At 37.5% G+C, this 72,089-nt stretch overlaps 1 protein-coding gene and 2 long non-coding RNA genes across 3 annotated transcripts; all 3 read left to right on the forward strand.

Annotated features, from left to right (window-relative positions):
- Window positions 1-20,223: 20,223 nt before the first annotated feature.
- On the forward strand, window positions 20,224-25,479 carry LOC311087500 (galactose-specific lectin nattectin-like). The gene is made up of 7 exons (XM_084120833.1): window positions 20,224-20,308; window positions 20,417-20,490; window positions 21,252-21,287; window positions 23,764-23,843; window positions 24,328-24,462; window positions 24,915-25,023; window positions 25,143-25,479. The coding sequence occupies exons 2-7, from the start codon at window positions 20,433-20,435 to the stop codon at window positions 25,199-25,201; spliced, it is 477 nt and encodes a 158-aa protein (XP_083976959.1). The 5' UTR covers window positions 20,224-20,308; window positions 20,417-20,432; the 3' UTR covers window positions 25,202-25,479.
- An 8,335-nt stretch (window positions 25,480-33,814) lies between these two features.
- On the forward strand, window positions 33,815-35,162 carry LOC311087638. Its single transcript, XR_014607332.1, has 4 exons — window positions 33,815-34,544; window positions 34,648-34,760; window positions 34,868-34,959; window positions 35,073-35,162. It is a non-coding gene; the product is annotated as an uncharacterized lncRNA (long non-coding RNA).
- Window positions 35,163-36,794: 1,632 nt separating this feature from the next.
- Window positions 36,795-37,537, forward strand: LOC311087611. The gene is made up of 2 exons (XR_014607318.1): window positions 36,795-36,892; window positions 36,994-37,537. It is a non-coding gene; the product is annotated as an uncharacterized lncRNA (long non-coding RNA).
- Window positions 37,538-72,089: the final 34,552 nt, after the last annotated feature.

The raw sequence follows: 72,089 nt of genomic DNA on the forward strand, positions 1-72,089 counted from the left end.
AACATTAAAATTTGGGATGCACTTCTTGATTCGGCCCCATGAATAGGTCTAGATTTACATTGAAAATTAATGTTTAAAAAAAATTCAATCCAGGTGGGACGTTTTATTCGTGCCTTTGTGGACTATCTGCTTGGCTTTGACATTTCCTTTGTTTGTTTGAAAATAATTATATTAAGTTGGTATTCATTTAACAATAAAAAGTAGGTATTCATTTCATAGGAAGACCTAATATTTGTTTGATGTATAACAGGCCTTGTGATTTGAAACACTGGATTTGATTTGTAACAATATTATGTCATGAGAGGGGGTTCTGCGAAAAATCAGCAGCTGAGCTGACCATACCTGCCAATAAAACCGGACATCAGCTGCTGTTAATAACCAGAAGTCGGAGGTGGATACCGCTTTTAGCCAGGCAAATAAGTTATTATATCAATTTATATAATTTTCTTTTACTTATTTAAATAAATAAGGCCTACTTCTATCAGTAATTATTTTATTAAAAAAGGTTTATCAAATATAAATTAAGTAACGAAGATCATAGACATGATACAAAAACAAACATTAAGCTACATTTGAAATTATAAATTTGTACCCAAATATAATTTATGAATGAATGTAAATGTTTGTTAAATAATTATATGTATATATATATATATATATATATATATACATATATATACATACACATATACATACAGTGTTTCCCCTAGAAATTTTTCCAGCAGCGGTGCTGTTACGTTTTATTACTGCGACTTTCTTGACTTTAAAATGTATATTTTAAATTGAAAAACATTATATGTGTAATTTAGGGCACAATTCAAACGAGATCAAAATATTTGTTGTCTCTCGCCATTGAGGTCCCATGGCTGTTGACCGGAAGGGGAGGGACTTAGGCTCTCTATAGAGCTGGTAAGTCCCGCCCCTTCCGCAAAACCCCGCTGGACCTCAAAGTTGAAAAACCGTCAATGCAAGTGAATGGGAGAAAATAATTATTTTCTGGTCCCGTTTGAATTGTGCCATGAATGTGATATGTTGTCTGTGAATTTTTTTATATAACTTTTCGTGTAAAGAATGCTACAATTTAGAGGGTAGAAGTTTGATACGGTTAGACTTTGTGTGAGAGCACTTTGTGGACTACAACTCTCGACGCGTTTGAAATGTCAACACCACTCGCACACGGACTAGCTCACGGATCCCGCTAAACATGGCTGTGTCTTTGGTGCACTTCACCGTCTTCTTTCAGGGAGAGGACAAAATCGTTGAAGTTGGTGAAAAGCACGGGTAAGTCAACTTTATGGGGTGACGTCACATAGGCGACATGTAGTCTTTCTCGTTATGTCTTTTCCACAACTGCTAGCTGAAGAATCATACCATATACTGTCAAACTCGTAACATGAAGAGTTATATAAAAAATTCACAGACAACATATGTTCACATTCATGGCACAATTCAAACGGGACCAGAAAATAATTATTTTCTCCCATTCACTTGCATTGACGGTTTTTCAACTTTGAGGTCCAGCGGGGTTTTGCGGAAGGGGCGGGACTTACCAGCTCTATTTAGGCGGTCTCAGAGCCATAGAGAGAGAGAGTTGCGACAACTCCATTGACTACAATAGAACGCTTTTTTTACAGCAATGGCGGCTCGTGGAGCCTCTCAATAGTTCCCGGAAGTAGCAGCAGCGCGGTAGAACAGACCGTTTGTGATGGACTTTTATAAAAGGTAAGACGTTTAAAGAATACGATTGTATATTATCAGTACATCTGAATCAAATTAACTTGTATTAAAGCATGCTAGTTGATTATTGCTCTCTAAATTAGTAGTTTTAGGGGACGTTATCAGATAAAAGATAGGTCATTGGATAAAGTTAGTAGCGCATAACAAACCACGAACAGCCTATTAATGGTTAAACCCGTTCTTTTAATGCAGTTTTATCCTTTGTTGTGTAGCCTAATAAGAGGGAAAGGCTTCTAAACAGGGGTTAAATATAACATTGGGGAGTGTGATATGTGGAAGTGATAAAATGTGAATATCCGTTTCATTCCCCATTAAATGCGCAATAACAACAACAACAACAAAATCCTTATTTTAGATTGCATTTTTGAGTAATAAAAACTTTTTGAGTATGGGTGGAGTTTTTTAGACATTGTGTTTCTGTTGACTATTAGGCTGTCTATATTATGTTTCAGCTCAGCTGATTTTTGGATTGATGGGAAAGGGAAATGGAAGTTTATTTGTGAGATTAAAAACAATGCTTAAAAGCAGCAAGCCATTTTAAAAAACAAATCACACTAGACTAAATGGGGAATAATACTAAATACCACAACATGTAATATACTACTACTGTATATAATTTGTCCCGTTTTTATCTCCTTTATCCCTTTCAACACAAGAAGCTCAAAGGGATTCAGTGGATCATGAAGACTCCCTGCACTGACGCTGTACCCTCACCTTCAGTTTCAGCATATTTTCTCCTCTCTGTGTCAGACACCACAAGAACAACATAGAGGAAATGACAGACAACATGCTTGACATGCAGTTTATTAGACATTTATAAATCCCATTGTGCTAAATCAATGCAAAAGTATATATATATATATATATATATATATATATATATATATATATATATATATATATATATATATATATTAAAACTGATGTAATGTATATTAAACATTTCTAGTGTTTAAATTCACCTGACATGGAAAGTGTACCAACCTACCCATGATACTTGAAAGCAGTTTTTACCAGTATTTGAGAGAGATCTACAACCCTTTTCACTCATCATTAAGACTCCTCTGGACGATGCATTATTTATCATGTATACTGTAATTACTATAATAAAATAACCAAATAAATAGATTTTATAGATTAAAGAAATGTAGGTCATGAATTTATCAAATTATGTTAAAAGTAAATAATGCACATGAACACTAATGAAATAATGTGTGTGTGTATAATCATGTTTTGTTTGAAAATGTAATATTATACATTAATATATTATGTATTAATTTATACAGTAATAAGTGCATGGGGTGCATAAGCATTGTAAACATTAAGATTAATGAAATTTAATTTTATAAATTCTACATTTTACTTGTTTGCAACGGATTTAAGACAATCATCGTGATAAATAACATTCTAGTTTAAGAACAAAAAATAGTCAAGTCAAGTCATCTTCATTTATATAGCGCTTTTAACAATGTAGATTGTTTCAAAGCAGCTTTACAGAGATACACGTGTAATGTATGGTAACAGAGATTGTTTTGGCTTTATAGCGGTTCTTTAATAAAGTTATTTTCCAGCTAAAGTTAATGTTCATTGATTCGCTTCCGTCGGAATGATCATTGTTATTAAATTAGGGGCCGCTAAGACGACACCATTCTCTCTACACATACTTTAAACGCGAACCTAAATGAAATACTTGAAATACTTCAAAACAACTGCAACACGGTCTTTAACCAAGGTAACGTTAGCCAGAAATATCTTAACAAACGGCAGGCAACGCTGGTTGACCACTATAAACATTAAATACTAGCAGATTTTTATCTTTTAAAAATAACATTACTGTAACTACAAACACATATTACATTCACATATCAGTGTATTATATAAATATTTTAAATCAATTAATTTATTGACTACAAACTACCAAAAATCAAAGTTCTGCTCTCTAACTCCATCGATTTGAATTGGCGCTGAAGCACTTCCTGGAACTATCTGAGGTCTACGCGAATCACGTGACAACTAAGCATTTCGAACTTCCGTTGTCGCAACTCTCTCTCTCTACGGCTCTGGGCGGTCTCTGACGTGCCAGGGCGGGAAGTGCCCTGATTGGCTCAAGCGTCTGAGCCGCCTCGCCATAGGTTCGTGCAGCATTTGCTGCAGCACAGCCAATGACTGCTCTAGACGCTCATGTGTCTGCTGTGCAACTTTACTGCGTCACAAAAAAATTGGCTTCAATATTCTCGAGAAAAGTAGTTTTCCCGTAATACGAGACCTCTCGGAACACAAATTTAATTGAGAAAGGTCATAACACTTTATATTCATAACACAGTATATTGTTACTGTTAGTTTAACTGATTTTATTGTTCTAATTTGTAAGTCGCTTTGAATAAAAGCGTCTGCTATATGAATAAATGTAATTAATATAAAAGTCATTAGGTGTCCTTCCGCTGTTTATGAAAAGTCATAAAGTCGTAATTACACGACTAAGCAGAGCTGTCTGCTCTAACGTTACTGAACTCAAGCGAAATGTCATCCGCTCCCTCGAGCAACTAGAACAGTGACAAGACGTCGTCACTCGCGAAGTTATGGCAACCAAATAACAACAGTATATTGTATATAATATATTATAATATATATAATATATTTGCCTATAGGGAAAGTGACAAACAGCGACGAAAGCCGTGACATGAAATCCGCACTCACGGGTCCCGTGAAATATGACAGCTAACCTTAACGTACAGCTTATTGGAAAATAGCCTACATAGCATTGTGGACACTGAATTTTATTAATTTAACTTAACGTTACTGTTTATCAGACCCCAGACGACACAAGAGATGTTTATGTTCACAAGGTATATGGTTTCAATGTAACTTAGACGGTATAACTAACATTAGCAGAAGCCCGCACTTTTGAGTTTGACGTTCAAATAGGCGACATAGTTGTCTGAACCGACTCAAACAGTGATTAAAATGCCGTAACTTAATTTTCATTATATAAGAGGATGGCAGACACACACACATGAGACCAAAATTGGCAAAATGCAAACTTAATAATGCACAGCTAGCTACCCACATAGCAACATTGTGTCGGCCCAGATCCGGCCCACATCTGGCACACGTGGAAAGATGATCTGGCCCACATGCAGCATGGACTTACGGCACTTGAGTGGCCCACTCCTGTTTGCCAGATCTGGGCCACAAGCAGGCCATAGCAATGCCACATGTCAGCCAAGAGCAAAGAAATAAACCAGAACTGGACCTTATCTGAGCCACAAAGTCTGTATATATTAAATATGAAGTCATCTCAGCCTTAATAAGTTAACAAAAAGAATCACTGAAAGAAAGAAGAGAACAGAAAAAAGAGACGAGCAGAAACACAAGAACTACAACTGACTTCAGACACAGCCTTAGATGAAATCAACTGAAGAGAAAAGAAGACATTAAATCTGTGAAGATCTCAGCAGAGGAGGATTAAACAACTCCACAAACAGCATTACCAGCTTCACTTATTACTAACCAGACTGACTTTATTTCTGTCAGACGTCTACAGAAGTTTTTATTGAGAATTAACAGAGGTTAAACTCTAATGTTTCATTTGAAGTCACCATAACAGTGATGAGTGCTTCCATCAGTTGGGCTCTTAACTCGTATTATATCTTTTGTCTTCTTTGGCTGCTGTGGCAGTGTGTTTGTCAAACACATTTGCAGCAGCAAAGAAAGCTAAAGTGAAATGATATCAGGTGATGATGGTCACCTGTTGATGGTTTTATTATCATCATGAAATAACCTGTTTCACTGATGTCTTTGGAATCTAACAATTGTGTTGTACCATTAATATATTCTCATCACAAAGCCTGTGTTACTGCAGCGTGAGATTCAGCAATATTATATCAATCAGTTAGAAGATTTTAACAAACATGAGCACGAAAAATGAAGCAATGGTGACACACAGAGATATCAAAAATCAGCACATGAATCTCAACAAGGGTGACAATATTATTATTTTTTAAATAAACAGATTAATTCAGAACATCACTGAAAAGCTACTAAATTTCACAACAAAAACAACAGCAAAAAAATAAAAGCAAATATTTAGAATCAAACAAAATTATAGGACAATTCAGCTGCATAATTTATTCATGTCGCAATGCATGCTGGGAGTTTTGTACTATGATGGTACCCAGCATGCATTGCAGCAAGGTACTTTTGATTGTCACCATTGTTGAGATTCATATGTTGATTATTGATGTCTGTGTTTGTCATCAAACAGTTATGTTTCATGCTCATGTTTGTTAAAGTCTGTTAACTGATTGTTATAATATTGCTGGATCTCACGCTGCAGATGTTATGTATGTATATAAAGTGAATGTATTAGTTGAACAACATAATTTTTAGATTTCAAAGACATCAGTGAAACAGGTTATATCATGATGATTATAAAACCATCAACAGGTAACCATCATCACCTGATCTCATTTCACTTTAGCTTTCTTTGCTGCTGCAAATGTGTTTGACAAACACACTGTCACAACAGTCAAAGAAGACAAAAGATATAGTACGAGTTAAGAGCCCAACTAATGGAAGCACTCATCACTGTTATGGTGACTTCAAATGAAACACAGAGTTAAACCCCTGTTAATTCTCAATAAAAACTTGTGTAGAAGTCTGACAGAAATAAAGTCAGTCTGGTTAGTAATAAGTGAGGCTGGTAATGCTGTTTGTGGAGTTGTTTAATCCTCCTCTGCTGAGATCTTCACAGATTTAATGTCTTCTTTTCTCTTCAGTTGATTTCATCTAAGGCTGTGGCTGAAGTCAGTTGTAGTTCTTGTGTTTCTGCTCGTCTCTTTTTCTGTTCTCTTCTTTCCTTCAGTGATTCTGCTTGTTAACAGGCTTATTAAGGGTGAGATGACTTCATATTTAATATACACAGACTTTGTGGCTCAGATAAGGTCCAGTTCTGGTTTATTTCTTTGCTCTTGGCTGACATGTGGCATTGCTATGGCCTGCTTGTGGCCCAGATTTGGCAAACAGGAGTGGGCCACTCAAGTGCCGTAGATCCACGCTGCATGTGGGCCAGATCATCTTTTCACGTGTGCCAGATGTGGGCCGGATCTGGGCCGACACAATGTTGCTATGTGGGTAGAAGCTAGCGCTAAACCATTAAGTGAACATTCTAAAGTTGTCCTAATATCAAACAACGTCATTACAATCATTAGTATACAGTGATTTAAAAACCAATGTTTACTGTGAATGTCGCAATATATCAATAAATCAATATACTTACTCAAAAGTGGGTTCAACACAACCGTGTCACAGCAAAAATATTCTCGACTGATATCGGCTCTTGGTGACGTGCTGTAGTCCAACCGTTGCAGTAAAAGGCGCGTCCGAGCATCCGACATGGGTCCGCTCAGGACCCGCTGTTTGACAGTAGAATTTACGGAGCCTCCCGGAGGCGGAGCTGATCCTCTGGGCGGCGCCAAAACGAATTTGACAGTAACGCGGGTTTGGCGACTTGAACGCGGATCCGCATAGGAGTCTCCTGCTGTGTGGGCGCTCACTCCTGCTTGAACCTCTCGTCCTCCTGTTGACGTAGTGATTTGAACAGTGTGGACAAAAGCGCGCGACTCGCGAGGAGGTAAGCGCTGGGTCAAAATTTCCAAAACAAACCCAAATGCTGGGTCATTGTCAGCTGATTACGGAGAAAATAACCCAGCAACATAGTCAAAATGCTCAACCCAGCATTTGGGTTTAAAAAATAACTCAGCATTTTTACCCATGTGTGCATTTAAAGTACAATTTCGGCAACCAGAACATTTCTGAGACAAATGAAGATGAAGATGTGTTCTGGTGACTGGCGTGTTTATTGAACCAATCAGATAAGAGTAAACCTAGAGTCAGCGAGAAGCTCATCTGATTGGCTACATGAAGAAGGTGGACCTGCCCTCCTCTTCGCGCTTGCAAAACTCAATGAGTGAGAGAATCGTGCCAAAACTGGAAGCGCAGGTAAAAGAAAGACGCAACTGTACAAATCGGGTAGTTTCGGGAACTTTTTTGCCCCATGCACACAAGCCATTTAGACATTTGCAACAGTTAATTTTTTTACACAAAGTTTGATTTTACGCAATGAATCTGTTTTCCAGTTCCTAACTCTGTTGTTTTCGGTCGCAAATTGCTGTTCACAGGCCTGCAATACTTTTGGCCGTATTTGTGCGCAAAAACCGTGCCAAAAGTGTAAGCGCGGAAAAATGGAAGTCAGAAGAATACAGATCCTATTTATTTTGCGTTAGCATGAAGCTGCAGCTTCACAATACATGAATTACACTTACGAATAACAGTCAAATGCTGCAAATATTTTTTGCTTACACTTGAAAGGCGATTTACACCTTTACAAATCTTCTCTTGCGCATGCAAATTTAATTTATGCTGGCAATCTTATGTACACTTTCACAAATCTTACCCTGCGCATGCGATTCTTTATGACATCATTTTACCTTCATAGATTTAATGTATTTTGTCTTCATTTGATTTCATCTAAGGCTGTGGCTGGAAGTCAGTTTTAGTTGTTGTGTTTCTCTTTTTTCTGTTCTTGTTGTTTCTCTTTCATTCAGTGATTTCAATCCTCTGAGAAATCAAGCAGCTTAAGCAAACTGTCTTTTCTGGCAAGGAAATTGGCAGGCTGCTCAAACACTAACTGCCTGCATCAACATCTTTCAAGAGATGCCATTTATAGGATCTCAAGGTCCTGAGAAACAGGTGAGAGATGGAGGGAGGGATGCCAGATGTTCTTGTGGCTGAAACAGAGAGAATGAGAGACGTGGATTGGGTTGGGTTGGGTTGGGTTGGGTTGGGTTAGGGTGGGGTAAGGGGGAGTAAACTAAACTAAAGCTGGGTATTTGACCTTGTGTGTATAGCATTTCTCAGAAACAATCATATTACATCTCAGAAACAATCATATTACACCTCAGTAAGTTCCTTTGCACCTCCCCCTGGTTTGATGGTGTTCAGGAACCTGAGCCGCAACCTCAAGCTCCCCACATGCTCTCCGTCTCTGCTGAGTCACAAAATCCAAGCTGTCTTCAAGACTAACTGAGCAAGACTGACTTTGCACCAGTTTCATGTGATTGTCTTCAGGAAGACAAATTTTATAATGTGAAAGTACATTGTGAAATTTACAACTGTGTGACATTATCTACTAATAGTCAGAGGTGGGTAATCCAGGGGCCAAAGAGTAAAAGTCCTGCCATATGTTTATTCCACCCATGAACTCAGTCAGCTGATTTCACTAATTAGTTCTCTCTCCTGTCTGAATGAGCAAATCCAGGTGATTGGAACAAAATACTGAGGAGGACTTTTACTTTCTGAACCTGGACTTTACACCTCTGCATAGCAATGACACATGTCAGCCAAGAGCAAAGAAATAAACCAGAACTGGACCTTATCGAAGCCAAAAAATAGTAATTTCAGCCACAGCCTTAGATGAAATCAACTGAAGAGAAAAGAAGACATTAAATCTGTGAAGATCTCAGCAGAGGAGGATTAAACAACTCCACAAACAGCATTACCAGCTTCACTTTATTAACCAGACTGACTTTATTTCTGGCAGACGTCTACAGAAGTTTTATTGAGAATTAACAGAGGTTTAACTCTAATGTGTTTCATTTAAAGTCACCATAAGAGTGATTAGTGTTTCCATTAGTTGGGCTCTTAACTCCTATTATGTATTATGTCTTTTCTGGCTGCTGTGACGGTGTGTTTGTCAAACACATTTGCAGCAGCAAAGAAAGCTAAAGTGAAATGAGATCAGGTGATGATGGTTTCCTGTTGATGGTTTTATAATCATTATGAAATTAACCTGATTCACTGAGGTATTTTAATCTAACTATTATGTTATCACATTAATATTTTTTTTTCACAACACAAACCCTGTGTTACTGCAGCATGAGATCCAACAATATTATAACAATAAGTTAGAAGACTTTAACAAACATGAGCACGAAAAAGTCAGTTTAATATGACACACACAGACATCAACAATCAGTGTATGAATCTCAACAATGGTGACAATTAAAAGTACTTTGCTGCAATGCATGCTGGGTACCAGCATAGTACAAAACTCCCAGCATGCATTGCAACATGAATAAATTATGCATCTGAACTGTCCTATTATTTTGTTTGATTCTAAATATTTGCTTATATTTTTTGCTGTTGGTTTTGTTGTGAATTAGTAGCTTTTCAGTGATGTTCTGAATTAATCTGTTGTTGTATTACAAATTTATTAAATGTTTAAATTAGGTTGCCTTGTGTTTTATACTGAGGCATAGATGATTAGATTCAAAGAAGATTAAGTCAAGCAACCCAGGTGTCTGACATTAACCTTTTGTCTGTATGCACCTCCTGAACAGTGTCATTGTCCCAAGTTAAGCTATGATAATGTGAAGGTATGGGTAATACTGTCAGGCTGATTGGATTAGCATTTATGCATGTGAATGACAATGTTATGCTGATGAGATCAGGAAATCTCTGTAAACTAGCTGACTCATGTAGGCTACTTCATTTACATGCTTTGTTCAACCTCAATGTAAATCCCTCCCCCTAAATGTATATAAATTGCAAGGCAACGTTCCTTAGTTAGACTAGACCAGACTAGTTGGATGACTATAGCAACGCACAGCAAAGTCCTCAAAAAAGAATAACTTCTGCTTGAAAGATATCCCAACGTCTCCTGGTCTCTGCTTTGACGAAGGAAAAGTTTCCAACAGTTTTGGCGCCATGACCCGGATAGAGCTACTCACCTGAATCCAGATTGAAACTTCAAACTCAACAAAGATCTCACTGTGTTCCAGACTGAATCTTTCTGTACAACCAAGGGTTGGTGAGTGCCACTCTATCCAAAAGAACCTTTAAGACCAGTACAAATTTGTTATCTTCTGCACTGTCAGAGAAGAGTTAACAGACAGCTGTAGGGTTTGGTTAACTAAGTTATCCTCTAAAGTTTTCTTTTAGAGTTGAAAGTTATCCTCTACGTTGCTAGAGAAGGTTTATCCTCTGTAAAGTTAGGGAAGATTTATCCTCTGCTTTACCAGGGAAGGTGATTGTATCCTCTGTTTCAGGCAGGGACCCAGCTAGAAATGTTTTGTTCTAAAAACGTTCTGAGAACATTACCATGAAGGTCTAATAATGTTTTCAGTGGGTAGTTTTATTTTGGTTCCCAGAATGTTCTGCTAAAAGGTACACAGCAAAAACTCCAGTGATAAAAGTTAATGAGATATTTAAAAATGAGTAACCATTATTGAAGACACCTGATGTTAACAAGCAGAATCACTGAAGGAAAAAAATCACTATTTTAAGTGTTTGTTTTAGTTGGGCTCTTGACCAGAGTTGTATAGTACAGGGGTCAGAAAGTAGTCCTGCCATATGTTTATTCCACCCATGAACTCAGTCAGCTGATTTCTATCTCCTGGCTGAAAAAAACTGCTAATTAGCAAATCCAGGTGATTGGAACAAAATTCTGAGAAGGACTTTTACTTTCTGAACCTGGACTTTACACCTCTGAAGAGAACAGAAAAAGAGACGAGCAGAAACACAAGAACTACAACTGACTTCAGCCACAGTCTTAGATGAAATCAACTGAAGAGAAAAGAAGACATTAAATCTGTGAAGATCTCAGCAGAGGAGGATTAAACAACTCCACAAACAGCATTACCAGCTTCACTTATTACTAACCAGACTGACTTTATTTCTGGCAGATGTCTACAAAAGTTTTATTGAGAATTAACAGAGGTTTAACTCTGTGTTTCATTTGAAGTCACCATTAACAGTGATTAGTGTTTCCATTAGTTGGGCTCTTAACTCTTATTATATATTTTGTCTTTTTTGGCTGCTGTGACTGTGTTTATTAAACACATTTGCAGCTGCAAAAAAGCTAAAGTGAAATGAGATCAGGTGATGATGGTTATCTGTTGATGGATTTATAATCATCATGACGCAGACTGATTCATTGAGGTACTATTGAGTTCCTCATTGAGTCAACAATTATGTTGTTCCACTAATATATTCACATCACAAACCCTGTGTTACTGCAGCATGAGATCCAGCAATATAACAATCGGTTTAAATCTTCAAACAAACATGAAATAATAAAAAAAAAAGTTGCCTACACTGACACACACAGATAACAACAATCAGCGTATGAATCTCAACAATGGTGACAATCACAAATATTTAGATAAACAGATTAATTCAGAACATCACTGAAAAGCTACTAATTCACAACAAAAACAACAGCAAAAAATAAAAGCAAATATTTAGAATCAAACAAAACTTATTGTTATAATATTGCTGGATCTCATGCTGCAGTAACACAGGGTTTGTGTTGTGAAAAAAATATTAATGTGACAACATAATTGTTAGATTATAATACCTCAGTGAATGACTATTATAAAACCATCAATAGGAAACCATCATCACCTGATCTCATTTCACTTTAGCTTTCTTTGCTGCTGCAAATGTATTTAACAAACACACTGTCACAGCGACCAGAAAAGACAATAGATATAATAAGAGTTAAGAGCCCAACTAATGGAAACACTAATCACTATTATGGTGACTTCAAATGAAACACAGAGTTAAACCTCTGTTACTTCTCAATAAAACTTCTGTAGACGTCTGATAGAAATAAAGTCAGTCTGGTTAGTAATAAGTGAAGCTGGTAATTAGGGCTGGGCGATTTAAATCGCGATATTGTTATGCGCATCTCGTCAGTAAAGCCGGTTCCTTGATTAGTAGTAAATCGCCATCACCTGCTTTCAGATGGAGCAGAATTTACTACAAAGAGCCGTAGTTAACTGACAAGCTGAGCCAAATCACATCAATATCGCGGACGTATCGCCAGCGATATTTAATGCGATATGGCTCAGCTTGTCAGTTAACTACGGCTCTTTGTACACAGCAAAAACTCCCGTGTTAAATTAACACTCCTGGGAGTGTATGAGTCCACACTCAAGAGTGTTTATTTGAATGAGATAATTAAGTGATTAATTTAGTGATGATTGAACATTATTGAAGACACCTGATGTTAACAAGCAGAATCACTGAAGGAGAAAATCTCAAATTGTAAGCCACCATTATGACGATCAATGGTTGCTTTAGTTGGACTCTTGACCCATATATTATTAACTTTAGATTTTGTTTGGCTGTTGTATCTGGCTTATAATCGCCAGCTGAACAAAGAAAAAAGTGATCTGATGGTGTTGGTTATATTATGACAATCATCATTTGAACTTGATCACTGAACTCATTAAAATCCTTCTTTCTGACTTTGATTTATGTTGTTGGTTACAGCATAACTGTGAATCTGCATAAATGGCCAGAATTTTTGATATAATATAAAGGATTTCTTAAAAGTTGTTTAAAAAAAAAAAAAAAAAATCATTCGTTTAGGTACACACAGATGTCAAGATTCAGTCTATGCATCTCAACAATGGTGAGGAGCAGAATATTCAATTAGGAAAAGTAAATTACATAGACAATTCAGATCATAATTTATTCATACCGCAATGCATGATGGGAGCCATTAATGAGTTGTGATTGGTGGCAGCCACTGCAACATGCTTTATTATTGTCACCATTGTTGAGATTCACAGGCTGATTATTGATGTCTGTGTTTTAAATTAATTTATCTGAATGTCTTTTGATCAGAACAATGTTTATTAAATATTTTGAATTATAAGTAAAGTACTGATAATCATAGGTTGAAGAATCACAAAACTGCTGCTAACAAGTTAAACCAAACTATCTCAATAAGTTTCCTTTTTCAAATCACAGCATGATTATGTCAAAACATAACCAACACTGTAAGATAACATTTTACTTTGTTAATTTAACTGTTATAAATCAATAACAGCAGACAAACAACAGTAAATATTAAAGTAAACATATAATGGTCTAGAGCCCAACTAAAGCAAACACCCATCACCTTAATGGTAACTTACAATTTGTGATTTTCTCCTTCAGTGATTCTGCTTGTTATCATCAGGTGTCTTCAATAATGCTCAATCATCACTAAATTAATCACTTAATTATCTCATCAGCCCTAAATGCCGCTCCATCTGAAAGCAGGTGATGGTGATTTACTACTAATCAAGGAACCGGCTTTACTGACGAGATGCGCATAACAATATCGCGATTTAAATCGCCCAGCCCTACTGGTAATGCTGTTTGTGGAGTTGTTTAATCCTTCTCTGCTGAGATCTTCACAGATTTAGGCCCTGTTTACACGAGAACGCTCGCGGGTGAAAACGTAAAAATATTTTATCAGATGTGCCTTTCGTTTAGACGGCGACGGCGTTTTTGGGGCTTAAAAACGCAAAAAAGTGAAACCACCCTCCAGAGTGGAAATCTTAAAAACGCTCCACCGTCGCGTTTCCGTCTAAACGGTAAAAACGCAAAAGTCTGCTAGACAGTGAAGGCACCGATCAGTGCTTCACATTGCCACCTAGCCGCCTAGAGTGCATACTACATTGAATTTCACACACTTTTGCGTCACCGTATGCACGCAGATTTCCCCCCCATAACGCTCATCTAAACGCAGAATAAAAAGTGATCACTTTCGCGTTTTCTCTTCAGATCGTTTCCGTGTAAACGTAGCCTTAATGTCTTCTTTTCTCTTCGGTTGATTTCATCTGAGGCTGTGCCTGAAATTACTCCATATTTAATATACACAGATTTTTTGGCTACGATAAGGTCCAGTTCTGGTTTATTTCTTTGCTCTTGGCTGACATGTGGCATTGCTATGCAGAGGTTTAAAGACCAGGTTCAGAAAGTAAAAGTCCTCCTCAGTATTTTGTTCCAATCAGATGGATTTGCTAATTCAGACAGGAGAGAGAACTAATTAGTGAAATCAGCTGACTGAGTTCATGGGTGGAATAAACATATGGCAGGACTTTTACTCTTTGGCCCCTGGATTACCCACCCTTGCTAATAGTCTATAATAATAAACTTCTTAATCTTAATCTTCTGCAATTTTTGTATATTATAGGCGAGACCAGGGCTAGTTTTGTCAAATGCAAATGACCAGTAGATTAATGTTGCTTTCAAACATTGTTCTAAAATTTGTTAACTGTTTACAACCTAAAAATTTTAAAATGTATTTTTTTTGTAACGTTTGTTTAAATAATGCTTTTTGTTAACTTTTATATTTGTGCTGCTTAATGAATTGGTCATTCATTTTGCTGAATTTTGTGTTTTGCTGAAAAGCCATTTATAGGCTTTTTATTAGTTCAGTCAGTGATAACTTACCATATATGGTCAGTAACCTTTATCTTTTTCCCTTGGCAGTAACAGTGGAATATTCAGTTGCTGTCAAGACTTCAAGATATGTGCCTAAACTGACTTTCAAAAATAAACTTAAAAATATATCAGGCTATTCACTGGATTAAAAGTGTGACAACTGACCCTGGTCTCTCCTACATGCAGTGTTATGAGGTTATATAGTTGGAACAACTACTTTTTTAAATAATTAATTTTGTCAAACCCCATGACTATTTCAATGAAAAAAAAAAAAAAGATAAAATTTGAGAAAAGTTGTAAGAATGCAAGCTGTTGATTGTAAACCAAAAAATACTAAATGTATAATTTGCTTTAACATTAAACTCTTCATTGTGCTGCAGGCATGGGAAGAAAACAAAAAAAATTTTGCTTCGCTTTTGTGCTGTTACAACCTTTCCAGCTAACAGACTTTGAACGTTCTCCAAATATTCAGTGTTGGTTCTGGGAATGTGAAAAATGTCCAGTTTTCTTGACGTTAGAGGAACGTGTTTTAAAAGGTATAATGTTCCTCAAACGTTCTTTCAACTTTATTTTGATTTAAAAGTCAACATTGTAAGGCCCGCTATATTGGTCCAATTGCCGGTTCGCCAATACACGGGGAAGGTTATCACGTATTCTGTCCTCACTCATGCAAAGTATTGGTTGGTTAAATTTGTAATACATTAATTATATGTATTTACTCGTTAATTCATCTGACTCCATAAATGAAAGGTTTTAATAATATCTGTGCCTCACTAAAAGTGAGCGAATGTTTGACTATTCCTTTTAACCATTAAATGAACAATGTCAAGATCAGTTAGAATAATCACATGTAAGGATTTATTATGTCAGGTAAATGTATCATGCCAATTTCATAATCAATTCAAAGATAATCGATACAAAACATCAAATGATCTGGAATAGAGAGAAGATGCAAACCCAACTTTACGAAATACGTGAGGCTGAGAGATCTCTCTCTCAGCCTCACGGGCCAATCTGAAGTACAGAAAAAGGCCCCGATCTCCCTGCTGAGTTTCATTAAATAGTCAGACCTCTTTCACATGGAAGCATGTGCTAACAAAAGAAATTTGCATTCAGAGGTAGCACCTCTGGGTGTAGGGAGACCATTTGTCTAGAGGCCAACCCCTCCTTGTGTGCTAGTTATCCATAAACCTTCAAGAACCTTATTACCTTTTGTTTCACTTATTTGGAAATAGGACATTTGTACCAGTCGCACTGTGACATTTTAAATGATACCAAACATGAAAATACTCTGTGATAATCATTCACATTAAACTATACATTTTCTTGGGTGATCTTCAGGTGATCATCTGAGCATGAGAGAGAGGGGGTGAGGGGAGAGGGAAAGAGATGTGGGAAAGAGATGTAGATTCGGATGACTCGGAGTTGAGACTTTCGTCTTGATGGTGCATGAGGGCCAGTTCAAATGGTAATCTCCAGAGAGGTCCTTTTGTCCTCTCAGGGTCTGGTCACCCCCCGAAACAGACTGTCTAGAATTTCCTAATTTATCAATTCTTACAACATTATAGGAACGTTGAATATTATAAATATTGATTTCTAACATTCCAAGAACATAAAAATATCCAGTTTCCTTAATGTTACTAGAATGTTATTTAAAGGTTAGTGTGACGTTCCTGAAACATTATTTCAATCATCTTTCTAAAGAGTAATAAGAACACAAACTACAACTTTATTCAGACACAGCCTTAGATAAACTGAAGATAAAATACATTAACTCTCTCAAGATCTGATTGAACAACTCCACAAACAGCATTACCAGCTTCACTTATTACTAACCAGACTGACTTTATTTCTGTCACACGTCTACAGAATTTATTATTGAGAATTAACAGAGGTTTAGATGTTGATGTCTTATTGAAAATGTTTCGTTTGAGGTCACCATCATGGAGATCAGTGTTTGCTTTAGTTGGGTTCTTGACCCTTGACTATCTTTGAGTTCGTGCTTTATCAGTAATCGCAGGTGTTCATGGAGAACATTTCTGCATTGATAAAGCAGATCAATATGTCTGTTATAATAACAGGCAAACAACTGCTTTTTCTGTAATTGATACTTAACGAATTGAAACACTTCAACAAATGAAAACGATGATTTGTAACATTATTGTTTCAGCTGCTGAATGTTGATTTCTGTGAGCTTAAATATAAAACACAGAATTTGTTGATCTGCTTTATCAATGCAGAAATGTTCTCCATGAAAATCTGCAATTGCTGATAAAGCACAAACTCAAAAATAGTCAATGGTCAAGAGTCCAACTAAAGCAAACACTGTCCATGATGGTGACCTCAAATGAAACATTTTCAATAAGACATCAACATCTAAACCTCTGTTAATTCTCAATAAGAACTTCTGTAGACGTGTAACAGAAATAAAGTCAGTCTGGTTAGTAATAAGTGAAGCTGGTAATGCTGTTTGTGGAGTTGTTTGATCAGATCTTGAGAGACTTAATGTCTTTTATCTTCAGTTTATCTAAGGCTGTGTCTGAATAAAGTTGTAGTCTGTGTTCTTATTACTCTTTCGAAAGATGATTGAAAGAATGTTTCAGGAACGTCACACTAACCTTTAAATAACATTCTAGTAACATTAAGGAAACTGGATATTTTTATGTTCTTGGAATGTTAGAAATCAATATTTATACACAGCAAAAACTCCAGTGTTAAATTAACACTCCTGGGAGTGTATGTGAGTCCACACTCAAGAGTGTAAAGTGTTAAAATATGAGTGTTAAATTAACACTCAAGAGTGTTAAAGTTAATGAGATAATTAAGTGATTAATTAAGTGACTATTGATCATTATTGAAGACACCTGATGTTAACAAGCAGAATCACTGAAGGAGAAAATCACAAATTGTAAGTTACCATTATGGCGATGGGTGTTTGCTTTAGTTGGGCTCTTGACCCTTATATGTTTACTTTACTGTTTTGCTTGTCTGCTGTTATTGATTTATAACAGTCAGATGAACAAAGAAAAGTGTGATCTGATAGTGTTGGTTATGTTTTGGCATAATCATGCTGTGATCTGAAAATTTAAACTTATTGAGATAGTTTGGTTTAACTTGTAATTACAGCAGCTCTGTGATTCTACAGCATATGATTTTCAGATAATCCAAAATATTTAATAAACATTGTTCTGATCAAAACACTTTCAAATGAATTTATTTAGAAACACAGACATCAATAATCAGCCTGTGAATCTCAACAATGGTGACAATAATAAAGCATGTTGCAGTGGCTGCCACCAATCACAACTCATTAATGGCTCCCATCATGCATTGCGGTATGAATAAATTATGATCTGAATTGTCACTCTATGTAATTTACTTTTCCTAATTGAATATTCTGCTCGTCACCATTGTTGAGATGCATAGACTGAATCTTGACGTCTGTTTGTGCCTAAAAGAAAGATTTTTTTTTTCAAAACAACTTTTAAGAAATCCTTTGTATTATATCTAAAATTCTGGATATTTATGCATAATCACAGTTATGCTGTAACCAACAACATAAATATAAGTCAAAAATAAGGATCTTAATGAGTTCAGTAATCAAGTTCAAATGATGATTGTCATAATATAACCAACACCATCAGATCACTTTTTTCTTTGTTCATCTGGCTGTTATAACTCAGATACAGCAGCCAAACAAAGTCTAAAGTAAACATATAAGGGTCAAGAGCCCAACTAAAGCAAACATTGATCACCATAACGGTGGCTTACAATTTGAGATTTTCTCCTTCAGTGATTCTGCTTGTTAACATCCGATGTCTTCAATAATGCTCAATCATCACTCAATTAATCACTTAATTATCTCATTAACTTTAACACTCTTGAGTGTTAATTTAACACTCATATTTTAACACTTTACACTCTTGAGTGTGGACTCATATACACTCCCAGGAGTGTTAATTTAACACTGGAGTTTTTGCTGTGTAATATTCAACGTTCCTATAATGTTGAATTTTAAATCAAAATGAAGTTGAAAGAACATTTGAGGAACATTATACCTTTTCAAACGCGTTCCTCTAACGTCAAGAAAACTGGACATTTTTCATGTTCCCAGAACCAACACTGAATATTTGGAGAACGTTCTTATAACAAAAGTCTGTTAGCTGGGTTAGACCCCTTATAAATGTCAGTCAGTAAAAATGACTTACTGTTTGCTTTTGTCATCATCACTTTCATGAAGTTTCCTCATATTGCTCTCGCATTTCAAATAAACATCTTCACCGCAAAACGTTCCTTGCGTGACCAGTCATTTCCCAGAAACCTTTATAGTCAGAACTCTACAATAAATGGATCCGTGTGGATAAACAATGTAATATGCTAGCCTACTACGCAAACATTTTCTCAAAGTCTCTCTTTTTCCAAAGTGACAGATCAAATCTCTCACTTTTGACCCAAACAGGTGTTACTTTATGTGAACTTTATATACTATGTTCATCTGTTTATTTATTATAGTCAAAATATTCCAGCAATTATGTTTTTTAGAACTCGATCGAATTCAAGATGTATAAGCTCAGATCAATAAAGCCTACCTGGACCCGGTCCCAGTGCAGGAACTGTAGGTTACCACTAGGGTTGGGTATTGGTTGGGTTTGGGTTAAAAAAATAATACCCTTTTATTTACAGGGCCAAACTGGACATAATATTAACTTAAATCTTTAAAGATTTTCTGATTTCTGATTCACTGATCGCAGCGGCAACGAGCACTTGATCACTTGATTTAAAAAACACATTTCAGTGCTAGATCGTCTCTTATTTAACAAATGCTCTGCTGGTTAACTGGAGATGTTTTATTATTGGAACATTCGTGCCGCGAGATGTTTTATAGGGGGTGGTAAAAAAAAAGTCAGGCATCGAAATTTTCGTTCTTATTCTGTCTCGTTACTACCGTTTACGTCGGAACCGGTTCCCTATTGGCACCGCGTCAGCATTCCACATGTGCCAGATTTGGGCCGGATCTGGACCGTCACAATGTTGCTATGTGGGGAAAAATATTATTCTGTATACATACCAAGAACACACATAAAAGACACATAAAACAATAATGGTATTATACCAGAAGTGGCTCAAGCACAAACTATACAAAAACATTGTTTGTACAGTAAGTGAGAACATGAGCAGGTGATGGATGATGCTGATAAACACACTCCCCTCCAGTATATAAAAAAGATAAACCAGGGCTCCGCTCCACAACGCAATATCCAGACGTTGACGTTGATCTACTGGACTGGTTTGTGTCACAAAAATACTATACATTTAACAATACATTGTTAAATGCGCTATATAAATGAAGATGACTTAACTTTGTAATAATTATTTCTGAATATTTCTGTTTCAGTATTCGTTGAGAAACAATGGCGGTCTGGACTGTCTACCTGTCTCTCTGTCTTCTCATAGCTTTGGGAGCTTCAGGTAAGAGCATTATACAACGTTTCACATCATTACTGTTATTTTAACATGAATTGTAGCACACCTGGGACTCTGTAATGACTAATCAGAAGAATGATCTAATACAGTATGTGCACTAAAGTAAACCCGAGTTTGTTTCTCAATTATTATAACATTTAGACAATAAAACAACAACAACAATTATATCAGCTAAAGTTATTAATTCTTATTATTACATGGCTTGGTTGAATTCTAATGTAGAATGCGGTCTGTTATTTCTTGATAACTGCTGCTAAGTATAACACCGTTGCCATGAAAAAACAGAGCGTTGCTATGGACGCAGGATTCTAACCGTAGAGACGGAACAGACTATTTTCTTTAGCGGAAGCAATACAATCGTTTTTAAATCAATAAACTCCTTTTTAAATCAATATTTTGTGTCAAATTATTGATTTATTTGGTGGGTAGCCATGTAATAAGCAGGATAATGTAGAGCAAGGCTGTTGTTATAGCGAATACAACCCCTTCAGGCTGATTCAAGAGTCCTCTGCTTCACGTCGGGGTCCCGATCAGCCTGTTGGGGTTGTATTCACTATAACAACCGCCTCGCTCTACATTATCCCTTACTTAATGTATTTTATATTTTTATTGTTGACAATAAAATACAACAACAAATACGCATGTTAAATCTGTAGTATATTATTAGTAGTAGTATAGCAGTACCACTACTACTGCTGATATTTGCAGTTCTGTTTTAAAAAAAATATTCTTTCTTTCTTTTTAAGTGGAAGCAAAACCTGTTGGAAGTAAAGAATGTGGCGGTAAGGCTTCTCTTGTCTTCTACTTCTCTTGTCAGTGTGAATACAGTCCAAAAGTCCAAAACCGTTGCATTTCTCTATCTTAACAAGTGTGTGTGATACCTGATGATCATGTTCTCCAGCATGCTTTACAAAATGTTCTAAAGAGCATCTTGGAAGCAAGAAAATTTGACAGAAAAACAGGTTTGCATGATTAATGTAAAAAAAAAAACTATAAAAAAAACAAAAAAAAAGACATTTGATTAGTGCAAAAATCTTAAATGTATTTTTACATCACAATGTTTATTTGTTAAAATATTATTTTTAATCCTTTGTTTCTTTAAGGTACACTATGTAGTTTTTTTGTTTAAAAAAAAAAAATGTTCATGTTGGCGCTTCTTCGCTTCAGTTCAGCCCACTAATTTTCTATAGGGTTCAGGTCTGAGATGGCCATTGCAGATGCTTAGTTTTGTGCTCAGTGACACATTTTTGTTTTGATTTTGATGCTTGTTTTTGGATCACTGTCCTGTTGGAAGATCCAAACATGGCTCGTTATAAGATTTCTAGCAGAGGTTGTCAGTTTTGATTTTTTGAGAAAATGAGGCCCACATCATTAAAGATACAGCAGAGTATTTCATTTTACACATGGGCTACTTTTTTTATCCCTGTATGAAGCAAACCCATGTTAAGTGTTTGGTGCCAAAAAGCTCTTTTTTTGTTTTGTTTCATCTGACCATAGAACGTTAGAAAAGTAACTGACACTACTGGAACTTCAAACGGGATGGGTTCTATGGTCAGATGAAACAAAAAAAAAGAGCTTTTTGGCAGCAAACACTTAACATGGGTTTGCTTCATACAGGGATAAAAAAGTACCCCATGTGTAAAATGAAATACTCTGCTGTATCTTTAATGACGTGGGCCTAATTTTCTGCCAGAGGTCCTGGACATCTTGTTCAGGTACATGGCATCATGGATTCGATCAAATACCAACAGATAAAAAATCAAAACCTGACAACCTCTGCTAGAAATCTTATAACGGGCCGTGGTTGGATCTTCCAACAGGACAGTGATCCAAAAACAAACATCAAAATCAAAACAAAAATGGGTCACTGAGCACAAAACCAACCCACATAGCAACATTGTGTCGGCCCAGATCCGGCCCACATCTGGCACACGTGGAAAGATGATCTGGCCCACATGCAGCGTGGATCTACGGCACTTGAGTGGCCCACTCCTGTTTGCCAGATCTGGGCCACAAGCAGGCCATAGCAATGCCACATGTCAGCCAAGAGCAAAGAAATAAACCAGAACTGGACCTTATCTGAGCCACAAAGTCTGTGTATATTAAATATGAAGTCATCTCAGCCTTAATAAGCCTGTTAACAAGCAGAATCACTGAAGGAAAGAAGAGAACAGAAAAAGAGACGAGCAGAAACACAAGAACTACAACTGACTTCAGCCACAGCCTTAGATGAAATCAACTGAAGAGAAAAGAAGACATTAAATCTGTGAAGATCTCAGCAGAGGAGGATTAAACAACTCCACAAACAGCATTACCAGCTTCACTTATTACTAACCAGACTGACTTTATTTCTGTCAGACGTCTACAGAAGTTTTTATTGAGAATTAACAGAGTTTAACTCTAATGTGTTTCATTTGAAGTCACCATAACAGTGATGAGTGCTTCCATTAGTTGGGCTCTTAACTCTTCTTATATCTTTTGTCTTCTTTGGCCGCTGTGACAGTGTGTTTATCAAACACATTTGCAGCAGCAAAGAAAGCTAAAGTGAAATGAGATCAGGTGATGATGGTTACCTGTTGATGGTTTTATAATCATCATGATATAACCTGTTTCACTGATGTTTTTGGGCCGACACAATGTTGCTATGTGGGAAGCATCTGCAATGGCCATCCCAGTCCCAGACCTGAACCCTATAGAAAATGAGTGGGCTGAACTGAAGAGAAGAAGCGCCAACATGGATCTGGGAATCTGAAGGATCTGGAGAGATTCTGTATGGAGGAATGCTCTCTGATCTCTTGTCAGATGTTCTCCAAACTCATCAGGCATTATAGGAGAAGACTGAGAGCTGTTATCTTGGAAAAAGGAGGTTTCAAAAAGTATTTAATAAAAGGGGGCAAATAATTGTTCCCAACGTGTTTTGGAGAAAAACATCTATTTCATAATGTGATTTTTCCCCCACTTTCAATTATTTTACTTCAATGAAAGGTTAGATTTTTGCTTTTAAAAAAAAATATATATATATCAAAAGGATTAACAATGCAGATTTATTTTTTACAGTCATCTTTGATCATATTTACCAAGGGGGAAAATAATTCTGACCAGCACTGTAAAACAAGAATCAACATCAGCTTTAGGAGATTTAACCGGTAAAGGGACAAAAGTTACATAGTGTACCTTTAAATGAAAGTTGCTAATTTAATTACATGAAATGTCATTAATGGTAAAAACATAATGACACACAAAACTTCCCTTTAACAGTCTGTTGGGCAGGATGGTCTGCCTTTGGATGCAGATGCTTCAGGTTTTTCAATAATGTTCACACGTGGATTGATGCCGAGGTATGATACATTCATCTTCTAATATGACATAAAAATCATATAAGTTGGTTAAATACAACTTAAACATCTGTGACACCTGTCAATTATCGCAGGAAAATAATTTCAACTGGTTCCTCAGTTTAAATATGTTAACAGTAAAGAAATTACAATGGAGCTCTACGGGGCAAACGTGCATCATTGTGATAATAAAACATCTATGAAAATACAGACACAACACATTTCATGTTATCATGAGAGGATCACTTAAAAAATGTATATATGGGAAGTTATATCTAATCTATATCTACAGTATAACCAGAACCTGTTCTAGAAAAAAAGTCCCACCTCAAATGGCAGATTTTAGATTTGACCGAAACAAAAATAAACAGCATGTGGAACAATTATTTTCGATTGAAGGCATGTCACAGTTTTTGGAATATTCATTTAAAATTATACATTATTTTTTTATAAATAGTGGTGTTTGCTCATGTCTCCGCCTCTACAGAAAATCTGTTTGGAATTTGATGGGAACCTTGCTTCTGTGCACAGCCATGAGGAGTACGCTTTTATACAGGACCTGGTTAGATCCGCAACTAACACCGCAACGGAGACCTGGATCGGAGGCAATGATGCTGTTCAGGTATGCAATTATTTTTTTGATCATGCTTTTTGTGCTACTGGGCATTTACAGTTAAATTTACATTAAAATTCAAAAACATATTTCAAAATGCATAAAGATAGATATGTTTTTATTAAAAAAATTGACCCTCAGAATTAGTTAGTTAGGGCATTGGCAACCATGAGATGGGCGCCACTGACCATGATGATGTCATACTTGAGTTTTTGTATTGTGAAACTTGATGTAAAATAGATGGCTGATATGATAATTGAGCAATTTACACAGCAAAATACTGATACTCTTTCTGTGAAATCATTTCTATTCATTTCTGTTTAGATTTCTGACATTTTTAAAGTGGAGATGGGGTTAGGGTTTCATGAGGAATAATCTTTTAGATAAATAAAGACAAAATGAAGCCATGTAAGATGTGGATATAAACCTAATGTTCTGTCTTTTTTCTCTTCTGTTCACAGGAGGGAGATTGGCTCTGGAGTGATGGAACCAAAATGACCTTTCAAACATGGCAGTCTGGAGAGCCCAATAATGATGGAAATGAACACTGCATTGAGATGAACTTTGGCAGTAAGTAACTGATGTTAATGCTCATAAACTGTCTAAATAAACTAAATAAACATTAATTCATTTTGTTTGTCACAATACATAAATGATAAAAACAACTATTTTTTTCTTTCTTGCAACAGGTGGCAGCTGGAATGATGACAAATGTCATGTAAAGAAGCCGTTTGTGTGCGTTAACTGAACCAGCAGAAGAAAAATCAATGTAGAAGAAACAAGCAACTTTGACTCATTTACTTTCCTCTAGAAATGTCCAGTGGAGGTAATAAATGTGTTTTAAAAAAAGGTTAATTTGTTTATCTAAGCAGGTCTGCTCTGCACTTTGCTCTATCACTTTTATATTTTATCTCCTAACTTCAGCAAATCAGCACAGTGCTAAATTGACATAGCTTGGCATCAACATTAAAACTGGAAACTTTTGTGACTGGAAGATTATAACAGAAAAGCGGTATTCCTATCCGACACTGCCATCAGCTTACATTCCCGGAGAAGGGAAAACACGGCTGCCTACATTCAAAAGGATAAGAAAGAAAATGCATCTTCTAGAATCTATTTGCTACAGACTTTTACAAAGGATTGTAGTTCTTGAAACAAAGTTACTTACGGGTCTACCAACCAGACTGAATGTCTGTGTGTGCCTAAAAAAAGATTGTGTTTTATCAGAACAACTTTTAAGAAATCCTTTAGATTATTTAGAAAATTCTGGATCTTATGCTGTAGAATCACAGTGATGCTGTAATCAACAACACTGAAAAAAATGTAGAGTGACATTTACTTAAAAAAAGCTAGGCAACTTTTTCCACACAGAAAGTGCTTGTAATCTTTACTCGGGCTATTTCAATTAGTAATTAATTGTAAAAGTAATTAAATTGAACTAATTATAATTGAGTCATAATTAATCAAATTAATTCCTTAAAAGTTAACCATTTAAAATGAGTAAAATTTACAAAATATCTTTTATTGCCAACATTGAAGACACCTGGTGTTAACAAGCAGAATCACTGAAGGAGAAAACCATAATTAAAGTCACCATTGTGGAGATCAGTGTGTGTTTTAGTTGGGCTCTTGACCCTTAAATTATTAACTTTAATTTTTGTTTGGCTGTTGTATCTGAGTTATAACTGCCAGATGAACAAAGAAAAAAGTGATCTGATGGTGTTGGTTACATTATGACAATCATCATTTGAACTTTATATTTTTGATTTATGTTGTTGATTACAGTAGAGGTGGGCGGATCGATCCTAAAATATCGATACTTCGATACTGACGTGGTATCGAAAAGGATCGATCCTCACATAAAAATATCGATCCAAATGTGTGTGTTTTTTTACCAGTAATTTTTATTAATTTAGCACGCAATTCAGTGCGTAAAATAAGCTTCTAAGTGGAAAAATAAGCGAATGTTAGCGGATAATTGTGTAGGATAGAACTTTTTCTCCTAGTCATCTGGATACAAGACGAAACCAATCAATCACAGAGAGCGTTCGATGCTGGTGCTTCACTGAGCTCACAGGCACGTTTGGGAAACGAAGCCTTGCTTAGATGACAGAGAAACATTCGGGAGTTATTTTGCAATAAACAAAGCAAAAGTGTATATAACGGTTCAAAATGTTGAGGACAGTAAGATTTTTTTTAATGAAATGAATATTTTTATTCAACAAGGATCGATGCATTAAATTAATCAAAAGTGACAGTCAAGGGTTTTTCACTGTTAAAAAAAATCTACTTCATATAAATGCTGTTCTTTCAACTTGGTTCATCAAATAATTCTGCATCATGGTTTCCACAAAAAAATATGAAACTGTTTTCAACATTGATAATAAGAAATGTTTTCTGAGCTGTAAATCAGCATATTAAAATTAATTATCATCATAACTGGAGTAATGATGCCGAAAATTACGCTTTGATCAATTGAATAAATTACAATTTAGTATGACATAGAAAACAGATAGCCTATGTTAAATTGTAATATTACAGTTTTTACTGTATTTTTGATCAAATAAATGCAGAAGAGAATTAAAAATCTTACAGACCCCAAACTTTTGAACAGTAGGCTAGTGTACAATAGTACTTTTACTATAATTAGGGTAGTTTTGTAAAAGTCACTGACTAAAAATTACAGGCGAGTTGAGAGCACAAATCACAAAATATTTAGTAGTCATGAAAACGTTTTCAGATTTAGCATATTAATGATGCATTCACCTCAAAAATCATGGCACACTGCTCTAGCACAGGAAAGTGCATACAAGTTCAAGTGCATGCTTTTAAAATTAAAAAGTATTGGTATCGGTATCGATATCGGCGATACTGGCCCTGTATTTACTTGGTATCGGATCGATACCAAAATTTGGAGTATCGCCCACCTCTAGATTACAGCATAACTGTGATTCTACATAAATATCCAGAATTTTAGATATAATATAAACGATTTCTTAAAAGGTTTTTTTTTTTTTTTTTTTTTTTTTTTTTTTTAGGCACACACAGACATAAAGATTCAGTCTATGCTTCTTGCTTCTCAACAATGGTGACAATTGGGAAAAGTAAATTACATAGACAATTCAGATCATAATTTATTCATACCGCAATGCATGATGGGAGCCATTAATGAGTTGTGATTGGTGGCAGCCACTGCAACATGCTTTAATATTGTCACCATTGCTGAGATTCACAGGCTGATTATTGATGTCTGTGTTTCTAAATTAATTTCTAAAGTGTTTTGATCAGAACAATGTTTATTAATATTTTGGATTATAAGAAAAATGCTGATAATCATATGCTGTAGAATGCAAGTTACACCAAACTATCTCAATAAGTTTCATTTTTCAGATCACAGCATGATTATGTCAAAACATAACCACCACTATCAGATCACACTTTTCATTGTTCATTTAACTGTTATAAATCAATAAGAGCAGACAAACAAAATGTAAAGTGAATGTATAAGGGTCAAGAGCCCAACTAAAGCAAACACCCATCACCATAATGGTAACTTACAATTTGAGATTTTCTCCTTCAGTGATTCTGCTTGTTATCATCAGGTGTCTTCAATAATGCTCAATCATCACTCAATTGATCACTTAATTGTCTCATTAACTTTAACACTGCTTCAGTGTTACTTTAACACCATGTAGAGTGGGACCATATGTGCTCTGAGCAGTGTTAATTTAACACTGGGGAATTTACTGTGTAGCAATGCCACATGTCAGCCAAGAGCAAAGAAATAAACCAGAACTGGACCTTATCGTAGCCACAAAATCTGTGTATATTAAAACACCATGTAGAGTGGGACCATATGTGCTCTGAGCAGTGTTAATTTAACACTGGGGAATTTACTGTGTAGCAATGCCACATGTCAGCCAAGAGCAAAGAAATAAACCAGAACTGGACCTTATCGTAGCCACAAAATCTGTGTATATTAAATATGGAGTAATTTCAGCCACAGCCTCAGATGAAATCAACTGAAGAGAAAAGAAGCTTCGCTTCACTTATTACTAACCAGACTGACTTTATTTCTGTTTAGTGCTGATTGGCTAACGCAGATAGAACCTTTTTGTTTTTTTAATAAAAAGTCCCAAAATGTACACAACTTAAAAAAAAAAAACATCACATAATGTAAATAAGTTGTCACAGAATAAGAATATGTGAATAACTCAGTTTTGACAAGATAGAACCTTATAATTCCAAGGGGACGGTATTACAAAGGTATAAGGCAAATTTGGTAACATTTTACAATACGGGTGCATTAATTCATGCTTAACTAATGCACAGATAATACTGAATTAATGTGTAACTCATGATTATCTAAGCTATTCATTAATGATTACCACATTAGGAACTAATTAAGAGTCTGTCTGGTTAATATATTAGTTCATACATAAATTGTTATTAATTAAATATTTCATTGTGGATTAATTCCCTAATAACTATTTTTTTTAACTAATAGTGTTAATTAATATGTTAATTACCACAATGAGCCAAAGCCTTGTATTTCAACTTCCAGATAATACAGGTAAACTAATATGCATTAATACATGATTAATTACTGCATTATTAGTGCAAATTCATGTGTAAATTACTACATTTACTAAATGACTATTGTGCAAAAGGCTCAAGTGATGTGAGCCTGACCAAGGCCCCGTTTACACGTACACGGTTATTTTGAAAAACGGAGACATTTCTCTTCGTTTGCGCCCTTCGTTTACACGCAAACTGAGGATTCGCCAATGAAACCGATTCTTTCTAAAAACTCTGGCCAGAGTGAAGATTTTGAAAATCTTCGTTTGCCCGTTTGCATGTAAACTGAGAAAAACTGAGTTTTAGGCAGCGACGTCACAGAATGTGACTATTTTCGGGATTCTGATTGGCTAAAGTGGGCTTACACTTTTTTCCACCTACAGGTTTGGCATGCTCTTGACAGCATATACACAGGTTCGTGTGCACGATGTTATTTTTGAAAACGAAGAGGGGTGAAATGTCCGTTTATGAAAATAGCCATCCACGTGTAAACGTAGCCCAAGTATGTACAACGCGTGTCCGCTCAGACCACGCCCCTTTTCTGACATGTTGCGACATGCCCTGGCTTGTAGAGAACGGCTGTCAGTTCAGTTTCAGTTAAGCTAATCTTCGCATTGTGTTCGTGTGCGTCAGTGACCACAAGTAAGTTGAAACTATATCATATAGATAAGTTTATATTAGTAGTTTATGTTAATGTTTATAGTCAGTGAAAGCCTTTATATCTGTTGTATGTGTAACTTATGTGTTACTCTCAATGTAGTTACGTTTCAGGACATGTTTAGCACTGTTTATTTAAGTGACTAGAGATAGTTATTCAGTTAACTAAATTGTGTTTATGTAAGTAATATTGATGTTTATTTCCTTTCATTTAGAACCACACCTTCACTGTAAAGTTTATAAAAAATAGTGCCTGTGCATCTGTATTTTAGAAGTATATTTATTAAAACCATTCAACGACTATCCCTGCCTTCCGTGTCCTGACTAGACACCCCATATTGTTGACAAATTTCCTATAACCAACTTTTCCTTTTTATTTGTTGCATGAGGCATGTGTCTAATATCTCTTGTTGCAGGCTCTTGACCACTGGCTTTTCTTTACAAAGAACTATTTAAATAAAACTCAAGGAACTAAGCATAGGCTATTTGTCTTTTATTAAATTAATGAAAAGTGTTTTTTTTGGCAGTGTTGTGTAGTATGGCACATGCAACAATGTCACAGGCCCTGTCAGGTGTGCAACCCCTCAGTCTTTTCAGACACTGAAATCTTCCCTTTAGCCAAAGTTCATTTCATTGTGTGCCCTTGTCCTGGCTATGCTGCATTGTAACTGGTTTGGGTCAGGGAATGGGGTCATAAAACACCTGTCTGCAGGCAGGAACATGTCATAATCACCTATGAAAAATGCAGTTCTGTTAGGATCAGCATAAGTGTATGTAATACAGTGAGCTTGATATTTAATTGTGGAACTTTCCTTACCACTTTTAAATAATGTGCATAAATGTGAATTTCTGAAAATTCTTAAGTCATGCACAGATCCTGGCCATTTTACTTTCACATTTGTGATATGGAAGATTTGTCAACTGCCTTTTTTATTTGATATAATATTATTAATCTGGAATATTAAGATTAAGAATCACAATAGTAACTGGGCTGCACATTTACATTGTGAATCCCCTTTCTGTTCACACAATCCCCTTCATTGAGGCCTTGATGGCAGTCTATGGTCTATAAACCTGAGTGACATATACTGTAATCAGCATGGTCATGATTGCATGATCTTCATAAAAAAATATGATAGCCTAATAATAAAAAAAATAAATAAAAAAAACTGCTTAAAAAAACTGCTTTACAACATTGGGTCTTACGTGGCTTGGAAATACCACAAAAAAACATAAACTGTTTTGTAAACCTAAAAACGACAGACAGCACTTTCCATCAAGTTCTCCGCATCTCCAATAGTGTAAAGGAAAGAGCCACTCGCAAATAATCTTAGGGCACAGTGTGTGCTGTAGTTAAAGCCCGACTCTGACAAGTCGAAAATAAATGTGCGTTTCCAACAAATTAATAATGTAAACGACAATCTCACGAGTCACAAGAAAAATATATATCTCAGAAAGTGCACTATCGCGCTGCGCTGGACTTCCCGTATCAGCTCCGCTTGTGAAGCCGCGATCTAATCCTGTTTACATGAAATAAACCTGCTCCCGAGCAGGTTTAAGTTTGCGCACCTGTTGCTATGACAGCAAGTCCAGGATGAGCGTCGAAGAACCAAACAATCCAAGATCATGCCAAATCGTCAACAATCAAATCCAGCTAACTGAGTTAGCGACGTACGAAGAACGGGCCCCTGGTGATGATGGTTTCCTGTTGATGGATTTATAATCATCAAAATTATCTTTTTCCACTAATATATTCACATCACAAACCCTGTGTTACTGCAATATGAGATCCAGCAATATTACAATCGTTTTAAATCTTTTAACAAACATGAAATAAAAAGTTGGTCTATGCTGACACACACAGATATCAACAATGGTGACAATCACAACTATTTAGATTAACAGAATAATTCAGAACATCACTGAAAAGCTACTAATTCACAACAAAAACAACAGCAAAAAATAAAAGAAAATATTTAGAATCAAACAAAATTATAGGACTATTCAGCTGCATAATTTATTCATGTTGCAATGCATGCTGGGAGTTTTGTACTATGCTGATACCCAGCATGCATTGCAGCAAGGTACTTTTGATTGTCACCATTGTTGAGATTCATACGCTGATTATTGATGTCTGTGTGTGTCATGTTAAACTGATTTCTTTTCGTGTTCATGTTTGTTAAAGTCTTCTAACTTATTGTTATAATATTGCTGGATCTCATGCTGCAGTAACACAGGTTTGTGTTGTGAAAAAAATATAAATGTGACAACATAATTGTTAGATTAAAATACCTCAGTGAATCAGTCTATTTCATGATGATTATAAATCCATCAACAGGTAACCATCATCACCTGATCTCATTTCACTTTAGCTTTCTTTGCTGCTGCAAATGTGTTTAACAAACACACTGTCACAGCGGCCAAAAAAACACAATAGATATATTAGGAGTTAAGAGCCCAACTAATGGAAACACTAATCACTGTTATGGTGACTTCAAATGAAACACATGATTAGAGTTAAACCTCTGTTAATTCTCAATAAAACTTCTGTAGACGTCTGACAGAAATAAAGTCAGTCTGGTTAGTAATAAGTGAAGCTGGTAATGCTGTTTGTGGAGTTGTTTAATCCTCCTCTGCTGAGATCTTCACAGATTTAATGTCTTCTTTTCTCTTCAGTTGATTTCATCTGAGACTGTGGCTGAAATTACTATTTTTTGGCTTCGATAAGGTCCAGTTCTGGTTTATTTCTTTGCTCTTGGCTGACATGTGGCATTGCTATGCAGAGGTGTAAAGTCCAGGTTCAGAAAGTAAAAGTCCTCCTCAGTATTTTGTTCCAATCACCTGGATTTGCTAATTCAGACAGGAGAGAGAACTAATTAATGAAATCAGCTGACTGAGTTTATGGGTGTAATAAACATATGGCAGGACTTCTACTCATTGGGCCCTGGATTTCCCACCTCTGTAACTGACCCACGCCTGATTGACTATGATTTAGACTCTTGTAATCTAAAGGGGGTAATGGGTTTGACGCCATTTTATTTTGTATATCTATCTTTTCACATTGTTTTTTGGTTTAGGGAGGTAGGTAAGTTTAAATTGTTATTAACCCCTTAAGTGTCACCGGCCCACCGGTGGGCCCAAAATCATTACATATTTAAAACAGTAATATCCTATACTAAACATAAACTAATCTTGACAAACTATATATCATTTGAAAGCTTACAAACTCTAGTTTTCATATTTGGTGAATGATTTTCAAAATAAATTACAGAGGAGCCGTAATTTATCAATTTGCAAAAAGGATATTTTCATATTCCTAAGGCGTGTTCAGACCTTTATTTTGAAATAGCAATGAACATGAAAAATCATGAAAGAATGGTTGAAACCTCAGTTTGTTTTCATGCCAAGTGTTCAAAAGATATCATCCATTCAATTATTTTAGAAAAAAAGATATGAAAATGTTTTAAATATAAAGAAAAAAATAATAGATTCACCATTTGTGATGTGGCAGCGAGCTATAGCGCACATACGTGTTCTTTTTATGTTTCTTAGAGGTTGGATTCATTTCAAAATCTGCCAAACTTCCCATACTACTTCTGAATAGAATGTCTACTTCATAAATTGTATGAAAATTGTGGAAATAATGGTTCAGATCACTCAAACCACTTATGGAAATGGAGGCGCCCTTATATCGGCAGTAATGGAGTCTGGTTGTCACCTAGTGAAAATGTTTGGTACTGCGCCCAAACAAAATCTCACTGAAACCTAAAATTTGAAACACAACTTACTCAGATTTTTGGCTTTGAATTTTTAGCAGTTTTAGAGTCGCCCAGGTTTGAAAAATATATATTTGATATAAAATATTAATAATAATTTTTTTTACATTGTACATTTTCATAAACTCAAACTTCTATAACTTTTTTTCTGTTTCACTTTCTTAATTTATTTCACTTCAACAAAAATCTGCCAAATGTCTTCTTTAAAACAAGACCAATTTTACATCTATACTCCAAAGCATTCTTTAATTACAACACTGTAAAACCTAAGACTGAAAATTACTAAACTAAATGAGTACATTTAACTTATTTTTTTTTAAAAAGTTAGTTTAACTTAATAAAATGTGATATTAACTCAAAAACTGCAATGTATTAAGCAGAACTTAAACCGAATAAGTTATGAATAACCTATTTGTTATTTTAGCTTTTAAATTTTATTTTTCAAGAAATTACTTTTGTATAAGGAGATGAAATAAACACTTAAATAAATACATTTAACATTTTCTGCTTCATTTGAAGCCTACATTTAGGTCTCTCTACGGCGTTCTCCCTCACGCACCGGAAAACCCCGCGTATTTATTTCAATCTGCCCATCCCCCACAGCTCAGCTCACACACGAAGTAACTCGGAGTCGGAACAGAATGGCGGCCATAGAGAGATTTAACAGGTAAGCACGGCAAAATGCTTCGTCCTCTTTAGAGCACTTGTACGTTTAACGTTGTATTGTCGTTACTCTTCATCTTAAGAAGACCGACTAGCTAAAGTAACGTAGGCTACTAACTACTGTAATAAGACTAAGTTATGCCATTTGTGTCACGTCACAGAAACGCCAAGCCAACGCGACATTGCATTTAGCACTAACTTAGAGATTTTTTTTAATCAGCGGCAGTAAGTTAGTTGTACTGTGAGTACACGACAGTTTTGTCACTGGAACAGTAATTTATATGTGTGTGCGTTTTGTCACATTTTTACAGAGCGTGTCCCGCGCAAATTTGGATATTTATCAGTGAGGACGAAACTGACTGACTCCACTAGTGCTAACGTTAACCGTCATTCACACGGCAAAAACTAAAGAAATAGGTAACGTTAACGTTAATACAAGCTGACATACTCTTTTATTTATTATGTTGTGAGTAAACCACAGAAGTGGAAAATGTATATTTTTTGTGTTTTCTCATTTTAGCGTAAACAAACGTGTTCCGCGCAATTTTGGATATTGTGAGGAGACTAACGTTAGCAGCTATAACGTTATCGTCCACCGACCGACATTTACCCGGCAAAAACTAAATAAAAAAGGTAATACAAGCTGACCTATTTCTTCATTTATAATGCTGTGAGTAAACTTAAGTTTTTTCAGTGGAAGATTAATTAATTTCTGTGTGTTTTCTCACATTTTTGCTTAGACAAAAGTGTCCCGAGCCATTTTGGATCATTATCAGTGATTGAGACTACCATCCACCGCCCGTCATTCACAAGGCAACAACTGCAGAAATAGGTAATACAAGCTGACTTATTCCTTTATTTATTATGCTGTGAGTAACGTAAACCAATTTTTTGACAGTGGAAAACTAATTCATATTTTGTGTTTTTTCTCACATTTTGTCATAGACAAATGTGTCCCTTGGGCAATTTTGGATATCGGTGAGGAGACTATCAACCACCGACCGTCATTCATACTAGGGCTGGGAGATATATCGCACGATATTGTTATGCGCATCTCATCAGTAAAGCCGGTTCCTTGATTAGTAGTAAATCACCATCACCTGCTTTCAGATGGAGCGGCATTTACTACACAGCAAAAACTCCAGTGTTAAATTAACACTCAAGAGTGTTAAAGTTAACGAGATAATTAAGTGATTAATTTAGTGATGCTTGAGCATTATTGAAGACACCTGATGTTAACAAGCAGAATCACTGAAGGAGAAAATCACAAATTGTAAGCCACCGTTTTGGCGATCAGTGTTTGCTTTAGTTGGGCTCTTGACCCTTATACATTCACTTTAAATTTTGTTTGTCTGCTGTTATTGATTTATAACAGTCAAATGAACAAACAAAAGTGTGATCTGATAGTGTTGGTTATGTTTTGACATAATCATGCTGTGATCTGAAAAATGAAACTTATTGAGATAGTTTGGTTTACCTTGTTAGCAGCTTTGTGAGTCTACAGCATGTGATTTTCAGTATATTTCTTTTAACCCATAATATTTAATAAACATTGTTCTGATCAAAATACTTTCTAATTAATTAATTTATTTAGAAACACAGACATCAATAATCAGCCTGTGAATCTCAACAATGGTGACAATAATAAAGCATGTTGCAGTGGCTGCCACCAATCACAACTCATTAATGGCTCCCATCATGCATTGCGGTATGAATAAATTATGATCTGAATTGCCTATGTAATTTACTTTTCGTAATTGAATATTCTGCTCGTCACCATTGTTGAGATGCATATACTGAATTTTGATGTCTGTGTGTGCCTAAAAGAAAGATTTTTTTATTTTTTTTTAAACAACTTTTAAGAAATCCTTTATATTACATCTAAAATTCTGGACATTTATGCAGAAAAACAGTTATTCTGTGGTCAACAACATAAATTTAAGTCAGAAATACGCAAATAAGGAGTTCAGTGATCAAGCTCAAACGATGAATGTAATAATATAACCAACACCATCAGATCACTTTATTCTTTGTTCATCTAGCAGTTATAACTCAGATACAACAGCCAAACAAAATCTAAAGTACATATAAAAGGGTCAAGAGCCCAACTAAAGCAACTACCCATCACAATAATGGTAACTTACAATTTGTGATTTTCTCCTTCAGTGATTCTGCTTGTTAACATCAGGTGTCTTCAATAATGTTCAATCATCACTAAATTAATCACTTAATTATCTCATTAACTTCAACACTCTTGAGTGTGGACTCATACACTCCCAGGAGTGTTAATTTAACACTGGAGTTTTTGCTGCATACAAAGAGCCGTAGTTAACTGACAAGCTGAGCCATATCGCATTAATTATCGCTGGCGATACGTCCGCGATATTGATGTGATTTGGCTCAGCTTGTCAGTTAACTACGGCTCTTTGTAGTAAATGCCGCTCCATCTGAAAGCAGGTGATGGTGATTTACTACTAATCAAGGAACCGGCTTTACTGATGAGATGCGCATAACAATATCGTGCGATATATCTCCCAGCCCTAATTCATACGAAAAAAAAAAAGGTAATACAAGCTGACATATTTCCTCATTTATAATGATGAGTAAACTACAGTTTTGTCAGTGTAAGAGTAATTCATATTTTTGTGTTTTCTCACATATTTGCATAGACAAATGTGTTCCGTGCAATTTAGGGTCTAGTGAGGAGACTGACTGACTATCCTCCACATCGACTGTCATTCACGTGGCAAAAATGAAAGAAAAAGGTACTACAAACTGACCTATTCTATTTATTATGCTGTGAGTAAATTACATTTTTGTCAGTGGAAAATGTATTAATTTTTTTTTTTTTTTTTTTTTTTCACAGTTCAAAATAGACAAACGTGTCCTGCGCATTTTTGGATCTATTTCAGTAAGAAGACTGACTGACTATCCTCCAGTGACTGTCATTCACATGGCAAAAACTAAAGAAAAAGGTAATTTCCCAGGGAAAGCAAGAACTGAGAACTGATAAGAATGTAAAATGTGCACCTTGAAATGCAATGTAAGTCATTTTGGATCTTGTCAAATCTAGTTGTACTGTCAATCTCAAAGCTCTTTTCCATTTTAGATGTGTGTGTGTTTTTATAGTGAAAACAAATGCTGCCGCTCAGTCTTTTTGCCACTTAGCCGACGGTGACGTCACGCATAACCTCTATTCTAGCATTTATGCTGTGAGTAAACCAGTTTTGTCAGTGGAAGATTAATGTTTTTTTTGTTTGTTTGTTTATTCACAGTTCGCTAGACAGAAGTCATGTGCAGTTTTGTATTTTGGACAGTGAGGAGACTGACTGACCATCTTTCACAACATTCATCACTGAGAACCTTTTGTAAAATAAATTATTTTTCAATAAATACTATTAATAACTGCATCCTTTTCTTTGACCATTTTGTAACGACACTGACCGTCTGTCCGGTCAGATGTTCTGAAGTAGCGAATCATGATTGTTCTTCTCATGCTGACTAAATATGAACACTACACGTTCATATTCAGAAAGCCCTAATTGACTAGCTTTCTGACACAAGTCTCTACAAGCAGGCCCTGGTTAATGTTTTACCCGACCTAATGAAATCAACGAACAGGCCCCTGTTTGTTTCTCATACTATCACGTGCTGCGACCACAATTCCCTTACTGTGTCTAACGTTTGTTCTTTGTGTACTGAAGGGAAATTGCAAGACTTACCCCATTCAGTTGTTTTGGGACAACTAGGACTATCTTGCTTCTCTCAGCAAAATTATATGACGCCTCAGGCTGTCAAGTTAGTCTGCCCACAGAACTACCTTTGTTTTTGCCGAGTAACACATTCTCAAATAGCCCCCAACCCCTCACGTGGTATGCACCACGAGATGCAACAGATGCCGACCTCACAGATACACACACACATTGACATATATGGACTTCCACTAGTAAAATTTCATTTTACTAACTATTAAAAATGTACAGAGAGTGTTCCAGGTGATTTGCATGTTCACCAGTGTGATATTAGAATAGTTGTGTTTTTGAATTACAGTGATGTAATCTTTAAGTGCCTTGGTTCAACAAAAGAATGTATCTCTATGTTGCTATCTTTGTCAATATACGTCCTTAGTATTGTTTTGATCTCCTCTGCATGACGAAGAAGATTTTTGATAAGAGACTGTGATAAACGTTATGGTTCCATGCGTTTTTAATTCCCTGAGCATAATATCATACTTTGTCCCCTCGTGATTCCACACGAGGGTCGGGCTACATTAACACACAAGAAAATCTTCTGCTCGGAATGCTCTAAGAGGATTCGTCGACCACGAAAAAGGGGACGGTACACGGGACACTGATAAAAGCCTAAACCTTCAGTTTCCTCACTCTCTTCTTCTCCCTCCTCAAAAACTTTGGAAACCCAAGTCCGGACCGGCTTCGGCCTGCTTCTCTTTTCTTCTCTTTTATTTCTTTTTATGTTTTTCTATAGTCTAGTTTCGTTTTCCTATTCGCCTCTGTTCATTCACGAGCTGAATGAACTTAGCCTGAATCATTCCCGGCAACTTCACCTCAAAGAAAGAGACTCTTTGAACCTCCCGCGCTCGCGCTCGCATGGAAGACACAGCAAGCGCACGCCTCCCCTCCGACGACACGCAGGACCCTGTCTTCCTTCCTCATACAAAGAGAACCATATGCAATGCAAGTATCGATTATTGAATTGAACTTTTAATGTAATTTCTTTGTGGTCTCTCGAGGGTTACTGTCTGTGATTTTTGCCATAGCTTACTGCGATCTCTGATCGCAGATTTTTGCTTTCACTTCCGACCTCATCTCCCATCCTTCTCTCTCTCTCTCTCATCCGCTCTCTCATCCTTTTATGTCATTCTATCTTTCTCCAATTCTGATCATTTTATTCTCTCTCTCACTGTTATTCGTTATCTTGTATTGTTTAACTGTATTGTATGTACATAGACATATAATCCGTGTGTATTGTGTAGTTTGATATATTCCTTAGTTCGATGTATTAGTCCAATTATTAAATTCCATATATACTTGATTGATTCTGTCTGCCTGCTCATAACTAAAGTCAATGAGATGTTTTCGATCTTAAGCTACAAAGCTGATTTGTTACTTAAGTAACCTAATCTTATAAGAACAGGAGAGTTGTTTTTATGGCCAGAAAATAGCTTTCTTCAAATTATAAGAAAGAGATAATTTTTGTTGGGAAATTGTTAAGTTAATCTTACGGCCGTTTTGCTGGACAAAGTTTTCCCGTTTGATGATTATTCATTTCCACTAAGGGTTATCTCATAATCGATCTGAAATAGGATTTTTGATATATGAATGATGAATTATAATTCGTTGTGATTGATTATTCATATATACAAATCGATCTATTTTCAACTTCGAATAAATTAATGTAACTGTAAAATGCAAAATATTAATCATATTCATGATTAATTATTAAAATTCCCTATAGATCATTTGAGCTAACATTAATATTAATGTACTAATGCCAGTGCGATTACAGTTTATGGTGGAGATACGCGACGCATTTCAAACTTTGTTTTATGAGCAATTCAGTTTCAATCTGTTTATATGAATATTAATAATTTTTGGGCACACATTTTATGAAATTATGAAATTGTGAGATAAGTCGCAAACGCGAACTCACTTCTAACTGACCAAGGCAAAAAGCCGAAGTCAGTAACGTCAACGTTACAGTTTTAACAGCTGCTAAAATATGCCTAGACATTTTTTTATCACTGTTAAGTGCTGAGTACCTGCAGTATCAATGTTACAAATGTCCTGTTAGAGACGAAAGAATCGCTCTGCAGTGGAGACATTTCTAATATTTGTTGTAAATCGCTGTGAATGAAGAATTCTCACGTGCGTATAACCGGTATTAATAAATATGTTTTTAAGCGAGATTCCTTTTAAACATATAGGCCCCTTGCATGCATGCTATCGTTATTGAATTCGTGGTTAGTCCAGTGATATTCAACAAAACGGTAAACTCCTGGTTAACATTGACCTAGCTAATCAATCGAAAACCTAAATACACAAATCATAAGTGCTATTTTGATAAGTGTGTAATATGGGAGTCTAGCAACAGACGGAAAATTCCTGTTGTCCACATTTGAGTATTTGCGGCGAAGAAACCCCGCCATACTCTCCTGTGCAGAATTAATAGCACCAAAAGGTCCGCCGAGACCTCTGTCTAGTTTGTGATTTGTTGTAGAGAATCAGCGCGTGACGCGATCTGAACGCTCTTAGATTTAAAATCACAGTGAAGCGGTTGTAATTCCACTGACTAAACACCAGAGGGAGTCCTTTGTGTTTAGCAGTCTCCAATTACGGCTGAATTCATTTCCCGGTGAATTAATGTCTAAACTCTAAATAACTATTCGCATTTACAGCTTGGCTTGTGCAAATATTATTTCATGTTTGACAAATTTTCCTGCTTTTGACTGATACATTTACTCTGAGTTTGGTTCAAACTAGATTTGAATTAAAACTTAGATTAAATCCCAGCCATTCACGTAGAGGAAACAACGGCACCTAGTGGCCGCCTCCCGCTAGGTCGGTTCACTCAGCTCTCTTTTCTCTCTCTTCAAATCCTGTCGGGAATTGTTTATTTCCACTTTTCTCTTTTGATTATCTTTATAATTATTGATGAGACTTCATTGTCACCATTAATTATTATGGGATATTATTCTGAGTCCTCCTTTTACATTTTCTTTACATGCTCATTTAAATTTGATTTAAACTAGTTTGAATTTTAAATTTAAATTGAGTTGTCTATTCAGCCACTGATATCCACTTGGAGGAAACAGCACCATCGTGTGGCCTTGTGGATACTAAGTCGGCATCACTATTTTCCTCCTTTCACTCTATTATATCGTCTTTCTCTCCTGATTATTTTTATAAATAGGACTGATACTTTAGTGTATCTGGATTATTATAAGATATCATTCTGATTTTTACATTTCCTTGCATGCTTATTTCAAATTTTAATTTAAACAAATTTTGAATTTCTAATTTGAATTAAGTTTTCGGTTTGCCAGGTTGAGCACAGAGAGGGAGCACGCCCCCTTGTGGTGAAAACCCACTACTGCGGCCTCCCTCTTCTCCTGGGTACCTCCTGTCATTTCATTTTGATTTTGATTTTCAATTTTTGTTTTTATTATATTATTTTATTTCTACTTTTCTATCTCTCTTTTGGGTTAGGTTATTTCGATAATTACCATCATTATCATAATTTCCTTTTCATTTTATTATTATTTAGTAAACCCTGTGACTCTGATTGCTACACAAATAATTAATCCATTTGGTTTAAACAAACTAGCCTTAATTCACTTTAAGTTTCACTTGTTTATCCTTTGTGTATTTATAGGTGGCATTCACTAGAGCACTGTGGTGAGTTGCAGTCATCTCGGGTTGGTTTCCGCGAGCGAGGTCATCTGTCCGACGCTACCTGGCACTGGCCGTGTGTCTCGGACTCTTCCGAATCTCGTACCTCCGGTTGTGGCACGCCACCCCGACATCAGCAATTTGGCCCGCCAAAAGGTTAAGTCAACGTCAAGCGACACACAAGGCAATTTTGAGACAATCACTCGAACTGGGGTCTGCTGAAAGGACCACTCCGAAAGGAGAGTTCCGAGGAAAACTCAATCTTTCCGTGCCGTCTGATGATTGACACCTTGGCGCTGCCACTTTGTGTTTAAAGTCGCAAGTGGTTTGAGTGGGCACACCGTGGTACCGAGAGACGAGGTTGCCCGAGAGCACTGCGGTCAAGTGTTGGAGAACCGTCGGAGAGGTTGACCGAGCCACTGGTTTCCACCTGAGTGGCCTCAATTCACCGCAGGTAAACTAAATTTGGTAAAACCCATTCCACTTACTATAAGCCACAGAACACTAGATATCTCCCGGATACTTTAAGTGTTTGGCCCATCTCTTCTCTAAGCCACACCATCTTCCTAGGTTTTCTACCCCGATAGCCCCACTCACCTGTTGGCCCTATCTTAAACCCTAGCAGCAGGCTTAGGCCTCCTTATTCTCCCTAACACATACCGTGTTACTATTGTTTTATCTCATTTCAAGTGTTTTGTTTCACTTTGATCTTTTCTATCCTTTGTTCTGTTGTGATTTGGTTCTTTCATTTCACCTAGAGACAAGTGACCTTTGAGAGCCACCAAGGAAGCTAAATAGTAGAGTGACAAACCAAGCAGCCGGTGTCATCACGTGACCCGCGAGGCTACTGCCTGTCAAATCTCTAGTTCGGGTCCTTAGACCCAAGTCAATTGGCTCCGCTAACTGTCTAACTGTGCATCAGTTAGCCCAAAATTCTCATAAACGGCATAGCCCGTATGAGTATAGCTCATTAACCTTAGAACGAACTTGCATTGGTCTCTTTGTGTGTGTGCTGTGCTTCTCTCGCCTACAGTGAAGCCAATATGTCCCGTGCATCCAGTCCCGCGGTCCGTCGGGAGCACTTAGCCAAGGACGCCAGTGACCTGCAGCATCTGAGCCAAACGCAACTGGACACCGAGCTAGATGAACTGATAACACACGATCCTACCCAAAGCTACAACTACAAAGACGGGGCCAGGATCGTCAGCAGCGTCGCCATCTAGGCGAGGCACAGCGAACGGAGCAACATCGACCTGGAGCAGCAAGCCGCAACGCTTAAGCTTCAAGCGGAGGAGGCCCGGAGGGACCAGGCCCGAACCCAGAGTCGTCTAGATCAGCTCCTCCTCGAGACCCAGTACCGACGCGAGAAAGAGGACGCCACAGATCCAGAACTACAGAAAGAAGTAGAAAGACTTCGAAATGCCCTGCAAGATCTGCGCCTCGACACAGACCAAAGAGAACAGTTGGAGAGAGAAACCAGAAAAGAACTCGACGAAAAACTCCAACAAAGTGACGCTCTCCTAGAGAGAGCCGAGACTGAATTAAAAGAAGCAGAAGCAAAAGCCAGGGCCTGCGAAAAACATTTGCAAACGGCCCGAGCTAAAATCGGCGAGCTTACTCTGCAGAGAGACGAGCTCCAAGATGAACTTGACACTGTTCATGCAGAACTGAGACAATCTTACAGACTGCAGAGTGGCTGGAACGGAGAAACACACATCACAGAGTTTCTCCCGGCCAGCCACCCCAACCCTTTCAGCCAAGAACCCAAAACTGAAAAGGGAGATGTAAGCCCACGGCTCAAGACATCACCAGCCAGCTTTCAAGAACACCTGTCAGCAGCAAAAGGGGGAGGACCCCTTCAGACAACCCATGCCACTAACCACAACACGACCCCCCGAGAACTTGACAAGCTAGCTCGAAACATTCCTATGTTCGATCCAGATTCTGCAGAAGGTTGTGACATTCATGCTTATTTAAAAGACATTGACTTTCACTTGCAAACTGTCGCCAACGTGACAGCTTGGGACAATTTGTATCTGTTAAGAATAACGGCTAGCAGTGATGTTCGTAGCTTCCTAGACCGTCAAACTGAGGCTGTCAAAACGGACTTCCAACAATTACGGCAAGCTTTGATCCGTGAATTCTCTGATCCAGACTCCGATCAAGGTTTCATCGTTGCTGTAGACCTCAAGCAAGGTCGGCGTGAACACCCCCAGATCTACTACAACCGACTCCGACAAGCTTTCTTCGGAGCACGGAATGAGCCCGGGATGGAACAGGATGTTACCTTTAAAACTCTTTTCCTGCGGAATCTCCATCCAACCTTATCCCATCATATTGGGGTTTTGGCCGATGCACGGACCATGTCTACCCAACAGCTGCGTGACTTAGCCCATAAAGCTTACACCAAGCAAAAGACTATTTCTGAAAAGACTGTGAAAAACCCCACAATCTATTCTGTCTCTGAGCACTGTTCAGAACTGACTTTAGAGGGTGCCCCACAACACCACAGTCACAGACATTTTTACAGAGAGTCACGACCGTTCCAAACCAGCAGAGGGCAACACAATCGCGGTGGTGCTCGTTCAAAGCACCAGAGCGAGCGCTCTGAAAGATTCTGGGAAGCCGGCTGGCGACCCAAGAAGAACCGATCTCCACCGTCCAGGACAACAAGCCCCGACAGAGAGTGGAACCACTCTCGACACGACACTGGTAAGCTCAAGCCTGAGCTCACATCAGATAACCACAGTGCAGCCACGTCTGAGACAGCAGAGATCCTAAGGGTGCTGAAAGAGCTTCTTCACCAGACACGTCGCAAGAAAGACAAGAAGGACGAGCCAGACATCCTATGCCTAAGCATAAGAACTGAAACCAAACCGTCTGACCGCCATCTGACTGAGCCAAGCACCTCGAACACTGCTCATCATCCACAGACCACAGAGCTAACTGTCACATCACAAGGTGACAGCATCACCAAAGCTCCACAACTGACAGCTGCACACCCTGAACGAGACGACACACTTCCTCACACCAGGTACCAAAATACAAAGGTACCAGGAAACGCTGTTCTGTCTAACTGCCTCCACAGCAAGCTACACGAGACCGGTCCTAACCACCAAACGACCGTTACACCTGTCCCGATGCCAATGTTTTTGGGCAACCTGATCAAAAAGGGGGTGGCCCAAAAAACTCTACCTGAACATCACGTTGGAAAAGGAAGTGAGCATGGAAGCCCTGATAGACACAGGATCAGACATTACGGTGATCTCAAATCAACTTTTCAAAAGACTCCAATTTGAAGCTAAGAGACAAGATCAAACTCTTACACCTCAAACTTGTGAACTGAACGTACAGTCATACAGTCAACATGACATCCGGCTCGAACAGGTAGCTCACATTCACCTGACAATTGGTCCTCTGAGTCTACTCCATCCAGTGTTCATCTCAAAAATGGACACTTTTCCGTTCCTCATCGGCAGAGACCTTCTAGATCGTTTTGAACCGTTACTGGACTTGAAACAGCTCAAAGTCTGGGCTCAAGTACGAGAACTTTGCCCCCTCCAGTCACAGCCAGACGGTCAGGTCACAAAGGTCACAGAGTTCATGGGAACTCCCACAGCCAGCCAGGAAGACACAGACTCAGCACCAACTGAAGGTTCGAATCCGCTACCCTGCACCTTACAGCCCACCAAAGACTTTGACACTTGCTGCCTCAATGTCATGACTGACCTGCAGCGACATGACCTCACTCAAGCCATCGCCATGCCTGGCGCACTAAACAACAAGCTGTGGTCACTTTCAACCCACCCACCCACCCTAAAGAAAGTGAAGATTAAACACAGCATAAGAACTTTACAAGCTCAACTGCCTACCTCAGAGCCGCTTACGCTGGCTCCGCTGTTTGCAAAAACAACCATAACAGACATGCGGGCTTCTGACATCTACATAAAGACTTTAAATGCCCACCTCTCAAACCCCTCCAACCACCCTTGCATTCCATCTGACCTCACTGACAACCAGTGCCTCAGACCACTACATGACACAACGCACATGCTGCGTGAACAGACAAACATTCTGAGTTGTGCACCGATTGACATCACAATGCCAAGGCTTGTAATGCCACGGCGCACAAAGGGGGGTAAACTGCTAATGTTCGTCTATAACGCATCATGTGCTACACACAGCAGCACCAGAGACACTGACGAGACACTGAAGCAAGCGACAAGCCGGCAGCAAGATGTGGCAAAACATGGGCCAAGGACTAAACTAAACCCAATCACCGCCCACGAAGTAAAAAGACTGCCCTGTCCAATCAAAGACAACCCTTGCTGGCTTCTTCCTCCCCTTTCTCTCTCTCTCTCCCTGTTGTCTGTACCAGGTTGCTGCTGTGGTTCGCCATGCTGTACTGTCAGCCAACCAGAGGACAGCTACCACCGAGAGAACAACTGAGACTCCAGATCACCGACCGCAAGACCTGCCCCCAGCAAGTGCATGTTCGACTCATCCAGGCCTGCCCGGTCTACAGAGCACACTACCCCAGCTCCGTAGCCCAATACATCGGGACAAGTGCCCGACGGACAGAGGACTCCCTCTCTCATGCCGAGGCCAAGGTCGAACACATGTTCAACCAACTTGAGAAAGTGACTGTCACACAATCGGGACTCCTAAGCACCAACCACCACTCCAGACGGCTCCTGGGAGTGTTGCTCCGAGTCGTAGCTGCCACCAGAACTCTGTTTAACATTGGTACGTCCAGTGTAAATGCAGCAAACCAGACCGCAAACTCCATAAAGCCGCTGTTTACTGTCTTACAGAGTGACTTTGTCCAGACTCAGCTGGTTACAGCGCTAACGACAGACATGCTGTGGGAGGTTAACTCTTCCAGTGACAGCCTAGCCACAGGCGCAATCCTACCGCACCTGATACCCTCAAGCCTCGTGCTAACTGTGCTGGCTTCCGCCATCGACATGCCAGCTGACCTTCTACAAAAACACCTGGCCTACTCTCTGGGTAGCGCCATCCCACTCTACGTCTATCCCGAGCAGAGAGAAGTGGGTTTTCTCCCAAATCTGCCTATCATCGAGTCAAGCCAAGTCTACAGACTTACAGACATTGTCAAAGTCAGGTTTTGGGAACGCGACACCCACATCAAGGTACGCCCTCCAGACGTGGGGGCCTACCACGACAGCAATACACAACGGTACTCGGGTTCAAACCCGCACATGTGTACTTTGACTAAAGACATTCATCATCTCTGCCCTGCCGACGCTAAGCCTCGTACACAAGTCACCGAGACGCAAGCAGAGATTGCAGGTGACAGAGGGCTCGTCAACACTTCCGTGCGCACAGCCACTCTCACTCACGACCAGCATGACATAACCAGCCGTGTCAACATGCTTAACCAGAATACGGGACTTCAAGTACCGAAAAGTGTCACCCTACACCTTGATGACCTAGCATTGTACATTCTTCCGAGCAAAGAATACCAGACAGCACTGAAACTACCATCCTCCAAGAACTTCAACTTCACATTGAATCCAGGACTGAAACTCTGGATTGAGAAAAGGGGGTCCCAACTCACTGACCCTGCTCCTGTCAACACAGCCCTCCGAGCACCGGCTCGACGGCCCGTTCTGAACACTTCATCTGCGGTCCGAGGCTGGAATGCTGCCGACATTGAGCTGTGCGTCTCTGCAGGTAATCAGCCACACCCTAACACTAGGTTGGCCTCCATCCTGTACAGAAGACTCAGCGAGATGCGATACAGCCGAGCTCACGAAAGCTGTGTCCGAAGGTCTCAGATGGAATCCCCGGAAAGGGGGTGTCAAGTCAGAGACCACGCCAAACCTCATCGAGCTGAAGCCTCAGCTCCAAGAACCACCTGCCTTCCCCCATCATGATCCACCTGCAATCCTACCATCATGATTCACCTGCCATCAGCCCATCGTGATGATTGTCGTCCGATGAAGTCCACACAGGGACTTCATCCGACGAAAAGGGGGAGATGTAACGACACTGACCGTCTGTCCGGTCAGATGTTCTGAAGTAGCGAATCATGATTGTTCTTCTCATGCTGACTAAATATGAACACTACACGTTCATATTCAGAAAGCCCTAATTGACTAGCTTTCTGACACAAGTCTCTACAAGCAGGCCCTGGTTAATGTTTTACCCGACCTAATGAAATCAACGAACAGGCCCCTGTTTGTTTCTCATACTATCACGTGCTGCGACCACAATTCCCTTACTGTGTCTAACGTTTGTTCTTTGTGTACTGAAGGGAAATTGCAAGACTTACCCCATTCAGTTGTTTTGGGACAACTAGGACTATCTTGCTTCTCTCAGCAAAATTATATGACGCCTCAGGCTGTCAAGTTAGTCTGCCCACAGAACTACCTTTGTTTTTGCCGAGTAACACATTCTCAAATAGCCCCCAACCCCTCACGTGGTATGCACCACGAGATGCAACAGATGCCGACCTCACAGATACACACACACATTGACATATATGGACTTCCACTAGTAAAATTTCATTTTACTAACTATTAAAAATGTACAGAGAGTGTTCCAGGTGATTTGCATGTTCACCAGTGTGATATTAGAATAGTTGTGTTTTTGAATTACAGTGATGTAATCTTTAAGTGCCTTGGTTCAACAAAAGAATGTATCTCTATGTTGCTATCTTTGTCAATATACGTCCTTAGTATTGTTTTGATCTCCTCTGCATGACGAAGAAGATTTTTGATAAGAGACTGTGATAAACGTTATGGTTCCATGCGTTTTTAATTCCCTGAGCATAATATCATACTTTGTCCCCTCGTGATTCCACACGAGGGTCGGGCTACATTAACACACAAGAAAATCTTCTGCTCGGAATGCTCTAAGAAGATTCGTCGACCACGAAAAAGGGGACGGTACACGGGACACTGATAAAAGCCTAAACCTTCAGTTTCCTCACTCTCTTCTTCTCCCTCCTCAAAAACTTTGGAAACCCAAGTCCGGACCGGCTTCGGCCTGCTTCTCTTTTCTTCTCTTTTATTTCTTTTTATGTTTTTCTATAGTCTAGTTTCGTTTTCCTATTCGCCTCTGTTCATTCACGAGCTGAATGAACTTAGCCTGAATCATTCCCGGCAACTTCACCTCAAAGAAAGAGACTCTTTGAACCTCCCGCGCTCGCGCTCGCATGGAAGACACAGCAAGCGCACGCCTCCCCTCCGACGACACGCAGGACCCTGTCTTCCTTCCTCATACAAAGAGAACCATATGCAATGCAAGTATCGATTATTGAATTGAACTTTTAATGTAATTTCTTTGTGGTCTCTCGAGGGTTACTGTCTGTGATTTTTGCCATAGCTTACTGCGATCTCTGATCGCAGATTTTTGCTTTCACTTCCGACCTCATCTCCCATCCTTCTCTCTCTCTCTCTCATCCGCTCTCTCATCCTTTTATGTCATTCTATCTTTCTCCAATTCTGATCATTTTATTCTCTCTCTCACTGTTATTCGTTATCTTGTATTGTTTAACTGTATTGTATGTACATAGACATATAATCCGTGTGTATTGTGTAGTTTGATATATTCCTTAGTTCGATGTATTAGTCCAATTATTAAATTCCATATATACTTGATTGATTCTGTCTGCCTGCTCATAACTAAAGTCAATGAGATGTTTTCGATCTTAAGCTACAAAGCTGATTTGTTACTTTAAGTAACCTAATCTTATAAGAACAGGAGAGTTGTTTTTATGGCCAGAAAATAGCTTTCTTCAAATTATAAGAAAGAGATAATTTTTGTTGGGAAATTGTTAAGTTAATCTTACGGCCGTTTTGCTGGACAAAGTTTTCCCGTTTGATGATTATTCATTTCCACTAAGGGTTATCTCATAATCGATCTGAAATAGGATTTTTGATATATGAATGATGAATTATAATTCGTTGTGATTGATTATTCATATATACAAATCGATCTATTTTCAACTTCGAATAAATTAATGTAACTGTAAAATGCAAAATATTAATCATATTCATGATTAATTATTAAAATTCCCTATAGATCATTTGAGCTAACATTAATATTAATGTACTAATGCCAGTGCGATTACAATTTCTTTATACCAGGGTTCCTCAAACTCGGTCCTCGGTCCTGCAGAGTTTAGCTCCAACACTGATCAAACACACCTGAGCAAGCTAATCAATGTCTTCAGGATCTATAGAAACTCACAGCTAGGTGTGTTTGATCAGGGTTGGAGCTAAACTGTGCAGGACAGTGGCCCTCCAGGACCGAGTTTGAGGAACCCTGCTTTATACCAATGTTTTTCCTTTGTCTTATAAAACTTTATTAATTTGAGTTTAATCAACTTAAATCATTTACCGCAATCGGTTTCCTAAAACCATTTGAGTAGCTATATAGTTGTTATGACTTGATTAGATTTATTAAATGAACTCAAACCAGTTAGTTTAAATGGTTTAAATTACTTTAAAAGTTTAATGGAATGAACTTAAAATATTCAAGTTACATATACTCAAAATGAATGACTAAACGAACACTAAATTATGAGTGAATATGACTCAATATATATAAGTTCACAATACTCCCCAGTCAACATGTTGATCTCACAGTGATCTCTCCATATGACCACAATGTGAGTTCACAGTGAGCTAAAAGTGTAACCGCACTGTGCACTCACTGTGTGCTCATATTATGGACACAATGTGAGTCACCCCAGCTAGAAATGTAATTGGACATGGACTCCAACATCACTCAGATGTTTAATTAAGTGATTAATTTAGTGATGATTGAGCTTTATTGAAGACACCTGATGTTAACAAGCAGAATCACTGAAGAAGAAAATCACAAATTGTAAGTTACCATTAAGGTGATGGGTGTTTGCTTTAGTTGGGCTCTAGACCATTATATGTTTACTTTAATATTTACTGTTGTTTGTCTGCTGTTATTGATTTATAACAGTCAAATGAACAAAGTAAAATGTTATCTTATAGTGTTGGTTATGTTTAGACATAATCATGCTGTGATCTGAAAAAGGAAAGACAGTTTGGTTTAACTTGTTAGCAGCAGTTTACTGATTCTTCAGTCTATGATTATTAGTATTTTACTTATATTTCAAAATATGTAATAAACATTGTTCTGATCAAAAGACATTCAGATAAATTAATTTAAAACACAGACATCAATAATCAGCCTGTGAATCTCAACAATGGTGACAATAATAAAGCATGTTGCAGTGGCTGCCACCAATCAAAACTCATTAATGGCTCCCATCATGCATTGCGGTATGAATAAATTATGATCTGAATTGTCAATTTACTTTTCCTAATTGAATATTCTGCTCCTCACCATTGTTGAGATGCATAGACTGAATCTTGACATCTGTGTGTGCCTAAAAGAATGATTTTTTTTTTTTAACAACTTTTAAGAAATCCTTTATATTATATCAAAAATTCTGGGCATTTATGCAGATTCACTAACCAACAACATAAATCGAAGTCAGAAAGAAGGATTTTAATGAGTTCAGTGATCAAGATCATAACATAACCAGCACCATCAGTCACTTGTTTGTTCAACTGGTGATTATATTTCAGAAACAACAGACAAACAAAATCTAAAGTTAATAATATATGGGTCAAGAGTCCAACTAAAGCAACCATTGATCGCCATAACGGTAACTTACAATTTGTGATGTTCTCCTTCAGTGATTCTGCTTGCTAACATCAGGTGTCTTCAATAATGTTCAATCATCACTAAATTAATCACTTAATTATCTCATTAACTTAAAAACTCTTGAGTGTGGACTCATACACTCTCAGGAGTGTTAATTTAACACTGGAGTTTTTGCTGTGTACAAAGAGCCGTAGTTACCTGACAAGCTGAGCCATATCGCATTAAATATCGCTGGCGATACGTCCGCAATATTAATGCGATATGGCTCAGCTTGTCAGTTAACTACGGTTCTTTGTAGTAAATACCGCTCCATCTGAAAGCAGGTGATGGCGATTTACTACTAATCAAGGAACCGGCTTTACTGACGAGATGCGCATAACAATATCACGATATAAATCGCCCAGCCCTAGTCAAGACCAAAGAGCCCAACTACAGCAAACACTGACCTCTACAATGGTGACCAAACCAAACTCTTCAAACAAACTTCAACATGTAAACCTCTTAAACATAGTTTCTAAACATCGAAACTTCCCGCTATAACTGTCTAAGAATGTTAGGGGGGATAATGTTCTATCAATGTCATCACTAAACATGTTTGAAATGTTTATAGAGAGTGTTATCCTACCTTTTAGGAGAACATTCTGGTTACAAAAATAAAATTAGCTACAGAAAATATTACAAGAACATAACATAATGCTCTCAAAACATTCATAGAACAATAACATTTCTAGCTGGGATGAGCTCATATTGTGGTCATAGTTTGAGCACACAGTGAGAGCGCTGTGAGGTTACACTTTTAGAACACTGTGAACTCAGATTGCTGACGTTGTGACCACATGGTGACATCACTGTGAGATCATAGTGTTGACTGGGTCATATGTATTTATTTTAAAACTTAAATGGTTTGCCGCAATTAGTTTCCTTAATCGGTTTGAGTTGAGTTAACTTGTTGGGTTTTACAGTGAACCATTTAAGTTCGAAATGTGCATTTTCATGTCTATTCAAAAAAAGGGGGGTGACACTTAAAGGGTTCAATTTTATTTTTGTTTTAGGAATTGTAGAGGAAAATATTGTTTTTGTTTGTTATGTTTGTTGGCCTTGTTTGCCCCTGATGCTAAACTAAATAAAAAATAAAAAGTATTTCTTTTTGGCATGTCTCTCATAGGCTTTTTAATTTTCCTGTCACTGCTGACCCCTAGCGGTCGCAACAGTCTTGAACATGTTCAGTTAAAGGGATACTTCACTTCTGGAAAGATGAATGTGTATTTAAAATGGGTCATTTATGTAGAAGAAATGTGAAATTATTTTTGAATTTGGAGCTTTCTAGACTGAGAAAAGCCAGAAAATGTATTTTTGGCTTATGTGGATGAAAGACAACAACTCCCAGAATGCACTTGCTTCGCTGCCCTAGGAGGCCACTCCCAAGCCACGCCTACCGGTAAGAGAGCGCAGTTTAAAACAACAAGGCTAGGCTACTAGTGAGTCTCCGTGACGAGTTTGCCCGGGATTTCGAATTCGCCCAAAATGTCCGGGATTCGGCTTTTGCGTTCTACAGTCGCCAGTCATTATGTTTACTGTGGCGAGCAGGACAAGACTAGGGCCGCAGAAGAACGGCGCGAGGCCGGTGGCGTCATTACCGATGAGCAGGACGCGCTGCAGTCAAAGACGCACCGTCTGGGAGACGCACCTGTCTCGTATTTCTCACGGAGGAGCGGGAATTTTCTTAGCAATGTTAAAATGCACATCAACCGATCACTTGTTTAGCGTTCATGTAAACACTACATTCAGATTCACCAATCGGAATGAATTCAGTTAGATTGAAACAAAAGGTGTGCATGTAAAAAATGAATGGCGACTGCAGAAAGCAGGACGATCATGACGGCCGGACATGTCCGGGAAAAAGAGGATGGTAACCCCTACTACTCAGCTTTCTCCACAGAACAAGAGCCTGCTAGCTTAGCTTCCAAAAAAAGACGGCTGACACTATGCGTACATTCTGCGAGTGAGATCCCACCCTCTATGGGCGGGTTGAAGACATGCGGGACAGCTCCTCCTACTGGCTGTAGTCTTTAGCCTCTGGCCAAAAAATCCTTGACACCAGTAAAAAATACATAAATCTCTCGTCTCAGGGGGATATGAGGGTGGAAAGCACTGTAATTCGAAAATACTACAGGTTTTCTACTAATACAGAGCTTAATGCTAAACACTGCCCACCTGTAGGCCTATGTGTCCTCTGTCTGTGCAGACTCTTCTGTAGGCCTTCCTGTAGATGTGGAATCCTGCAACTTATATTGCAGACATAAATCATACAAGTATAAATTAAGTAAAGTTATTTATGCACTTGCAGGTAGGCTAGTTCCTCCATATGACAGTTATCTGAGAGGGTTTATTCACTGTCCAGTGCAATGGAAATAAATGGACATTACAAAGTCTTATACTTTCTTTCCTTTGGAAAGTCAGAAAATGTCCACTTACTGCACATATTTCAGCCACCACTTTCTTGGGAACAGATACAAGTGTTGGTGTATTATGTAAAAGTGCACAAAAGAGGAAAACACAATGTCATTACAATGAACTACACTGGGGAAAAATGTGATCAATAACTCATATTTTTACATTAACATAAGTTTATCAGTTTTCACTTTCACAAGTCAAAGCAATTCATACTCAAGATTTAACAGTTGAAATGTCTATACGGCCTTAATTTAATGCAGCAAAAATTATTTTACAGTGTAGGCTACTAAGATATTTTTTCTCAGCCTTTTTCTTGGTTGCTTTTATAAACAGACAACCATTTATTTAACAGTGCCTTTTATAAAAGAGACTATAATATAACTAAAAATTACCATTATGTAGAATATTTTTGTACTTCACTTTTATTTGCTCCCATGTTCTAGTGTGGTGACTCTGACATTACAATGCACAAAGTAATTATGCAATTATTAAAATACAAAAATATAGGTGATATTAAGTAATAAAAACATCTAACATGGCCACTTCTAACGGATTTCAATTGTCTACTACTTTTTGCCAGCCCTCTATCCTGGCCTTTGCAGACTTTGAGGTGTTCCCTGGCGTTTTGATTAAACATTAAAATTCCGAATAAACTTTTAGTTCTTGCTCTGCTGAGGAGAAAAACTGAGCGCGCTCTTTGGCCATGCTGAGCAGCCAATAGCAGCGTTGCTGATCAATGTTTCTACTATCGATAAATATCCCCTTTTAAACCAGCGCATGAACGCGCAATTATCTCAGATAACTCAATCCAGCGATACTAATCATAAACAACAGGTGAGTTCGAAGAATCCAATTAGCCGGATCATGAAATGTGTTTAACAAACACACTGTCACAGCGACCAAAAAACCACAATAGATATATTAGGAGTTAAGAGCCCAACTAATGGAAACACTAATCACTGTTATGGTGACTTAAGATGAAACACATGATTAGAGTTAAACCTCTGTTAATTCTCAATAAAACTTTTGTAGACGTCTGACAGAAATAAAGTCAGTCTGGTTAGTAATAAGTGAAGCTGGTAATGCTGTTTGTGGAGTTGTTTAATCCTCCTCTGCTGAGATCTTCACAGATTTAATGTCTTCTTTTCTCTTCAGTTGATTTTATCTGAGACTGTGGCTGAAATTACTATTTTTTGGCTTCGATAAGGTCCAGTTCTGGTTTATTTCTTTGCTGTTGGCTGACATGTGGCATTGCTATGCAGAGGTGTAAAGTCCAGGTTCAGAAAGTAAAAGTCCTTCTCAGTATTTTGTTCCAATCACCTGGATTTGCTAATTCAGCAGGAGAGAGAACTAATTAGTGAAATCAGCTGACTGAGTTTATGGGTGGAATAAACATATGGCAGGACTTCTACTCATTGGGCCCTGGATTTCCCACCTCTGGTTAAAAGTAACACAAAATGTGTTGTCCTTAACTAGACACACAGGTGTGTTAAGATATAACACAGGTTGTGTTGTTTTTAACACATCCGTTTTAAGAGTGTAGAAATGATGCACCCTCTCATAAACTACCCAGTTGGGTTATAATAACCAACTGCTGGTTTGCCAAACTGGAATAAACTGGTAATTTGGATTGGTAATTTTGTCTTCTGTCCTAAGAGAAAACTTCTTGAGGTGAGTTAAGGTTTCTGCAAATCATGCTTAATAAGCTAGATGTCCTTCCTCTGTCGTTTATGCTGTTGTCTTCTTCTAGCACTCTTGCTCTTCTTTCACTGTAGTCTTAGTCTATCTCATCTCTTTCAACACGTTCTCTTCACGCCCATGTTATCCTCTTGATCATCTCTGTGGTTGATTACAAAACATTAAGTTCAAGTTAAGAACTTTCAAAACTTTTGCTCATCTCATTGCGAAGTCAAATACATCTGTTTTCTACATTCTACATCTTTTCAAGCCGCATTCAAGCATCTTTATATGGCATTAACTTGAAAGCAAGCAAATTATATTTATTTGAAACCGGTAAATATCAATATAAATATGAAAAACACGTTCATCAGCTGGAGAAAAATCATTCTGAAAGTGATTCCAACATTCTATATGCCTATTTGCATTATAGTTGTGGTGTGAACTCTAATATCTTTAATATTTAGAATGATCTTAAAGGAACACTCCACTGTTTTTTGAAATAGGGCTTATTCACCTTCTTTCCCACATTTAGATACACTGTTAGACTTTTCTGTAAATTCTACAGTTAGTTACTTTAAATCCCCCAGTATTATACTGCTATTTCTCTTTACAGTAAATAACTGTGATTCCCATTGCATCATGGAAATTTTCTGTGACGTCTAACACCACATACAGAGACTTACTGTATTTTTTAAATTTGCTGTATACTACTGTAGCCTATTTGACTAACTGCCTCTCTGGCTGGCAGAGTTGTATAGTCCAGGGGTCAGAAAGTAGAAGTCCTGCCATAGTTTATTCCACCCATAAACTCAGTCAGCTGATTTCACTAATTAGTTCTCTCTCCTGTCTGAATTAGCAAATCCAGGTGATTGGAACAAAATACTGAGGAGGACTTTTACTTTCTGAACCTGGACTTTACACCTCTGACTACATGTCAGCCAAGAGTAAAGAAATAAACCAGAACTGGACCTTATCTGAGCCACAAAGTCTGTGTATATTAAATATGGAGTCATCTCAGCCTTAATAAGTTAACAAGCAGAATCACTGAAGAAAAGAAGAGAACAGAAAAAGAGACGAGCAGAAACACAAGAACTACAACTGACTTCAGCCACAGTCTTAGATGAAATCAACTGAAGAGAAAAGAAGACATTAAATCTGTGAAGATCTCAGCAGAGGAGGATTAAACAACTCCACAAACAGCATTACCAGCTTCACTTACTACTAACCAGACTGACTTTATTTCTGTCAGACGTCTACACAAGTTTTTATTGAGAATTAACAGAGGTTTAACTCTAATGTGTTTCATTTGAAGTCACCATAACAGTGATTAGTGCTTCCATTAGTTGGGTTCTTAACTCTGATTATATCTTCTGTGTTTTCTGGCAGTTGTGACAGTGTGTTTGTTAAACACACTTGCAGCAGCAAAAAAATCTCAAGTGAAATTATATCAGGTGATGATGGTTACCTGTTGATGGTTTTATAATCATCACGAAGTATCTTGATCCACTGACGCTTTTCAAATCTAACAATTGTGTTCCATTAGTTTTTTTATATTACAAACCCTGAGTTATTGCAGAATGAGATCCAGAAACATATTGTTTACACATCCATATTTTTTTCAAAACACAAACCCTGTATTACTGAAGCATGAGATACAGCAGTACTATAGGTATCAGAAGAATTTTATAAACTTGAGCACTAAACCTTAATCTACTATGACAAACATCAACAATCAGCGTATTAATCTCAACAATGGTGAATATCAAAAGTACCTTGCTGCAATGCATGCTGGGTACCAGCATAGTACAAAACTCCCAGCATGCATTGCAACATGAATAAATTATGCAGCTGAATTGTCCTATTATTTTGTTTAATTCTAAATATTTGCTTTTATTTTTTGCTGTTGTTTTTTTAGTGACATTTAGTAGCTTTTTTGCAATGTTCAGAATTGATCAGTTTATCTGAATATTTTTGATTTTCACCATTGTTGAGACACATACGCTGATTGTTGATAAGTGTGTGTCACATGATAGGTAAAAAAAAATTCTCATGTTTGTTAAAATATTTAAACTGACAGGTGTAATTCTGCTTGATCTCATGCTTCAGTAACACAGGGTTTATGATATTAATATATTAATTGAACAACACAATTTTATTATATAATTTACATCAGTGATTCTGGCATTATGATAACAATGCCATTAACAGGTTACCAACATCACCTGCCCTGATAAATTTTGCTTTCTTTGCTGCTGCAAATGTGTTTGACAAACACACTGTCACAGCAACCAAAAAAGACAAAAAACATAATTGTTAACATAAGAGTTAAGAGCCCAACTAATGGAAACGCTAATCACTGTTATGGTAACTTCAAATTAAACATCTCAATAAGGAGTTCTAACAGAAATAAAGTCAGTCTGGTTAGTAATAAGTGAAGCTGGTAATGCTGTTTGTGGAGTTGTTTAATCCTCCTCTGCTGAGATCTTCACAGATTTAACGTCTTCTTTTCTCTTCAGTTGATTTCATCTAAGGCTGTGTCTGAAGTCAGTTGTAGTTCTTGTGTTTCTGCTCGTCTCTTTTTCTGTTCTTTTCAGAGGTGTAAAGTCCAGGTTCAGAAAGTAAAAGTCCTGCTCAGAATTTTGTTTCAATCACCTGGATTTGCTAATTAGCAGTTTTTCAGCCAAGAGATAGAAATCAGCTGTCTGAGTTCATGGGTGATCCATTGTCAGAAATAGCGCGAGCGCTTGGACTCGTATCGGACTAAGTCAGAAATATAACGGCCGCGGCGCATCACTACACTGTCTGGGATTTGTCGTGTCGCGTCAGAGCATCCAGTGTTGGTAATGGGGTCTGTCTTTTGTTGGATCGCGACGTTCGTGTCTGGCCCGGGGAAGAGACGGAATTCACTTCACCGAGAGAGAGATCAGCAAGCAAGGTAAAAAAAAAAAAACATTCTGTGTGTGTTGACAAGATTGTGCCCAGTTTAACCTATTATAACATTAACGTTAGCCTAACGTTACTCGTCGTCAACATGGCGGTAACGAACTTTACCATGGTAAACTGAGCTAACGTTTCATTTTACACACTTTGTTAGATTATTGAATTGTCGAGTTAAAATATGCCAACGAGCAAATCGCGTTTACATTAACAATAAATGTGAATAAACTAATGTGAAATTCTGTTTATAGCCTAATGTTGGCCTACTGATGAGAACCTTTATAGTTTTAGCATTAGTTTGCAAACTATACCATATTATAGTTTTTTTTTTAATGGAATTTAATATTTACTTCTATTTTTGTGTTTAAAGGCAACTGCAACAAAGTGCCAATTCGCGCCGGTGACTTCTAGCAAGATTCCAGAGGTAGGCCAGCCCATTTGTGATATATTTTGAGATAAGTTTGCTGAAATGATTAGCATACGCTATGTGAAAATTGCTTTTGAGCCACTGGTGCAGACTAGGTAGCTTACAATATCTTATAAAATCTCTATAAAATTGGCTAACTTTATATCAAATAAGTGACCTTTGCATTATGTCTAACTTTATTACACAGCAAATGAACCAATCAGAAGAAGGACCATTGTCTTTGTTCAGTCTCACCAGATTAAATGTATCCAGGTAAGCACTGCAGTAAAACTCTCACTAATTCATTCACACCAAATCTAGCATTCTAAACAACTTAAGTTTATATTTTTGCATTATTTATTTTGATATTTTATTAGCCAGAAGACTCTACCATTGCAGTCCCACCTGACTAGGAAGGTCCTAATATCAGCGCACAGGTGGGTTAACTACTGTAGGAAGGAGAATGATCATCACACAGTGATTTCTTGCATGTATCTTACTGTGTATTTGTCTCTAACAGGACAGGTACCCCTTCACTGCAAATGGGCTAAAGTCATCGATTTCAGTCTTTCTTTCTATGGATCTCAGCATTTTTGGACAGAATTTAGGATTTGTAAGTATTAAAATTTAATCTGGCATAATTTAATTTAGTTCTTTTGTATGCTATTTATTGACAAAAGCTGTTTACAAATATATATTCTTAAGTTTTTGTGAAAATAATAATAAAAATTAACAAAAAAGGTTAAAAATAATGTGACACTAATATTCTCTCTCTCTCTCTCTCTCTCTCTCTCTCTCTCTCTCTCTCTCTCTCTCTATGCTGTAGAAAAGATGGAGGAGTAGACAGTCAGACATTGATAATAATAAGAAATGTTTCTTGAGCATCAAAGAGACTTCTTTCAAAAACATTAAGACACTTAAATACTTCTTTTGGCCACCAGTGTACATGAATCCAACACATTTTTGGAAATAAGTGAAATTATTTTGAAGGTGGGGTTATGTGTCTTGTATTGTGAAAAGAACTGTGTTTTGTCCTGTTTTGGACATTTCCTTTTTGACTGCTTAAAAATGTATTTATATTCTGCAGTTTTATGAATGTAATGGTTGATATTTCATTAGAATACTTGTATAAGCTAAACAACCAATGACTCTACATTCATTTAGTCAAATGCTAATGTTTTGTTTATGGTTTTATGTATGTTTTCAAAAATGTGTGCAGTGAAGGACAGCACATATTGTGCACTGTTAGACCTTACCGGGTTTTTTTACAGTAAAATACTGGCAACACTGTTGCCAGTAATATACTGTTAATTGTACAGTTATTTACTGTAATCTACAGTTTGTTTCTGTAAAAATGCACTAAATTAAAATTCGAGTTAACTAATTACACTTGCAGAAACCGACTGCCTTAAATTGACCAACTGTCACTTAAATGTATTAACTAAAATTTATAATGCATAAATAACGTGAGCAAAGTATTACTGTGAACTTCTTTCATTTGAGACCACTAAAAAACTATTGTACACATAAAGATATTTCCACTGGATCAGCAACGACACAGTCACCGCCTGTTAAATAAAGCAACATGCAGCATATCATCAATGTTTGTACATCTTCTCCTGGACTGAAGCACAGGCTCTACTCTTCAGCACAATGGTGACCCAAAAAATTAATTTTACAGTAAACTACTGGTAACAGTGTTGCCAGTATATACCTGTTTTATAACTTACAGTGTATTACTGTTAAAATACATTTCGTGGGTGTGACTTTTTTATCTTACACTGTTAACCCTTTCAACCCCACAGGAAAATCCACAATACAAAGAGTAAAAAGTAACATTGACGCAGTGTTGCAGTGAGATAATTAAGTGAATATGTTGAATAATAAGTTAATAAGTAAAATAAGTGAATGTTGAGCATTAGTGAATAACGCCTGCTGTTAACAAGCAGAATCACTGAAGGAAAGAGGAACACAAGAACAGAAAATAGAGAAACACAAGAACTACAACTGACTTCCAGCCATTACACATTTTTACACTTATTATTAACAGTATGACTTTATTTCTGTCATACATCTACAGAAGTTGTTATCGAGATGTTTAATTGAAAATGTTTGGTTTGAAGTTACCATTATAGAGATCAGTGCTTGCTTTAGTTGGGATGCTGACCTTTTATAACATTAGCATTTCACTGGCCGAATGACCTGTCTTTGCACTTGTGCACACACCCACAGATTGTGAATGATTGCAGTTATACTGATTATGATGAAAAAATCATTGTATAGCCTGTTCATACATTAAATCTCTTTCAGGTTTTAATTCTGTATCAAAAGTGTCATATTACCACCACTGTGAAACCATAGTAATAAATTACAATCATAATTTTTTTTAACACATAATGCACAGCCTAAAAAAGAAACAGAGCTACAATTTCTTATAGAAACACAGAAATATCAAAAATCTGCATATGTCTCTCATCAATGGTGGCAATAATTTATTTGTATTAATTTATTCATGCAGGAGTGCATGCTGGGAGTTTTATACAATCCTGGAACCCAGCATGCATTGCGTCATGAAAGTTTTTATTGTCACCATTGTTGAGATTCATGTGCTGATTGTTGATGTCTGTTTGTGTCTGAGATAGGCAGGAGTTCAAAAAGATTTAAAACACTATATTATTTCAATATTCTTCAGAATAACTAATTACAGAAACATTGCTGTATTTCATTATAGATTAACAGATATATGATTAATATGAAAATCCCACAAATCCAAAGCTTTTACACTGGTTAAGATCAGAGAATCAGACATGTCCAGAATGATTATGCAATCATCACAACAGTAATAAACACCTTATCACCTTTCTCTTGACTTTTTCTTGCCATAACAAATGTCTTTTATATACTCATAGTTAAAGCAGTCAGAGAAAAACTGATATAACATAGTCAATGGTTCAAGAGCCCAACTAAAACAAACACTGATCTCCATCATGGTGATAATAACTTTATTATTTTCAATAAAACATCAACAATTAAATATCTGTTAATTCTCAAGAATAACTTTTGTACAAAAGAAATAATGTTAAACTGGTTTGTAAACTGGTTTCACACTCAGTGTTGCTGGAAGTCAGTTGTAGTTCTTCTTATGTTTCTCTTTTTTCTGTTCTTGTTTCTCTGTCCTTCAGTGATTCTGCTTATCATGTGTTCATCAGTGTCTCAATTCACTCTCTTCTTTTCATTCACTCTGTCAAGTGGACTATATTAGTGAACTAATGTAGGGAATAGTGGATGAGGGTATAGGGTGTGATTGTGAAAACAGCCTCTGAGTGTCGATTTTGAGCACTGTTCACTGTCACGACCGGCTCAAAGCCGTGACAAATAAGTGGAGGACTTAATAAAGGTTGGTAAGGTTGCAACAAGTTTTTATTAACATAAGTAAGAAAATAGGTAAAACGGGAAATCAACTACAAAGTAAGTAACAATTCCTGGCTGACAAACGATGTTAAAGTGTCAGACAGAACCAAGCTCAAAGTAAATACAAAAGAAAACATAATCAAACCAAACACAAATCAAACGAGAGAAAACAAGTCTCACAACGTCTCTCAGCACTGGAGCTCTCCGAAGCACACCCAACATTCTCAAAGCCTAAGCTTATATACAGGTGTACATCATTCTCTTGATGGCCCTGCACAGGTGTATATCATTCTCCTGATGAGTCTCCCAGCCAGACCCACCAGTCGACAACATCAGGCACAATCAGAGACTCGTCAAACACCCCCCCTAAAAAGAAGAGAGCAAATGGTCTTAATCAAGCAAACAATAACTCCCATAATTCACTTTGTCCAAGTAGCAATAGTTGGTTCAGCCTGAGATTCTCCCTAATCCCGTCAACTCTCCGTCTTTCAGCAACCTGATGCCTAGGAAGCAAAATTAAGAAGAAACAGAGAGAAACAAAGTCAGAAAAAAAAACAAACTTCAAAATTTTTAAACCACATGAACACGGGACAAGGCGTCAGCAGTTACATTCTCTACACCTTTAATATGGCGTATATCCAAAGAGTAACTCTGAAGAAACAAACACCATCTCATCAACCTTTGGTTGGGATTTTGTAAGGAGTGTAGAAAAACTAAAGGATTGTGATCCGTATAGACCACTAAAGGTCCCTCTGACGACCCAACATATACTTCAAAATGTTGTAAGGCCCAAATCAAAGCCAGTGCTTCCTTCTCGATCACTGAATAATTAAGCTGATATAAATTAAACTTCCTAGAGAAGAATCCAATAGGACGATCAATGTCATCCAGAGACATCTGCAACAAGACCGCTCCAGCACCCACATTACTGGCATCAACTTGTAATTTAAACGCTCGATCAAAACTCGGAGCTGCCAACACGGGAGCCTCTGTAAGGAGCATTTTTACCCGCTCAAATGCCTGCTGACACAATGGTGTCCAGCAAAAATCTACTCCTCCCCGCAACAAATTTGTCAAGGGCACCGCAGCGGCAGAAAAATTTCTGCAAAAACAACGATAGAATCCTACCATACCAAGAAATCGCATTAGCTCTTTTTTTGTAGTGGGAGTAGGATACTTATCTATTGCCTCTACCTTTGCGCGAACAGGACGTACATGACCTTGCCCCACCACCTTCCCCAAATAGGTAACGGTGGCTTTGGCAAATTCGCATTTTGACAAGTTAACAGTTAAATTGGCCGAGACAAAACGATCAAACAGTGCTCTAATCTGAGTCAAGTGTTCCTCCCAAGTTTGACTAAAAACAACAACATCGTCTAAATATACAGCGCAGCCACTCAAACCAGATATAACGCGATTCATCAAACGTTGAAACGTAGCGGGAGCGTTACGCAATCCGAAACTCATGACCTTGTAGGAAAACAACCCTGAAGGCGTAATGAAGGCAGAAATCTCTCGAGCTCTTGCAGTTAAAGGTACCTGCCAGTAACCTTTTAGAAGATCAAATTTACTCACAAATCTAGCATTTCCCACTTGATCGACACAATCCTCGATTCGAGGCAGTGGGAACGAATCAGGCTTCGTTATGGCATTTACCTTTCGGTAATCTGTACAGAACCTAAACGAGCCATCTGGTTTATTCACTAATAATGATGGCGAAGCCCAACTAGAAAAAGAAGATTCAGCGATGTCATTTTTCAACATATACTCGATTTCATCATCCAATTGTTTTTTCTTGGTCGCCGCTACTCGATAATAACGCTGACGAATTGGAGTTGCATCTCCCACATCAATGTCGTGCTCTATTAGACCTGTACAAGAAGGAGTATCAGAAAACAATGTAACATACTCAGTTGTCAAGTTAGCCAAATCAGTGCGCTGTACATTCGTTAGATGACTAAGCCGAAAATGTAAAGAACTCAATGCTTCCGAATTTTTAAGACGAGCCTGAAGAACGCAATCTCCCGGATAGATTTCACCTTCTTCCTCAGCTACTGGAGGTTGAACCAATTCAACAGTGTCATTAACAGATAAATCTGCAAGCATAACAGGCTTAATAAAAGAATCAGGAACACCAACTTTGTCTTCATTTGTCATAAGGTCATCGAAATCTTTACAAGCATAATAAGGCTTTAACAAATTTACGTGACACAATCTCGTCTTTTTTTTTCGATCTGGCGTATTAATCAAATAATTCAGATCAGAAATCTGCCGAGCAACGGTATATGGTCCAACAAATTTAGCCTGAAACGGTGACCCAACAACAGGCAACAACACTAGTACCCAGTCCCCAGGTTGAAACGACCGCAACTCTGTTCGACGATCAAAAAGTAGTTTCATTCGACCCTGAGATTTGTGCAGAGATGCCTTCGCCAATTGGTTCGCCTCATAAACTCGTCTACGAAAATCACTAACATATGACAAAACATTTTTCGGTGGATCAGACTTTTCCCAATCAGCCGACAAAACAGCCAATGGACTTCGGACATCATGTCCAAAAACAAGGTCGTTCGGACTGAACCCAGTACTCTCTTGTGCAGCTTCCCGAGCCGCCATCATTAACCAAGGCAGACCAGTTTCCCAGTCCTTACCCATTTGAACACAGTACGACCTCAAAAGAGATTTTAACGTTTGATGAAACCTCTCCAGTGCTCCCTGACTTTGGGCATGATAAGCACTGGAGAGGTTATGTTGAATATGCAGTTGTTTCAACATTTGACCAAACAAATTAGAAGTAAAATTACTTCCCTGATCAGATTGAATAACTCGGGGTATTCCAAATACTGAAATGAACTGAGTCAGCGCCTTTAAAACTAATTTTGTGGTTACAGAACGTAAAGGATATGCAGCAGGATATCTAGATACTTGGCACATAATTGTAAGCAAATATTCACTACCTGCTTTTGACCTAGGCAAAGGGCCGACACAATCTACAATGAGATGCTCAAACGGTTGACTAACGGCTGGAATTGGATAAAGTGGAGCAGGTTTCAAAGATTGATTTGGTTTTCCAGTAAGCTGGCATGTGTGACAAGATTTAATGTATTTAGATACATCACGTTTTAATTTCGGCCAAAAAAAACGTTTCAAAAGTAACTTATACGTCTTTTTCACTCCCATATGGCCAGACGCATCATGTGCGGTCTGTAACACTAGCTGCCGGAGAGACTGGGGAATCACAATTTGCACCATAGGATCACCAATCGCAAATTCTCCCTGTGGCACCCATTTCCGAACGAGCAATCCTTTGTCTAGGTAATAACCAGACGAAAGATTCTCAATTGTGTCATACGAGACAACTCGGTCAAACAATTCAACAAGAGTAGAATCAGTTTTTTGTTTTTCAATCAATTCATCACGTGACACTGACAAAATTGAAGGGATTTCTAGAGATTCACTCACCACCTTCTCAGATCCAGGTTTTACTTCAGCTTGTGATTTACTTATAGATCGTGTAATCACACAAGAAGGCTATGGAAGTAAAATAATGTCAAATGTTTTTGAAATAAAAAGCCTGTTGAATTGCACTACTTGGAAAACAAATAGGCATTGCATTAACCATGCTTGCATTTTAATGCATTGTATTTTTAGGGCTTGCATTTTTATGGGCTGAAATTCAACATGGTTGTATATTTAAGCTGTGAATATTTCAATTAAAAACATTTCAAACACATTTTCATTATTAAAAATTCAATAATCCATATTCACCTTTTATATTTCACTTCCAAAATATTCAAACTGTTTTAAAATACAACCTATAATATTCAACAGGCAATTTTCAGTCCATTTTATTTCGCTTTGCAAATTCGCTTCCACAAATTCAGTGGTTCAAATTCGACAGTAAATTCAACATTGACGTCCAGGAACTGCAGGAAAAGCAATAGATTGCCGAGCATACTCTCCATCTGCTGTTAGTCAACCTCACCAGCAGGTGGTGCAAAAGCGCGTGCTGTTGACGAAGACCAGCAACAGTTAGAGCAAGCCATTCATTCATAAAATGAAAATGATTATGTGTCAGTATATATGCGGAAAAGATGATAAAGACACAAAAGCTGTGTTTATGTTTCATTCAATAACTTCATTGTTACTTTCCCTGTGTAGCCTACATGTTATCAGCTTTCTCTACCATGAACAGGATTTTTTTATCAGTTTCCCTCAATACCTCATACTCAAGGATTCCCCTTCCGTCGGGACAAAACGCTTAACGTAGCTTATGGACTAATACAGTGATATAAAAGTCCAAACTCGCACCTTATTGGGGATGTAGGCTGTAGGCTACTATATAGGCTAGATGGACTAAGAATATGAACTATATATATATATATATATTAGGGGTGGAGCCGAACCCGAATACGGTATTCGGAAAGGCACAAATAGTGTGTTTTTTACGAATACTTATTTCGAACAAATACTTTAAAAATATTTGTATTCGGGAACAAGAAAAACTTTATATCAAAAAGCTGCGTTTCCTCATGAGACATGGCGACATGGCGGTGCTGCTGATGTGGTGGCTGTCCACTTGTTGATAAGATAGGAGGAAAGAGCCACATATGGAAATATTTCGCTCACATAGCGCGTTTTTTGCGCGTGCAGATTTCAAATGTAGGCGCGCGGCAAGCGAGCAGAGCTTTCCAGGCGCGCCTATGTTCACGGTTGCATAGCAACGACAAACGCCACGAGAGAACAAGCGCTTGTGGAAAGGAGAAAGCGGTGCGAACTGCGCTCTCCATAATGACGAGGAAATATCAGCAAATAATTAATTGATTTCTAGCCCTTGCATTAGCTTTAGATATATTTATGGAGATGAGAAATGAAATAAATAGCCGTCATTATGTCATTAATATCAGTCCGTCAGAAAAGCAGTTCTAGGCTTATTATTGGCTGGATAACTCTTAGCAGGTTTAAAAAGCCATTTTAAAATTAAATATGAATGCAGTTTTGAAAAAAATATTTTACACATTGCATATCTATATTTATTATAATAGATATAATTAAAGAATACTTACACTATAATGTAAATTAGAAGTGTAACGCAAAAAAACTGGATTTTTGCACCTATTTTGAATTTTACTCGAATACAAATACAAATACTTTTCCCCCCTCAACAAATACAAATACAGATACAAATACCGGCTGCTTTGCACACCCCTAATATATATATATATATAGTAGCCTATAGTAGACTATGCCTACGTGTAGGCTATTAGCTTAAACTGGGAAGAGTCATAGCACTTGCATATTGTTGTCCTCCTATTGTTAGTTTAACTGTAAATCGCTTTGGATAAAAGCGTCTGCTAAATAAATGACTAAATGTAGCCTAATGTAAAATTGGCTTGACATTGGACATTCGCACATTTAGGGACCGTCTCAAAAGTTGCATACAACATTCAAGTATCAAGTATATTTGTATAGCGCTTTTCACAATACAGATTGTATCAAAGCAGCTTCACAGTATTAAATTAAAATAAAATAATACAACAAGGTTTGTTTCTAGTGTAATTTATTGATTGATAGAATAAAATTAAATATCCCCAAAATATCCCCAACTGAGCAACTGAACATTGACATACACGTTTCTAACTTCAATAGCAAACTTTAATTTATTTGAATAAATATCAAAAATCCAAAGGGTGCGCATTATGCCTGACACTACATGAACACTTTACAGTTGTTTTTATGACTGTAAGTCGTTCTATTCAAATGCTATTGAAGTTAGAAACGTGTATACCAAAGTCGTATAGGCTACACTTTAGAGACGGTCCCTAAATGTGCGAATGTCCAACGTCAAACCATCTTTATGCCAGTCTATCACTGGGAAACGTTTAGCATTAAACTTTGCGCGTTATTCTGAGTCCATCTGCTTGCCTGCGAGTTTGGTCTTTTACATCACTGTAGTCCATTAAGCCACGTTAAGCGTTGTATATGTCCAGCAGGAGATCATGAAGTATTGAGGGAAACCCTAATAGCCTGCATGCAGCACATCGCCACAATATAAAGTTAAGGCAACTAAACAACCAAGAGAAATATATGTCAACCTCAAAAATGTAACATTGGATCTGTATATCCGCATCGGGGAATAACATTATAATCTTGTTCACGGTAGAGAAAGATGCATGTAGGCTACACAGGAAAAGTAACCACGAAGACACTGAATTTAACATAAAACCGCTGTCATAATAATCACAAATACACTTGCATTGGTGTTAAATGAGTTTTATGAATGAATGGCTTGCTCTAACTGTTGCTGGTCTTCGTCAACAACACGCGCTTTTGCACCTCCTGCTGGTGAGATCGACTAACAGCAGATGGAGAGTATGCTCGGTAATCTATTGCTTTTCCTGCAGTTCCGTTGAATTAACTGTCGAATTTGAACCACTGAATTTGTGGAAGCGAATTTGCAAAGCGAAATAAAACGGACCGAAAATTGCCTGTTGAATATTATAGATTGTATTTTTAAACAGTTTGAATATTTTGGAAGTGAAATATGAAAGGTGAATATGGATTGTTGAATTTTTAATAATGGAAATGTGTTTGAAATGTTTTTAATTGAAATATTCACAGCTTAAATATACAACCATGTTGAATTTCAGCCCATAAAAATGCAAGCCCTAAAAATACAATGCATTAAAATGCAAGCATGGTTAATGCAATGCCTATTTTTTTTCAAGTAGTGCAATTCAACAGGCTTTTTATTTCAAAAACATTTGACATTATTTTACTTCCATAGAAGGCAAAATACTTGACGGACAAGTCAAACTCTCATCACCATCTGATTTCAAGATCATTGGGCATGATGTAACCACTAGATGTGGTGAATCATTCCGCCAGACACGTTCACCAGCCAAGTCATTCCCCAGAATAACCTGTACTCCTTCCACAGGCAAACAGGAACGAACAGCCACTTCCACTTCTCCCTGGACCAACACAGAATGCAAAACAATTTTATGAAGTGGAACAGACATAACATTGAGGCCAATGCCCTTAATCAGCACATTACTCCCAGTGTAAGAAACACCTGAAAAAGGTAACGCAGACTCTAACACAAAGGATTCTGCTGATCCTGTATCACGTAGAATATTTACTGGTACAGTTTGTGTGGAATCTACCATTCTAATGGAACCCTTTGTAATAAAAGGAGTAAATGCTGAAACACATGGTGAGCAATTTTCTTGCACGTTCACTGTTGAACCAGTCACAGCCAAAGCCACAGACTTTACCGGAGACAAAGGTTTAGGTTTCGGTCTAGAATTGTCAGTTTTTGCTTTCAATAACAGGCATTCATTCTTCCAGTGACCAAACTCATGACAATAATTACACATATTCGCTCTGTCTTTTTCTTCAATAGATCTATGCCACTGTGCATTGGATGAATCATGCATAAACCTGGAAAATTTGCTCGGACTTTGCCACGGTTCTTTTTTAAAGTTCCCTTCACCAGATCTGTAACCAAAAACAGTTTTATGCGAAAATGAGAATTCATCGGCCATGACGGCCGCCTCATACGCAGTGTCAGGTTTGCGCTCGCTAATGTACGTTGCAATACGATCTGAAATGGAACTCTTGAATTGTTCAAGCACCATTAACTCTTTTAAATCGTCAAGTGTTTTTACATCAGAAGCTACACACCACCGATTAAAATACACTGAAATATCGTGCACAAAGTCAACATACGTCTGCTTTTCACTTTTCTTCCAGGACCTAAACCTTTGTCTATAGGCCTCTGGAACCAATTCATAAGCCCTTAACACTGCTGCTTTTACAGCCTGATAATCAGAAGCATCCTCTAAACTAAGGGAAGAATACGCTTCTTGGGCTCTGCCTGTAAATACAGACTGCAGCATGAGCGTTCGCTCTTCATCTGGCCAACGTCGCGCATCCGCAACACGTTCAAACAATAAAAAGAAACGCTCAACCTCGTTTTCATCAAATTTAGGAATTAACTTCATATTTCTCACCGCATCAAACTTGCATGAACTTGAACCACGTTCCGACTCTCCAGTTAAAGGAAGTTTACCATCTCGTATTAAATCTAAACGATAACGTTCAAGTTCAAGTTGTTGCTGTTGTAACTGGACTTTAGAAAATTCCATACGATTTTGCGCTTCTAACAGCTTTTCTTTCATTTCCATTTGAATGATCAACAATTGCTTTTGTTGTTCAAATGTTAAATGAGACTGTGTTGATGTTGCGCTGACAAAAGTTAACGGGTCCTCTGAAGATTTAGACTCTAGAATACCACGTTCAATTAACTCTGTCTTTACCAAGGTTTTAACCTGATCTTTTAGACGTTTATCTTGACTCATCAGATTAATTTCGTAGTATTCTGCAAGTTCTAACAGTTGATCCTTGGTTAAATCATTTAACAAGCTTTCGGACGGCGCACTAACAAATTCCTGAACGTTAGAGGTCATTATGGCAAATGTATGGCTACTAAATTTTCAAAAAAATATATATACATATATATATATATATACTTTAGAGACAGAAGTTGGAACAAGCAATTCCCTCTAACTAATATTGAAATTACCTAAACTCATCCCTATTCTTCATACAGTTACTTGCAGCGGGTTTTTATACACTGTAAACCAGTGCTTGCAATAGCAACCAATTTACGAGTCACTACTACAAACACGGACGTGTTCCCGAGACAAATGCTCTAACTGCTTTCACCGCACAAAAATAATAAACTAAAATAAAAAAAAGGGAACATCCTGTTAAGGATATCCCACTAAACCTACACAGGGAAAAGCCTATTCCACAACAACTATCTCCTCAAATATACAGACAGTAGACCATACTTACCAAAACTCCCGTAAAAACAAACAAACAAAAAAAAACAACCAAAACAACCAAACCAACCACTAAAAATCCTCCACAGGTTTTTACTTAACGAATACTATTTGGGAAAAAAATATTTCTAACGAATTAATCATCAATTTAACAAAAAATTGAACTATTTAAACAAATAATGAATCTCCAAATATATCACTCTAAAGAAAACCGCGGATAAACGTGCACATTTCTCTTACCAAACCAAATTGTCAGCTACCAAACAAATTGGACACATATTTATTACTTAAACGAAGCGTCCACATTTATCACACTAACAAACTACGAAAAAATCTTTAGCAACTAATAATTAACCTGACGACACAAACTACAACCAAATCTTCATCAAATAACAATTGGCATGGACGAGCCCCCATATTTGTCACGACCGGCTCAAAGCCGTGACAAATAAGTGGAGGACTTAATAAAGGTTGGTAAGGTTGCAACAAGTTTTTATTAACATAAGTAAGAAAATAGGTAAAACGGGAAATCAACTACAAAGTAAGTAACAATTCCTGGCTGACAAACGATGTTAAAGTGTCAGACAGAACCAAGCTCAAAGTAAATACAAAAGAAAACATAATCAAACCAAACACAAATCAAACGAGAGAAAACAAGTCTCACAACGTCTCTCAGCACTGGAGCTCTCCGAAGCACACCCAACATTCTCAAAGCCTAAGCTTATATACAGGTGTACATCATTCTCTTGATGGCCCTGCACAGGTGTATATCATTCTCCTGATGAGTCTCCCAGCCAGACCCACCAGTCGACAACATCAGGCACAATCAGAGACTCGTCACATCACTTACAGTATATTCCTGTAGGCTATTTTTGTTTTCTACGGTATATTACTGTTTTAATGGAAAATGGTATGATACTGTCTGAATTAGGCCCTTTTTTTTACAGCAAGGGTTAACAGTGTGTTAATTTAACACGTTTACACATCTTTGTACTAACCTCTCTGACATATTTACTTTGTTAAAATCATTAACACAATGAATGAGTTAAAATTAACACAAAAAATGTTGTCTCTAAACTCACCCATTAATTTGTAAAAATTTCACACATCATTTCCAGCATTGGCATGTTTATTTTGT

Source organism: Abramis brama (genome assembly GCF_963993115.1).
Source record: "Abramis brama genome assembly, chromosome: 1".
NCBI classification, from domain to species: domain Eukaryota; kingdom Metazoa; phylum Chordata; class Actinopteri; order Cypriniformes; family Leuciscidae; genus Abramis; species Abramis brama.

Bases quoted from the DNA above. Each gene is read 5' to 3' on its own strand.
- LOC311087500 (XM_084120833.1), top strand. From the start codon at position 20,433: ATGGCGGTCTGGACTGTCTACCTGTCTCTCTGTCTTCTCATAGCTTTG. The intron at 21,288-23,763 runs GTAAGGCTTCTC...TCCCTTTAACAG, and splicing joins TGGAAGTAAAGAATGTGGCG to TCTGTTGGGCAGGATGGTCT. The intron at 23,844-24,327 runs GTATGATACATT...CCGCCTCTACAG, and splicing joins ACACGTGGATTGATGCCGAG to AAAATCTGTTTGGAATTTGA.